We start from the raw sequence: 72,089 nt of genomic DNA, 5'->3' as shown, positions 1-72,089 counted from the left end.
AGAATATATCAGCTTTAGCATGTTTCTCAAAAGTTTGTTCTCGATAGTTATGGTTATACGCAAAGAAACATCTAATAATCTCTCCAACATTTGCATCCATATGCATTTTCCAAAAACAATCACACGGCTAAGGAAGACAAGATTAAAACAGAGTAAACCACAGCCAAACTAAGATAATTTTTCAGAAGGAACTAATATGACACACTTCAATTAAAAAGAGTACAAACAATACTTTGAGGAACTCATGACACATTAATTTTTTGTAAGCAAACAGTTAAACAATCAATAACACCACTTTTCAGGAAAAACATAGTATTTGTCTCATATTATTATTGTACAGTGATCTTGCTATCAACTGGTCCAAAATCTAATGTTACAGCTGCCATCAAAGTCACTCGAATATGTCATCTAAACTTCCAAAACATAAGGAACAAATTGCATAAAACCGTGTTTTCACAAAAAATGGAGGAAAATAAACTAAAATGTGTGCTAATCGCTCTTGCCTAGGTCAAATCCAATGGCATTAACTTTTTACTCATCTATAACTGCATTACTACAGATTTCATCCTTGAAGAGGGGCAGAGAGGTCACCTAGGTGGAGAGAAGAGGCTATACTCATTTCTATAGACTCTCATTATTCTAACTAACATCTCTCCTTAATTGTCCTAGAACTTTTAACATTAATTCAGGTCTTTGAGCAATTCTAATGAAGATCAAAAGGCTGATCAGATAAAATTAACAGATGTGGTAAAATCTCTTGTTAAAAGTATTTATAACACTGACCTGCTTTAATTTGTGCCCCAAATTTTCATCTATTATTTCATTTTTTTAATTTGAAACTACATTGAATTTGGAACGAAACAATGTGAAAGTTGTGACTAGCTTGATTCAGGCAACAAAAAAATGCAAAACTTTTTATTTGCTTTTTAAAGGTGTCATTTAAATTGCATTCCGGCAGGTGCATTAGCAGCACAGTCAATGTTAGCTTCTAAGAGAATATGGTTTTTATGCAGATCTTTCAGTTGCATGGGATTTTTAGGGGTTCCTCGATACAAAGAGTTTTTGCAGTCTCTATGTATTTTACCATAATACTACCTAGAATTGCATGAGAGAGACAGAGAGAAATTATTAAGATAAACAGTAATCATTATTAAATATCAACCATTCATCCAATTTCATCAACCAAAATATCATCTGCTGAACTCACCTCAGACTGATTCTGCATGGAAGCAAGCAAGTCTTTGACATGGGGGTCATTTGGATCAACACCTGGGAGCTGTTAAAGCAAATACAACATGAATAAACAGCAAGTGCCAATTTAATGTTACTTTCATTTTTTTGAGCATCTCTAGCACATAGTTAATGAACAACAGGAATATTTTAGTACAATTGACTTACTGAAGCAAGGATGGAGGACATGAAGGATTGATCTGCCAACAGCTTATTCACATCTGTCTGGTTTGATTGATCTGCTGCACTTTCTTGCACAGACAATTGAAGGGCTACAAGAATCATGAAACAAAAGGTAAGAAGTAAAATTTTGGCAATAGGCGGATCTGAATGCAGAGTGATATTAGTAAATTAAGGCAGAACCTCCAGCAAAATAGTTCATAGACCTTAAGACTTTTGCCATTTTCTAATGAAGAGTATAATCAAAATAACAAATTGAAAACGAAGGAAAGTAAATATAATACATCAAAATGCTAAAAACATTGCTCTCCATTTGTAACCCAATCTATTAATTAGAAGTGTCTAGGAAAAAAACAATTCAAAATGAGTATTATGCTGTGAAGTGTCTGTGATATAAACGAATCTGCCAAATCAAGTTCTTTAAATAAACTGTAGTCAAGGAATTCCATATTTCTAATGATTCTCCAAAAGACAACATCGAGGTCTACAACTGTGAAAGATGAACAAAATTTGACGAGCAGAGTTGAATATATTTGATAGGTTTAAATTTGAAATCCAGCAAAGTACCATACAGTTCATGCATATATCAGAATCTGATGTAACTTATTTGCTTTTTTAGTTTTTCTTTTTCTGGGCTGACGGGTCTCGTACACATGATTTGTAAGTTTTAAAACTATTCCCATCAGTTCTGCTGAAATACAACAAAATTATCCGATACAACAAACATGTGTATTTATATCCAAAGCAAATTAAGAAATTTATTGAGCTTCATAACAAGTAGAAAAACATAACTACGGAAAAACAAATCCTATCAATAATAATTCCTCAAAAAAACTGAAATAATTTTACGAGGTTTATGTAACTAATTAACTGCCAGAAGAAACAGTGTAACCGAGGATTTGCCACAATGCCTAAAATGAAAAAAACTAATTAGTTTCAACAGTAGTTTTATTATAATGGGTAGGAAATTGGAGATTAGCATCCAAAGCATTGTGTAAAGATTGTTATATATTAATTTTCTTACGTTCGACTTAGATTTATCATCCAAAAAGTGTAAACAAATAAAGCCTTATTATTCATATTGTCAATGTGTCAGTTTAGGATCAAAAGGTAAAGTTAAGCAAGCTTGATCCCACTCACATTCTTGTAATAAATATTCTCCTTCTTGGATAAAGTTGATTTTAAGATGCAAAATAATTAGAGTAAATCCAAGAAGTCTGTCTACTCAATCTTCTATACAATTGGTTGTTCTCTAGATAAGCAGTAGACCAAAGTAAACCAAAATTTCTATAGAAAATTCCAAAGTAAAATACCACAGCTCACTCAGTTTCAAATTTGTTGCTGCTATTTTCCTTTCTGGAAGATCCTAAAATAAGGCCCTATTTCCTGATGTTGGACGATTTTGGCAAACACCAACGTATTGCATTAAATATTAATGTGACACCATCATTTCTCAACTACTACATTGAAGTGGTGAAGAGTAGACACCCCAAAAGTCAGTGTTTTACGTCTAATTTATATTTTGAGGAGAAGGGAATAACAAATTCAGCAAATAATAAAGTAACATAATGGAAACAATAGACAGGTGTAAGGCATTTTCCGACAAATATGAGCTCTAACCAAGTTGCAAATCATGGTCAGCAGAGGCGTCTGACATGTCAATGTCCTGCACAGCAGCTTTGGTGGAAGGATCATCCATGGACATAGCCAGGGCCTGCTGTAACAATGCATTCTCATCATCCTGTAAAAACATATCAGTTTATAACTGTGGTTAATTATTCATCAATGCACAGGATATGAATAGAGAAGTTTCAGGTTCCTTTTCAAAACATTTAACCACCTGAGTGAGGAAAAGAACGTGAATATACAAAGGAAATAAAAAGCATGTAAACCAACTGGATCGATAAAAAGATTCCAATGGAGCAACTATCCACATAAATGAGTCATAACTATGTGAAACTTCCTTTCGACCAAGAAGAACCTACTTCTGTTATTACTTTCCACCACAATACTTGATCTCCTAGCAAGACTAATCACATGGACTATGTCTTCTGAAAACAGGTAAAAGTTACATAACAAGGCAACAATGGTTTCTCACAAGCTTCTATCACCATTTCCCTTCCTCAATCTGTCACTATTAAACACACTGCTTTGTCTCTCAACAAATCCAAGTATTCGTAATCTTGACTGAACGCCTCTTGAAAATTCTAAACAAAATCATGCTAGCAGTTCCACATAACAAACCAAATATGACATAACATAAAAGTACTTCGAAAATAAGAACAGATTATGAGTACAGAAGCATATTTGCAACATATACGATAGCATTCATGTATTGTACGTCAAACCTAAAGACTCTAGTCTCCTGCAGAAAAAAGGCTACATCTGATAGCAACACCCGATGAACTCAATTAGCCAACGAACAGAGAAACCCATGACATCATATTTATAAATAAAGAATAATGACAACCATACTCTGATGACTCAAGATCTTTCGTATTCACATGCTGATTTGAGTGATTAGTTTAAGTGGTTATATGTGAAGTAATGATTCTGCTTTATTTGGTATACCTTGTCCTTGCATGTTTATAAATCAACTATTCACAACACTAGTGCAAGGAAACCAAGGATGTCCAGGAGCCACCTGTCTTTTGTCATGCCCAAGATCTATGTGTTTTACATTTTGAAGAAAAGAGCCAAGTCCATTTTGTAACTATCCCACAAGTTATACAAACAGCAGAGATATAGACAAGAAATCAAAGAAAAGGAGAGTCCACGAGTAGCTGTCCTATGTCATGTAAAAACCTATGGGACTTGCACCGAAGAAAAGAGCCAAGTCCCAGTTTTGTTAGTATCACACAGTTTATACAAACAGCAGAGATAATAAACAAGAACTCAACGAACCGTCAGATCTTGTATCTTTTTTTCAGGTCTTGAAGTTTCAAGGTTCACACTGTCAGTCATGGTTGTATCCTGTGAAGTGGACTGCTGTTCTCCTTTTTCTTGATTTGCAACTTCTTCTGCAGCCTTCTTTGCAGCTGCTTCTTGCCTTGCTCTCTCCTCTTCCATTGATACACGAAGTGCAAGAGCAAGTTCAGGATCCATGTTTGGATCCACAAATTCATACCCAGAAGCAGCTGCAGCTGCTGCAAAACCACTCCCCCCTTCTCCATCGCCAGTAAAGATTGGGGTACTGCAGAAAAGAGATTGACATATAAAAATAAAAATAAAGTGATTCAAAACAATAGGTTCAATTTGAACAAAGATTGCAAGATAACCATAAAAACCTGATAAGCACATCCGAAAGAGCACTTGGACCACAAGGAACGTGAACAATATGACTGCTGTCATTGTTATTTACGGCAGCAAGCAATGCCTCAAGCTTCTCATTCTTTTCTTCATCTTCTTCACCAAAGCTTACAATGTCCAGAGCTACACTGTTCTTTTTCAATTTCCTTCCAATCAACTCTAACGCCTTCTTATCATATTTAACAGGACTAGAGACAAAAAAATAAAAAACATATATATAGTTAAATACAAAAACAGTAGCCAAAAGTTCGAGTTGAAGGAACATATCATAGCTAATTGTACCTTCCCACAAACACAATTATCCTTTGTTGCTGCTTCTTGTTCTGACGATGCTTCAGGGCCAACTGTGCAACCTGGATCCCAGCCGCCAAATTCATTTCACCACCTATCTCTAAACCTACATACAATTGAAGCACAAGGTTAGCCGGTGTGCAACTCCAACATTCACGTAATCAAAACATATAACCTACAACTTGCTAATAAACAATTTATAGACCATTTCTAGTGTCAGAGCATAATTTTCATACATTCATACCAATAAGAAAAGAATATCTCATTTATCTTTGCTTTTATTTATCCTAAAATAAAATACTATTAAGACTCAATACTAGTTCGTTAAACTTCTGGCTAATATAAAAAATATAAAATATAAACTCTACTTCTAATTATTACAAAATATTATTCATAAGAACAACAATGATCAAATTAAGATACTTAGTACAGTTGAACATAAGTACAAAAGCTAACCGTGCATGCAGGCCAGGATCTTGCCAAGATCACTAGTAGGAGTAACCAACACGCGAACACCTTTTCCAGCCATTGTTAAGACTCCCACTGTATTTTCCGGATTGGACTATGAAAAAGCAGTATATACCAGTAAGAGAAATGTGATTATACGGAAGGCGATTTTACAAGTAAAGAGGACAAATTAAGTCAGCGCACAAGAAAGGGATAAAAGCAGATATTTGTCCATCCTTGCTCATCAGTTTTACGATTGTTAGTTTAGCATTAGATTTAGCAAGTATGGTTGCAAATTGCAATACAGTTGGAAACCTTGAAATTTATTTTCCGTTCAGAATTCACTTTCAGGCTAGATTAGACGGAAACTTTTTCCAAATCAACAATAAGTAAAAGTACGAGCGGACGAAATAGAAACCTAATCAACAATTCAACGACTGAGACAAGAGATGACAAAATTAACAAAAAAAATAGGGAAAACAGAAAAAAAAATTACTTGAGTTTTAGCTCCACAAATTAGGTTAACGGCGTCGGCTTGAGCTTGAAATCGATTGGGTGAATAATCACCATTCCGCATCCACTCCGAGTTGTCAACGCAGATCATCGTCGCCTATTATCAGCACATTAAAATTACCAATAAGCGAGTAATCCAAATAAGAACTGAACCATCAATTTCGAAAGGAAAAAAAAAACAGGTTAAAAACACAAATGAAATCGGGTGCAAATGAAATGAAAGGCGAACCTCGAGCACCATTATTGCACGAAATTGGAGGTAGATTAACCAAGAAAAAAGTAAAATAGCGGTAAACAGGGGAGAATTTTTTGCAACACAGAGAAATGTTGGTTTGTTTATGTGCGAGAGACTCAGAGAAATTTGGAATCTGGGGTGACTTGGACGAGGGTATAAACTTTGTTTTTGAGAAAATAGGGGTTTTACTACTTGTTTGGTGTTTAGACTTTAGAGTAGGGCTAGAAAAAAAATACCGATTACCATATACCATGGTATACCAATTAAGGATTACCGAAAATTTACCGAAAGAACGGTTACCATTGTCTACGGTACGGTATTAGTACGGTACCATTACAATATGGTACGGTATTGGTATTGTATTTCTAATACCACGGTAATACCGTACCGTACCGCAATTTACATTTTAATTCGATTAATATTTTTTTTCGATATTATTTTTTGTAATTCAGTTTTGTTTACTTAGAATCTTATAAATGGCAACAATTATTTTTTCCTTAAGTTAGCGGTAGTGTATATGTTTTTTTTTTTTTTTTTTTTTTTTTTTTTTTTCTACTAAGTTGAATTTTGCAATTGAACATATATGTTCTACTAAATTGTTTTATGTTCCCTATAGCCAACTATTTTTATTATATATGATGTATGTAAATTTTATTTTTTCACCTACATGTATGTATAGTATTGGTAAAGTATTTATTGTATGTAATAATTATTAAGTACAATCAAGTTCCTAACAAATACCTAGTTGTTCCATTAAAAAACATTTACATTATTATGGCATATGTTCTTGTTTCAATGAAGCAAATTATGTTAATTATTCCGATTATACACCAGACCTTCTTAGAAAACAAAATACAACTCATACAAGAGTAACTAGAACTATTTTCAATTGGGATGTATATGTATATTTTAACTCATTTGTTGTTTAATCTTTTATGCATCACCAAGTACGGTAGAGTACCACGTACCGATTGTACCGTACCGGAAATAACGGTATACCGAACATTGGTATACCGAACTTTTTGGTACGGTAACGGTATGAAATTTTTCAATACCACAATCTACGGTAGGTATACGGTATTGAACCAAATGTTTGGCAATCGTACCGAATCCACCCCTACTTTAGAGCATCCACAGCGGTACTCCCTAGAATCCCTCCCTAAACTGTGGACCCCACATGCCACCTATGCATTTATACTCATCTCTAAACTATGGACCTCACTTAAGAACTCCCCAAATTTCAAAATGCACCAATAGGTGGTTTTGTGCATCCTTAGAATGCCTTCCTAAATATTAAATATTAATAAGAAAATCATTATAATATAATAATAATGAAAATATATTTTTTTTTATTTAATTAGTAAAATATATTTAATTAGTAAAATATAATTATGAAATTATATTTTTATATTTTTAATTATGAAATTAATATTTAATATTTTAATTCTATAAAGATATAAATAATATTTAAAAGATTCAAAAAATTTACCAATAACATAAATATTAATTAGCCAAAAAAATACAAATGAGTTGAAATAAGATTATTAATTTGATGAATAGTTTTTTAGAAATGATAAAATTATCTATTTATGAAAATAATAGAAACAATTTAAATTTACGAGTTAATTATTTTTTATTACAATAAGGCTAATTAAGTATACATAAATGTAAGTAATTAGTAATTTTTATTTAAACAATTATTAAATGGTACATTATTTCGTTAATGTACATACTATAAAATAAAACCAAAAAGAAAAGCAAAAACATAATAATTTGAAGAATAAAAAATAAATAAAACAAAAGCAGACCCCACAATGTTTGTTGTTAATGCACTCCTATCTGTGGGGAGTTAGTTAGCATTTCTTAGGATTTGGGGAGTCATGAAGAGGCCTAAAGTTTCCCACTACAGGAGTTTTTATTCTCCAAATTTAAAGATTGCCTAAAATCTGACACAAACAGTACGTTTAAAGAGCCCATAGTGGATGCTCTTATAGAACGTATCCCTTCAATTTAGAACAATTACAATTAGCCCATGGCTTTTCATTCACTTGTATTTTAAAACAAGGGTTATTTCAGTTAGGCCCACAAAACTATGTTTCGCTACATATCAACCCGTTCATTTGTTTTTCATTCCAAAATAACCCCTACAAAATCAAAATACCAAAATATCCTTCAAGTTTCATTTGAAAAAAGTCCGATCCACCTTAAACAAGGACAACACACCTCCTCCTCAGTTGTTGTCGCCGACGTACCGTCATCAGGCTAGTTGTCGCTTTGAAACATTAGTCAACTAGTTGGAGTCGACGTCGCCCTATAGCCGATGTTGACAGCTGGTGCAAAATCATAAACCCTAAGCCTAACCCTAGTTTTGGGTTAAAAATCGTAAAAATGATAAAATTACAGTAGAGTTTATGTCAAATCAAATCATTGACTTAATGGGATTTTTTTAAATAAAAAAAATGACTGGACAAGCCAAGTTCTATGTGGTTGGCTGCAGGTTCCTTCATTATTTATACGAGAGTGTAGGTTTACCCAGTACACATATGAGAGTGTAAGTTTACCCAGTGCACATACGTGATTGGCTGCAGGTTCCTTCATTGCAAAACAAATGAGAGCATATCTCCAATAATCCCTTAAAACAAATACAATTAAGTCATGGCTTTTCTTTCTTACATCATCTCCAACAACATTATTTATAATTTAGTTGATCCCAGTGTTTAGCTACTCACTCCATCATTACTCTTCAAACTTTGGCTAAATATTATATACATATATTTTGCCATATTAATTAGGAGTTATTAGTGAAGAGCCCCTCTAACATTATTTTAAGGGTTTATTAGGGATAACTCCCTTGTTCACATTTTCTAATGAGGTAGATCCAAATTTTTTTCCCCTTTTTGAGATAGACCCAATTTTGACAACTTGGCAAAATTTATTATGTAATTTTCCTTTAACACCCTTGTTTTATTTTTAATCCGCATTTATTTCCTTTACTACGTGATTTGAGATTTGCTAATACGTTGCCTAAAATCACGGAATAAAACAGCGTGAGATCATTGGCCGTTATATCAAATCGTGTCTATCAAATTGTGTAGAATTTTTTTTTTGAAGATTTATCCAGCGTTCCATCGTTTTAATCGCTTTTTAATGTCTACGGTGGTCAGAAGTTTTTAAGAGTTGTGTTGATACTTGATTATATATACATCGTTATTTTCGCCGGATGATGTTTGTTTGGAAGAGGATTGACAGAGTTAGAAGAGGATGGTTCACGCAGATCGGACCAGAGTTGTTTTATATGAGCTTCGTAGTTGGTTTATGCAATAATCGGAATAATTGTCCGCTGTGGTCGAGTGAGTTTTTCATCCCAATCGATAGTTGCTTTATTTGTTTATAGCAGCCGATTTAAGTGTGCTGGGTAGTACATTAAAAATCGTTCGTAGTCTTGTTTAATTCAGTTTCCATATTTATTATGGTTTTTCCAATAGTCAATCAACTAAACCCATAGTCGCATTAGATACATGGGATAGTATATTAAAGCATATGGGATAGTCTATTAATTTTAAAGGACCCATCCGCCGCCGTCACTTCTCAAATCTAGGGTTTTGTTCATTCTTAGGCCCATAGTCGATTAACGAGATCCATAGTAAAACTATACTAGTGTGCTAGTCTATTAAATGATATGTGATAGTCTATTAAGAAAAACCCTATTCCCACACCATAAAAACCCGAACCCCCTAAAACCCTCCTCTCTTCTCGCGACAACTCTGCCTCAATCGGCGTTCACTCCATCCCGATGACAATGTTAGCCCTTCGGAGAATGTTTGGAATCTCGTCTCCCTACATCCGTCATTACTCCGCCAAGATCTCCCCCGAAGCTCCGATCTCCTCCGGCAACCCTCCGCTCCATCCTTCCGAGCCCGCCCCCAAGGTTCTCTTTTTCTGTATTCATCCCCACCACATTTCATCAGCTCAGGTTTTGATTTGTTTATTCATTTTTATTTTGAATAAAAATTGATTAAAATTTTTATGTTTTTATTCTTGCTATTGGGTCTCAAGTGGGAAGCCCCACCGATGGGAAAACTCAAAATATCGATGGATTATTCAGCCAAGTTTGTGGAGATTAAGGATAAATCAAAGTCTACAAGTCAGGGCCGTATCGTAAAAAATTCAATTCTTACGGGTGAGGGCAGTGGTGCCGTAATCAGAAACCACCTCGGGGAGGTGCTTCATAAACAAGTTTGGAAAAACACATCGGGCAAAACCAATGTAGGAGAGCTACAGGCCTTTTTGAATAGTTTGCTGTGGTGCTTAAAACTTTTTCCGAAGAAAGAAGACAGAGAGAAATTAATTTTTGAGACAGATTCCAAAAACTTGGCTTATGTAATCAACAATGGGAGTGGCTACAGGGATGCGGATGCTCAAGAGATATTACGCTCTGTGCGAACTGATATGACAAAGTTCAATATTACTAGTATTCTCCACGTCGTAAGGGCGAAAAATCAAACAGCAGACGCTTTGGCCAATCTAGGCCGACTTGGTGCAGATATCACAGATAGCACGAACATGGAGGTCGATGAGACCTCTAAATTTAAATTTGATGAGATAGATCACTATAAAAAAAAATATACCAAACATGTTGAAGAAGACAAAAAGGGCTTGTCGCTTCTCTTTTGAAATTATGAGATTATTAATGTACTATTTTATTGGTTATGTTGGAATACTTTACGTTTGTGTTGTTCTCAATGTTCTTGTCATTTCAGTGCTATATTGTTTGTAACACAATTTCATGTCACTACTATAACCGTAATATACTATCATATCAGATTAATGTACTATATTGTAATTATTAATATACTAGGTGGATGAATAATACGGGATACATAGTCGATTAACGAGATCGATAGTCGAATTAGCTCAATAACACAGTCTATTACATGATATAAGGAAAATTACCCTAATTGGTTAGTATTTCAAACAAACATATTATTCAGTTTCCATATATATTATTATTTTTCATATATATTATTACTTAACCTAATCGTTTTCATATAATAAGGAAAATTACCCTAATTGATTAGTATTTCAATCAAACATATTATTCAGTTTCCATATATATTATTATTTTTCCAATAGTCAATTAACTAAAAACATAGTCGAATTAGATACATGGGATAGTCTATGATAAGCTATGAGATATTCTATTATATTTAAAACACAAATCCGACGCCGTCACCGCTCAAATCTAGGGTTTTGATGATTCTTCGGCCCATAGACGATTAACGATACCCATAGCAAAATTATATCTGTTGTATAGTGTATTAAGTGATATGGGATAGTATATTAATACAGATGTAATTCGACTATGCATCTCGTTAATCAACTATGGGCCGAAGAATCATCAAAACCCTAGATTTCAGTAATCCTACATTTCAGAAACCCTAGATTGGAGCAGTGACGGCGACGGCGACGGCGGCCAACGACGCTATCACTTCGGTATGCGATTATAACATATCTGCAATTACACAAACGTGATAGTCGATTTAGCCAAAACATATCACCAAATCGATGGACGATAGACGGCGACGGCGGCCAACGACGCTATCACTTCGGTATGCGATTATAACATATCTGCAATTACACAAACGTGATAGTCGATTTAGCCAAAACATATCAACAAATCGATGGACGATAGCGACCGGAGAATACGTACCTACGGCGGCTTGCTCGGAGTCCACGAAAATCATCGTTTCACGGCAGTGCAAATTTCGCCGGTCGGGAGGTTTTGCAGCTTTTCTCATAGTCGGTTTGTGGTGATAACGTTTTAACGGGAAAATAGGGAGATATTTGATATTATTTCAAAAGGTAAAGTAACGGGATTTGTGGGATTTGATTGAGGGTAATTATGTAATTTACAAACGTTTGGGTTTTTATCAAAATGGCAATGTTAAGTTTGGGTCTACCCCTATTATTTGAATGTTTAAGGGGGTTATGTCTAATAGACCCTTATTTTAATAAGGATAGATCTAGTCTATTTTTCATTATTAGTTATAAACTCAACTTTTATTTATTCTCAAATTTATCATTCCTTATTATTTGCTGCACATGCCTTTTTCATTTCATTTCTATTTTCCATTTTTATTTTCATTTTTTTTATTTACAGAAATAGTTTTTTAAATAATTTTGATAAATATTTTTTTAATAACTAAAAAATAATATTATTTTCAGCATTTTTTAGTTTCGTTTCTCCAAAATCAACTATAATATTTTCAAAATCAACTACAATTTTTCTGAAAATCAACTAAAAGATTCATTTTTTTTTCATATCATTTATTTTGAATCCAATACGAATTTTTTTTCCAACTAATTTATCAAATTGACAAATTACCACATATTATTGAAATAACTATAAAATATCAAAATCAACTAAAACTGTCGAAAACAACTAAAAATACATCAACTCATTTTTTTAATTCATATTTTTTTTCCAGCGGGTCATATAATTGGAAAAAAAATCAAAATCAACTACCAACGAATTGAAAATCAACCAAAAATGTCGAAAACAAATAAAAACTATCGAAAACAACTAAAAACTATCGAAAACAACTAAAGGAAATAGTAGGATAACATAAATAGCTATAAAAAATAGCAAAAGAACAAAAACAACTATATTGATGTAAAAGATACGTAATGTCAAAAGCATCACAAAAAAAATTAAAAAAAAATCAAAACGATGGCGACGACGGGGCAGAGGCGGCGGCGGCAAAGTTAGTATGTCCGACGGTGGAGTCAAGGGGTGGAGGTAGGGAGGGATTTTTGAGTTTTTGATGTCGTCTTCTACAACTAAATCGAGATCGCAGCGATGGCGGGACGAGATCTTCAGATCTGGCGGCTTGGACATCAATGTTGAGGGAGCGGAGATGCGCTACGAGCCTACGAGCGCGTCCTTGAGGCTGTTCCTAAAGTCGTCGGCTCATGCTATGCACCATGGATTTATTCGGTAGATATTTAAAATAGACAGAATGGGCTATGAAGAGAATGACATAAATGAGAGAAGAGAAGGTGGAGGCGGTGAATGGGGTTATAAAATTAGGATAGATGTGAAATAATATAGTATTAAAGACAAATTAGGTATTATGCATAGCAGTTTAAAAAAAAATTAATTTAATAACTAAGGGGGGTTTGACTAATATTGAAAAAAAAAGGTTGTATCCACCCTAATATATGTAAATGATGTCGGGGTTTCACTAATTATCCCTTTTTTTATTTGATCATTTGGTAAATAAATTAAAAGTTCAAACCCTTTTAAGTAAGCATTATATATCACTTCAACCCCTCAAACTAGGCATCAATGTAATTTCAACTCCTCAAATTAAACGTTAATATAACTTTTTACCCCTCTAACTAACAATTATATATTGCAGTTAAACCCTAAAATTATTTTTTTCAAGTTGAAGAACCTAAAGAAAATTCATCAAATCACACCATGCAAGAGACTTCGATTGCTATTTGAATCACTCTTGAAACCCGTTTTTCAATTTATTCCATTATTTATCATTATTTTGAATTTTAGCATAACTTCTAACATTTTTCGCTATATAAAATTTAGACTAATTTTATAATTAGAGTTGGTATTAGCTCATCCTTGTTAAAAGCACATAATGAATCATGTCACTCTCACACTTTGCAACTTATAGCATTATTTAATTTTGTGTAAATTACAACCACCCTCCTAAGATAATGTCAAATTACACACACAAAAAAAACACATATTTAGGGAATTACGACCATCCCCTTAACTATGTATTGTCTTACACTTCCACTTACAGTGTATGGTTGGCTCTCTCACACTACCTCTTGTCCCACTTATTCAACAAGCGCAGACTACAAGTAACGCTTGGACAACGCTTGCACACACCTATGCTCGTCCCTCTCGTGGTCATATCAAACAAATCAAAGAACAAATTAAAAACACCGTCAAAGGTTCTCAAACCATCACTTTGTACATGCAATTCATGAAAACACGGGCTGATGAATTGGTTGTTCTTGGCAAACCCATGGACCATGAAGATCTTGTTGAGAACATTCTCGATGGTCTCGATGACGACTATAAACCTATTATTGATGTCGTTGAAGGTCGTGAAACCCCAATCAATCTTTAATGAATACCATGAAAAATTGATCAATAAAGAACTCTCTTTGCGGACTCAACAACCCTCAACATCACTGTTTCCAGCTACTGCCGACTTTGCTCATCGCAACAACATTTCTGGTGTCTATTGGTCCAATTCCAAACGACCATCTGTGCAACACACTTTAAATGGCGCTTCCCATGTACGCGTACCTCCAGCACATCGGCTTCCCTCTCTCCCATATCTTGGAAATTGCCAAGGTTGTCGGGCACAAGGTCACACAGTCCAACACTGCCCCATGTTTCGATTGGTGCCTAGTTCTCCCTCGCATTCGGCATCGCTTATGCAAACACAATGGTCACATCGATCACCAACCCAACCGTGTCAACCTCGTGCACATGTTGCAACCAACCACTCATCTGATACTCCCGATTGGCTTCTTCATAGTGGCGTTTCCCATCATGTCACTTCTGAGTTTGGCAATCTTTCTCTTGATACTCCGTATGCTGGCTCTGCCGATATTATGATTGGTGATGGCACGGGTCTTCCTATACAATGGTTCTATATATCTCTCACTACACCTACTAATACTTTTTCCTTGCATAATGTTTTGGAAAATAGGCCTATTTCGACATGTAAGCGTCGAATTCTGGGGGCAAAATTTTACATGTAAATGTCGAATCGCATACGCATGGAGTTTTTTGCAAACAAGATAACCTAGCTGGTAAAACACATAAATGCATATCTTTGTGGGTTCTTCCACTATATATAGGAGTTTGGTATACTTGAAGATATGAAATAATAACTCTCTTCTCCCTACATTGCACTCTTCCGCTAGTACATTATTTCCTAGGTTTATAATAACTCCATCAGTTTTATCTTATTAAGAAAATTAAATCATGGTACCAATTACAAAGTAGGAGAAAATGAAACTGCTACAAATAACACAACATAATGCTACGAAATTAAAGATATATTTTATAATAGAAATAAACAGTTCATTCATGTCAAGCTGATTTGCCAAACTCACTACAACTAACAAAAACGGAAAAAAAAAAAAAAAGTATTGCTCAAAATTATAGTATGAAAAACATTAACGCATCGGGTAGATATGTTGTCACTGAGACGTAGAAGACTCGGCAACGGTGTTTACTTTGTTAAGGAGGCGCAAAATCTCTTGCAAAAGATAGGCTTTCATAGGAGGGTCAATAAGGTGGCCTTTTGTTTCGATAATCAATTTCATCATCTTCAATTCTCTCTTCACTTCTGCAAGACTAGGTATACGTATCTCCCTTGGAATCAGAAATGATAGGTAGCCGATAAAAAGGGTAGAAACGATATATATATTCATGAATTAAAATTTCAATAAAACATTAAGAGAGCACATAAAGATCTTCACGGCTCAAAATTCATGAGCGAAAAAACACTTGAGCCAAACAGAGTATTGACATTTTGAAGATGTTGTCCGGCCCATAAACAAATTTACAAGCCACATTGTGAGTTAATTGAAATGTTAAGTGTAAACCACGACCAAGAAACGATTACAAGAAATAAGACTTTAATTGATGAAATAAGCTATACGAAGAACATCGTTACTTTTAGACAATTAATTTGTAAATAATCTAACAAACAAGAGAATGTAAAACGAGCAAAGGTGTCATATCCATTCACATATTTCACATATCAAATTTTTTGATTGACGGGATAAATCATAGTAGAGAAGTGCCATAAATGTAATTACAAAATTTACCTTCAGATGGGGCCCCTTCGTCGGAATTTTCCTTCATTGGTAACTTCACTATCTAAAAAAAAAGATCATCAGAAAGAGGAGCAAGATAGCTAGGACATAAAAGTTAGTACTTTAAAACTAATCTTCAAATCGAAATGATAAATATATGATCTCTTCGACTCGTTCTAATCTGAAGTAGAAGCTGCCGTATTTTGAAAGAATATCCAGAGAAATGAATATTGCCAAAACGAACTGGATAAGTTAATCAACTCGGGAGGGGGGATGAAAGATCGGAAAGTACAAAATTCAAAAACAAAAATAAATTGTATATCTCATTAAACGACATGTCATCTGATTTTGAACCAGAATAAATAAAAAACACTAAATAATACACTTACAAATATCTGAGAAATGATGAGAAGAAAACTGAAAGAGGAATAGAGAGATGGGAGATATGGGTATGAATGGGAAGGGAAAACGAGTATTATATATAATGGTGAGAAAATCTACCGTGATAAGGCCGGCAGTCAATGCAGCGATTCGCAATAAATTTTGCCTTATTTAGCCACGCCACGCGAGCTCATCTAACGTATCAACGTTGACCAATCTTAGTTGGCAACAATATACATCTGGAAAGATATAAAATATACCGGACGGGTTAGATATTACCTTACTACGTTTTGTGAACTTATCATGATGAGCCATTTCTTGGATTTTTAAAGAGACCTAAGCCCAATATCCACTGCTAACAGGCATGTGCATTCAGCAAACGCAACATTAGCAAACAGAAATATCAGTTTGCATTTTCCCAAACTTAATACAAAAACCAATAAACAGAAACATTGGCCCGCATCATGCCAAAACCAACTCGAAATTCTCAAGGCCTTCGAAATTCATGAAATCAGACAAAAGTATGGCTCAAAATTATATACATAAAGTATAGTTCCACTGATGAAAATGTCAACTCAACAAATCGAAATTTCTTACCTATTAACCGAAGAAAGGAAAACAACCGAAGGAACAGATGCTTTCAAATACCGAAGTCTAACCAAGCAACTTTGATAGTGAAGGAAAGGGTGTGAGCTTCTAAGAGGGATGTGTTGTTTTCTCTCGTGAGAAGGCAAGATGTTTTGATGGTGTTTTTGGTGTACACTAAGGCAAGGGTTAAATAGGGGACCTTCATTTTTTATTTTAGAATTTCTTGGAAATTTGGAGTTGAGGTGGAAGAAGAAGAAGCCGACGGTGGAGGTGGTGGCTTCGGTGGAGAGAGGAAGAGGAGACAAGTAAATGGTTAAGTGTTGGAAGAAAAAAGATGAATGGTGTCTCTTCATCTTACTATGTAAGGTGGAGCGTTGGATTAGTGTTAATCGTGACTAAATGCCAAGTGAAAAGGTACGCAAATTTTCTTAATTTTATTTATTTAAAATGAAGCACAACTTGCATTCACACACACACATACATGGTCATATACACATATATTACACACACACACACACACACACACACATATATATATATATATATATATATATATATATATATATATATATATATATATATATATATATATATATATATATATATATATATATATATATATATATATATATATATAATAACACTTTAGTACTAAGTCCTAATGATTCACGTAAATAATTTCATGAAATCACTATATTTCGAAATTCGAATAATCTACCAATTAGATAAGACATGTAATCATTCACGCCAATCACATAATTAGATTCCCCTAATTCACATAATTAATTTCACGTAATAATATCACCTAAGGATTCTCGAGTTAGGAATATTAATTTCGGGTTTCAGGGTTTTGGAAAGATAGGGTGTTACATTAAATAATAAACTATTATATATATTGTTGTTATATAAAATAAATATTTATATTATTGAATAATTAAATTTAAATGATCAACAACTACATTTCAATGATCATCTTTGCAACGGTTATATTTGCACCCGACTTCTTACAATGATTATATTACAACGACTATATTCTAACAATGACTATATTATTTATATTATTCTAAAGACACATTATAAAATAGTAGTTATTTGATCTTCTATTACATCTTATTTTAAACATCATATTCTCTCAAAGAAATATTAAAAATAACATTAGTGGCTAATAATTAATAGCTTTAATTTTTTTTATTGTTTTTTCGAAGCTCCATACAACGTGCCTTTGTTAGAAGTTATAGCTTTCATTTAGTTATTCTTTTTTCGAAGCTCCATATAATGTGCCTTTGTTAGCAGTTGTGGTTGAAGAAGAAGAAGAAGAAGAAGAAGAAGAAGAAGAAGAAGAAGAAGAAGAAGAAGAAGAAGAAGAAGAAGAAGAAGAAGAAGAAGAAGAAGAAGAAGAAGAAGAAGAAGAAGAAGAAGAAGAAGAAGAAGAAGAAGAAGAAGAAGAAGAAGAAGAAGAAGAAGAAGAAGAAGAAGAAGAAGAAGAAGAAGAAGAAGAAGAAGAAGAAGAAGAAGAAGAAGAAGAAGAAGAAGAAGAAGAAGAAGAAGAAGAAGAAGAAGAAGAAGAAGAAGAAGAAGAAGAAGAAGAAGAAGAAGAAGAAGAAGAAGAAGAAGAAGAAGAAGAAGAAGAAGAAGAAGAAGAAGAAGAAGAAGAAGAAGAAGAAGAAGAAGAAGAAGAAGAAGAAGAAGAAGAAGAAGAAGAAGAAGAAGAAGAAGAAGAAGAAGAAGAAGAAGAAGAAGAAGAAGAAGAAGAAGAAGAAGAAGAAGAAGAAGAAGAAGAAGAAGAAGAAGAAGAAGAAGAAGAAGAAGAAGAAGAAGAAGAAGAAGAAGAAGAAGAAGAAGAAGAAGAAGAAGAAGAAGAAGAAGAAGAAGAAGAAGAAGAAGAAGAAGAAGAAGAAGAAGAAGAAGAAGAAGAAGAAGAAGAAGAAGAAGAAGAAGAAGAAGAAGAAGAAGAAGAAGAAGAAGAAGAAGAAGAAGAAGAAGAAGAAGAAGAAGAAGAAGAAGAAGAAGAAGAAGAAGAAGAAGAAGAAGAAGAAGAAGAAGAAGAAGAAGAAGAAGAAGAAGAAGAAGAAGAAGAAGAAGAAGAAGAAGAAGAAGAAGAAGAAGAAGAAGAAGAAGAAGAAGAAGAAGAAGAAGAAGAAGAAGATGATGCGTTAGGGAACAAAGAATGCAACGTGATAGACAAGAAGCTCACGAGGGGTTTCAAAAAACTATTTGCTTCAGAGCTTACGTATCCTGACCACATATTTTATAGAAGGTAGCCGTAAATATTTCTCCGAATTAAAGCAGGCGTCGAAGTTCATAGAACTACTTTTCACAACGAAGGAATGATGCGAGGGTTCTTGGTTTATCATCGACAGTAAAATAACAGTTTCTGTAGAGTGTGGCCCAAATATATTCTTTGTGAATGACCCATTTATCAATCCACATTGCCCAAAATTAAAATCAGGCCAATCTCACTTTGGTTTTCCCCCTCTCTCTCTCTTCATCGTTTCTAACTCTCGTTTTATTTCAGACCAACCTATATATTGGCAGATCCGGTTCCGGGTCAGCGGTCAATGAGGCGGGTCAGGGCGGTCAATGAGGCGGGTCAGGGCGGTCACCGGGTCGGCTTCGGGTAAAACCCGACCCGTGGCCGTGTCTAGCCCAGTTGATAAAATGTAAAATCTAATTAAAAATTTCGAACAAATGTAGTAAGAGAGAGAAGGCGATTTCTCCATTAATAAAGGAGATGGCTTTGTTATTCAACTTTCTTTCAGGGAATAGGTTTCTAGTGTTCTAGATTGGATTTAGATAAAACACACGACAAATGACTCGAACTCTCATCATTTTCAGCCATCACTCCGTAAGATAGACATCTCTTCCATCGTTCAATTCAAGAAAAGATAAAGGAAAAAAAAAATTATATTTCTTGAACAATTTTGGTATTATTAATTACTTTTTACATGGAACAAATAAATTCTAGAATATAGTCTAGCCTATAACAAAATTTATTCAACTATAAATACAATAGAAGATTGAGAAAAAAACCTTACCATAGTCTACCCTTTAGAAGAATCGGCATTTTCCTCAGCTTTTTCAATGAAACAACCGAAACCGTTTCCGTCAACCGTAGCACCATCTCTATAAGCGCCCATGTACAACGAATGAAAAGATGTGGCAAAAGGGGATCACCTTGCCGAAGCCCCCATGGAGGGATAATCTACCCACACTGCGAACCATTAAACAAGCAAGCGTTAGAAACTGTGGAAACACATAGCATAATAAGATCAGTTAAACCAAGAGGAAAACCAAATCTACCCAAAATCTTTCTCAAGAAAAGCCACTCAATCCAGTCATATGATTTACTAAGATCCAACTTCATAACCGTACCATAAAACAAGAACGATTTTTAGAGTTAGTTTTAATGTAGTGATTACTCTCATAAGCAACTATAACACATTATCCGTTATTAGTCTTTGCGGCACAAAAGCACTTTGGGTAGGAGAGATGATATCAATTCCTTTATTCACTCATAAAATGACACATTTTTCTAAGTCTAGTCGCTTAACTTATTTGAGTATGTTAGATACAAAATTCACTTGCGCAAGTCTAGACATAAACAAACCTTAAGTCAGTCAAGGGTTATTTATCAATTTCTTATTTCAGGATGTGATTCTATTCGATAAATAATTTCCACCAAATTCATTGGGCTTCTTGATTCATTTAAAATCTCACTCGTTCGATTATCAAAGAAGACGACACTAATTAAATATGTACGTTAAGTTTAGAGATTAAGAGAATAATTGTCTAATAATTAGAAATTATATACAGTAGAACCTCGATAAATTAATACTCAATAAATTAATAACCTCGATTAAATAATAGTTTCTCTTTGTCCCGACTCGGTGAAAATGTGTTAAATTATTAACTCGATAATTTAATAATTCGCTAAATTAATAGAATTTCACTGGTCCCGACTGTATTATTTTATAGAAGTTTAACTGTGGTTCTATTTAAACAAATGAAATAATTATTTCGTTTTAGTTGTAAGGGTAATTTTGGAACCATGGATTTGATCTTACACGTAAAAGTTTTTGGTCCTGCATTCAGCCTCCCCAAATTTAATTAATGGTTATCCGATATCTTAATACGATGAATTTAAAACAATTAATGAATGATGTTCAATTTTTTGATTAAATTTTTTAACAGAATATTTTGATATTGATAATATGAATGGACTGCAGTAATTATTTTTTAATTAAATAACTAAATTCTAGTAACTAACTAAATTGATTCTTTTGAGATTTAATTAGTTATTGAGAGTATGATCTTTATTAATTTTTTTGTCCATATTGTAGCCCAATTGATTAAATGTAAAATCAAATTAAAAAGTTTCAAAAAAATACAGTAAGAGAGAGAGAGAGAGAAATGACGATTTTCTCCTTAAGTAAAGGAGATGACTTTGGTATTCAAATTTGTTGAAGTAATAGCCAAATATGTTTCTAGCGTTCTAGTTTGAATTTAGATAAAACTTTCAATATGCCATAATGCCTCGTTTGGTTGAGGAGATTAGTCATTACTAACTAAATAATTGAACCTTTGTTTGATATTTGGCATTCCCAATAACTTGTTGAGTCGACTCGCAAATATTATGTTACCATGTTTTATCTTGCCTTTTAGAGGAAATTTTTTTGTCGGACGCCATGGGACCCGATAAAATAATTGAATTTTCATTAGATTATTTAATCTTATCTTGACAGCCAACGGTGACCTAAGTACATTGAACTGGTTGAACAATACACACGACAATTCACTCGAACTCTCATTATTTTCAGCCATCACTCATAAGATACACATCTCTTCCATCGTTCAATTCAAGCAAAGATTAAAAAAAAAAAAAAAAAAACATATAGACCATTTTATCATATACAACAATATGGCAATTTCCTCAGCTTTTCGAATGCAACAACCGAAACCGTTTCATTTCGAAAAAAATAGAAAACGGCCTATGGTTTAAATATAAATCCATTTTTATACAGCATTATCATGTTGGTGGACAAATAGACCATTTCATTTCATCATATACAACAAAATCTAGTAAGTGACCGATACAAAATCATCTTAGAGAGGAACGAGCGGTTATGATCATTTTGACGTAAGTATAAGATGAGGATTTGCATCATCACTAGCTTTGATCTCTTGATCATCAACATGATTTTCGTTTCGTGCGGTTGAGATATTTTCCAAGTGTTTTTCTCCCACATGGGAAACGGAGTCGTCCAAAGATGACGTGTAGCGCCCCGCCCCGAGTAGCAGGCACCTCGTGGCGGAACACCACTCAACATGCAGTACATTCAATGACCCCAAATATGCTCCTCAAAATTTCGATGATCAGAATATTAAACCCCCAATATCTATACCATCGTGTTTACAAAAGGAGGTTCTATTACAAGTCGACTTCGACACCACTTACTCTATTACAAAATTCTCGATCAAAGGATTCCTATACGGAACATAAATAGAGATACCTCTCGACGAGACTAATCGGAGGCATACACGAGCTTTAACTCTTAGTATGAAAATTTAGGTATAAATCTTTCTTTTACCTGCGCATTAATATCAGAAAGGAGAAACGAATAAGTCCGAATGACTTAGTGAAAAACATATGATCCATGAGTATGATGAGAATCAACAAAACAGAACATATAACGAGAGACTTTACAAGAATTTCATTAACATAAGTGTAACATGTACAAGAGTGTAACATGTACGGCTTGAGTTCAATATTTGGTGGGGTCTCCAACCTTGTAACTCCCAACAAATAAAATCATATCACATCCTTATCCCTCCAATCCGTCCCGAGTGGCCACTCGGTCGGAAACAGGCAAGAGGCACGACCGGAACGTGCCGATCCGGCTCAGGAACGTTTAACTCCAAACGAACGTGAGTCCGAACCATCAGGAGGTACCATTCGGGAGACCAGTCATCGTCAGCCCAATACTGCCCGATCGTCTTACCGAAATGGTCCTAGGGCCCAGCTCCCCCAAGAGCGTCCTCAAGGGTGGGGACAGTAGGTTCAAGAATCAATATCATTCCTTTTAGGAATATCAAGTCATTCATTTCAAGAATCAAGTCAATCATTCACAAGATAAGTCACGATCATGATAATTGAATATCAAGTCTCAGGATAATGAACATGTTCAGATTTCAATTCAAGCCAATGAAGAATTGTCGTGAATATGGAATTCAAGAATTCAAGAAGAACAATAAATTCCATGTCAGGTTCCAAGAACGAGTATATCAAGATCTCAATGAATTCAATAAACATGAGATTCAAGTTCGAGCCAACAAAATATTTATTCTCGGAAAGCATTCAATCGGAAAGCATTCAAGACAAGATTTTGAGAATAAATATTATTCAATATCGATTCAAGGAAAATGTTCAGGCCAGGGAATCAAGTATAGGAATTAGCCGTGAACATAGCAACCAAGAGAATTGACAAGTTCAAGATTTCAAGAACAAGATCAAGGTTCCAAGTTCGAGCCAAGGAAACGAATATGCTCGCAGAATATTAAGGATCATATTCCAAGAAAAATATAATCAATGCATCAAAGGATTCAAGGTGGAGAATATATTTGGTTCAAACAAAGGAGATATTAAGCGCAGGAAAGAAATCGGATAAGGGGTCATAGTTTCTCACCTGGAGTCCAACGCTAGTGCTATAGAAGTGCTATAGAAGCATCTTTAAGCTTAAACCTTGAGTCAGAGCTTTACTACGCTCGACACCTATAAACATATTCATCACTTAACAAGATTCCAAATGCTAATATAATCGTATTATTCTACTATATACATAGTCAATTTCTTGAAACATTTGTTACGAATGTCTTGCTGCCACAGCTTATTCGAACAATCGTTACGATCACCTTACTTATCCGAATAACCTAAACGATATATCGAATTAAAGCTAACATCAGTGTCTACAGGTTTACTGAAGACTCTGAGCCCAAATTATCGACCTAACACAATAATAACAGCCTCGGAAGATGAGTACATGAAACTGCCAGGTTTTTTTTTTGGAAAATTCGTTGTTGGCACAGTTTGTTTGAAAAATCATAACAATTAGCATGCTAATCCAAATTGATCACATGATACGTCAAATGAAAGCTAACAGAAAATTCTGCGAGTTCACAGAAGGCTTTAGTCCCAAATTCGGAACCGAAAATAGCAGAAACAACCTCAAACCAGCATTACAGAACTGCCGGGATTTTGGAAAGATTATTTCTGGTACAGCTTATTTGAAAAATCATAACAATTTGTAAAGTTATCCAAATTGCCCAAATAATACATCAAATGAAACCTTACAACTTAATCTACAAGTTTCATGAAGGCACAGAGCCCAAATTATGATCCCAACATATCGAAAACAGTCCCGCAAGAAGATACTAAAAACTGCCCTGTTTCCGGCAGATTACTGTCATCGGATTCCGACCTCTAAAACACGTATATTAAATACTCTAATTCGATACGATTGAACACTTACTTACAGTTTACGATGTCCTCTACGAGTTTCCTGAAGGAACCGATTCCAAATTCGCATTCGAAACCCTTCGATTTCGGCTCCGAAAACAGGTGCGGCAGCAGATTTTGCTTCCCCAAAATCGCAGCGAGCAAGCTGACTTCTCAGCAAACTCCGGGGACCGCCGCCCGTGCAAACCATCAAGAACCACGACCAATAGAGAGCCAAACTCATTAGCTTTCTAACGATGGATCCTGATCAACGAGGTTCAATCTCAAACGCCCCTAAACAATTATTTATTTGAAGGCCTAACCGCTGAATTTCGAATTGTAAGTGAACTTGTCTTCTTCGACCTATTCCGACCACCACCACCGATGTGAAGCTGATCTTATGGTTTATACCAGTGCCACCGGATTCTCGAAACTCTGTTCATAAAACGTTGCAGCACTTTTGAAGAATCAATTTGGGCTTTCTTCTTTCACCGCTCAATTCTTCAACCCAAACTTGATTACATCAAACCCTCACTTAGAAACTCAATATTTCCGATCAATTTATTTGATTCCAGCCAAGACTCCGATAGAGAGAATGGCGAAGATAGAGAATAAGTGAGCAAGAGAGAAAGAATGAAGAGAGGAAGATAGAGAGAAAGAGAGAGACGGTGAGAGAAGAGCTGGGGTGAAGAGAAGAAACGTGGCTGCCAAAGGAGGATTGTGAATTGACGATATACACGTCAATTCCTATCTCAACTATAAGTTATGAAAATTGGCTATAAGGCCAAATAGTTTTCTTAATTACCAAATAGATGCCATAACTTTAGATAATTACAATTTCTGCACTTCCCATCAAATTCGAAATATATTATAATTCCATATCGACACATATCAACTAAATAAATTCAATTATCCCCAAACTTGAACAACTTACACATTTACGGGGTGTTACACTCTTCCCTCCTTAAAAGAATCTGGTCCCCAGATTCTCAACTATTATTCGAACATGGAAATACAATTTCCTAAAATTATCTTCTTGCTCATCCATCGCTTCGTTAGCTTCGTGGTTTCTCCATAATACCTTCAAGTCTTGTGATTGAGGAATTCGTTATCAAGAGGAATACGGTTATGCGGGTAGTCTATAGGAGGTTGGTTCCGAAATAGGGATCAATCCCTATTTATATGATAAGTTATTCTCAAGCTACGGTTGCTTCAAGGAAGAATACCTGAGTTTGATCGAAATAGTGTTAACTTAGTCCTTCAAACCTCTACGAATTATTTCCATGACAATCTGTATCTCCCCAAACTTAGAATTGACTTGGATAACGAGTCAAACTATTATCGTAACGAATTCAGAAACACTACATCAAATACAATATGGGGTAGTAATAGGAAGTACTGCTTGTGGAACCTTAATGTCCGCGGCTCCATTAGTAATACCGTACAGTTCATCGGTCTCAAACTCGATGTAGCCTTACTGTTGAGCAAGATGCTAAATATTTATAATGTTCTAGAAGTTGAAGGCCAAGATACGGTTCGTCAACCAATTAATGGGACTTGTGAGGTACGTCAACTATGAGGAAATAATCTAGTTAGGGTTGTAGCTAGGAGTGCTATAAATGGTCTGATGAGAGGAATGAAAGGGATTAATAAGGGTCTGATATCGTTCGAATCTTTAAATCTCTCCCTACTTATCCGTGTCACATTCTTCAAGAGAATGTGTTTCTTCTCCTCCGTTTCGCTCGAGCCTTTGTGGTAACTAGAACTACATATCTACTTCCACATCTCCATAACTCTTTTGACGATCTCATGTAGACTTTAATCTTTATTTGATGAGTCGAACTTTACCGTAGCATCTTGTATCAATCTCCAAGCCCTTACGTTTGCCGTCGTTAGTTATTCGTCGCTCATCTAATCTTGAATTGCAAGCTCGATTGATAGTTTATTCCACGAACTACTGCGAAGCTGTCTGTATTCCAGCTTGATAGATTCCCAATTATCACGATGATCTGCGTTATACGTTCACAAGGTTCCTTCAATGTTTTCAATCATCCACTCACACGAGAGTTAGTTTTGAGAACATTTCTCGTACCGAGCTGAGATTTTGTCCCATATTGCGGATAGTTGCTTTCATAAGAACGAGATGACTTATAATCTATAACGAGACAATGTGAGTTAGCTACAAGAGATAGATTTCGAATCTAAATTATCTTCAGCAGACAAAGAGGCAACTACTTTCCCGGTCCACAAAAATTCTCTATTCATTGGTCTACATAAAGTGGAATTGAATGCACCACAATTGCAATCAAAGAGGACGACGAAGCCTGATTTACTTATTGTATCAACATTGGACACTAGAAGAACTTGATTATAGATGGCGTTCGCAAAGAAAAGGTTTTCAAATAGTAGGTCGACCAGGCAACGGTTGATGGAAGAGACTTTAACTTCTAAAGTCAAGAGTAATTGAAGGTGGCAACGGTTGATACAATCTTCCCGTGGTTTCGCAACCGCATGCCTAATAAATACTTATCGTAGAGAAGTCATGACTCAGAATATCCGACAATTGAGTAGCCTTAATTCATTCAATTCACCACTATTTCAACATAGGTCAACTAGTCTAATGTCATTCTTCGACACTAAGTACGCTCTAATCATGTCCGAAACATTATATACATTATGTCTATTAATGTCGATGGTGAATTACTTCAACCAAACTACAAGACGGGCAAAACTTATTTATAGCAAGTTGAACATGCAAGCCGAATTCTTGCAGTTGTCGTTCCCATCTTACAAAGAAAAGTACAATCCTCTACGGTGTTATTGACAAAGGTGTTGTACTTTAAACTTCTTCTCCACATAGCACTTAGCTCTTCATATTAATCGAATAGAATTGCAAAAACTGATAATCCAATGTCAAGATATAGCTGACTTATCGGATACTAGGGACTCTAGAGGTGGCTCATGCAAGATTAAGAGGTGGCTCCCGTTGTGTAGCACTTTGTCCCGCAGGTTCAAGAGGTGGCTCCCACATCGTAGCACTTTGCCCTGCATAGCACTTAGCTCCTTGTACCCTGACGATTAGATACAAGAATTCAAAATGCTCAAGATACTTTAAGAGTCAACAACTCTATAGAATTTCTAAGTCGTGATAACTACATAATCTTTTTCCGTCGAGTAAGATAATCGTCGAAATTATTCCAGGTCGAATCCATAAGATGATATAACAATAGATGCATACATCTGTAGTCATATTACATGACATTGCCCAAACAAGGTCCATACTTTTACCCTGAATTAACAATAATCATGGCCTATGAGTGAGAGGGAACAACAAGAAGCGATATGAAGAAGTCGAATCACAGGGTTTCAAAGGAATAAGAAACCTCACATAATAGGCTATCCAAATCAAGAAGTATTAAATGAGATGAGGAATCTCAAAAAGAACATAACAAGAATATGGAAGCATTCAAACAAGATCAAACGCCTCACTCATGATCAATAATGGGAAGGAAGTAAGATAGTCAAGCAATATTGTATACAACGAATCAGATACCTGAAAAAAAAGTAGGTAACCGAGATGCCGAAGTATTGAAATGAGATATGGAGTTTTGAAATGAGATATGGGATTTCCATTGTGATCAATAATAACAATGGAACAATGCATATACAAGAATCGAATTTTGAGGCCAAAATAACAAGAACCTCAAAAATAGGTAGAAAGATTGACCCGACATTTGAATAATAACAATGGTATAGCCAAATGAAACGAGAATAGGGACCTCAAAGGTACGTGATCAAAATCACTAGATATTCAAGGAAATTGGAACACTGGAAATGGAGTAGTATAGATTGAGTAAGTAAAGCAATATTCGAGGAAATAAAAAGTCTCGACAAATAGATTAGCCGAAACTATAGAGTGTTCAAAGAGATACAAAACCTCACAATAGATGATCAAGGCTGATGGTAATAGAATGAAGTAAGAAGCCTCACAAGAACATGACCAAAGTCATGACGTAGTCAAAATAATTGGATCACTAAGGATGGAGTGAACTGGATAAGAAGTCTCGGCAAATAGATAAGCCGAAACCATAGAATATTAAAAAAAAGGATAGAAGGTGGAGATGGTAGCACAACAAGGCAGAGGGTTTCAAAACAAGGGATAATCCAAACCATGCGGAATTTGAAGGGGTACGAAACCTCGTAACATTGGTAACCAAGATTATGAGGTATTAAAACGAGATAAGAAAAATCGATTACGATCAACAAATGAAATTAGACAATATAGGCCAACGAAGCAAAATTGAATTCATTGGAATGATAAGGAGTGAACAAAAGAACTCCCAAATATTTGGTTCACCGTAAATCAATACTCAAAACGAGATAATATGGTTTCGATAAGGAAGTCAAGTTATGAAGTAAAATGGAATGGGACGTCTACAAGAAAAGGTGTTACCAAATTCAAGTGAAACTAGGAAACTCACTCGAGATAAACAACATCGGAGAATTGGAAGCCAACTGAAGTAACCAAAAGAACCAAGAATCTCAAACTGCGTCTCAGGTCGTGTATGATAGATATTTCTACGGGTATTCCTCACTATCTACATCGGTAATAGTCGCTAAAGAATTATCTCAATGCCTTTAATACTCGATTACTACCAATCTTCTCAATTTCACAAGATTCAATTCATATCTCTACAATTCTCAAAGATCCCTTTCCATCACCGCCCGGGCATCCAACCCAAAGCCAACCCAAAGCTTTACCAACTCAAAGCTCTGATACCACCTGTAGCGCCCCGCCCCGAGTAGCAGGCACCTCGTGGCGGAACACCACTCAACATGCAGTACATTCAATGACCCCAAATATGCTCCTCAAAATTTCGATGATCAGAATATTAAACCCCCAATATCTATACCATCGTGTTTACAAAAGGAGGTTCTATTACAAGTCGACTTCGACACCACTTACTCTATTACAAAATTCTCGATCAAAGGATTCCTATACGGAACATAAATAGAGATACCTCTCGACGAGACTAATCGGAGGCATACACGAGCTTTAACTCTTAGTATGAAAATTTAGGTATAAATCTTTCTTTTACCTGCGCATTAATATCAGAAAGGAGAAACGAATAAGTCCGAATGACTTAGTGAAAAACATATGATCCATGAGTATGATGAGAATCAACAAAACAGAACATATAACGAGAGACTTTACAAGAATTTCATTAACATAAGTGTAACATGTACAAGAGTGTAACATGTACGGCTTGAGTTCAATATTTGGTGGGGTCTCCAACCTTGTAACTCCCAACAAATAAAATCATATCACATCCTTATCCCTCCAATCCGTCCCGAGTGGCCACTCGGTCGGAAACAGGCAAGAGGCACGACCGGAACGTGCCGATCCGGCTCAGGAACGTTTAACTCCAAACGAACGTGAGTCCGAACCATCAGGAGGTACCATTCGGGAGACCAGTCATCGTCAGCCCAATACTGCCCGATCGTCTTACCGAAATGGTCCTAGGGCCCAGCTCCCCCAAGAGCGTCCTCAAGGGTGGGGACAGTAGGTTCAAGAATCAATATCATTCCTTTTAGGAATATCAAGTCATTCATTTCAAGAATCAAGTCAATCATTCACAAGATAAGTCACGATCATGATAATTGAATATCAAGTCTCAGGATAATGAACATGTTCAGATTTCAATTCAAGCCAATGAAGAATTGTCGTGAATATGGAATTCAAGAATTCAAGAAGAACAATAAATTCCATGTCAGGTTCCAAGAACGAGTATATCAAGATCTCAATGAATTCAATAAACATGAGATTCAAGTTCGAGCCAACAAAATATTTATTCTCGGAAAGCATTCAATCGGAAAGCATTCAAGACAAGATTTTGAGAATAAATATTATTCAATATCGATTCAAGGAAAATGTTCAGGCCAGGGAATCAAGTATAGGAATTAGCCGTGAACATAGCAACCAAGAGAATTGACAAGTTCAAGATTTCAAGAACAAGATCAAGGTTCCAAGTTCGAGCCAAGGAAACGAATATGCTCGCAGAATATTAAGGATCATATTCCAAGAAAAATATAATCAATGCATCAAAGGATTCAAGGTGGAGAATATATTTGGTTCAAACAAAGGAGATATTAAGCGCAGGAAAGAAATCGGATAAGGGGTCATAGTTTCTCACCTGGAGTCCAACGCTAGTGCTATAGAAGTGCTATAGAAGCATCTTTAAGCTTAAACCTTGAGTCAGAGCTTTACTACGCTCGACACCTATAAACATATTCATCACTTAACAAGATTCCAAATGCTAATATAATCGTATTATTCTACTATATACATAGTCAATTTCTTGAAACATTTGTTACGAATGTCTTGCTGCCACAGCTTATTCGAACAATCGTTACGATCACCTTACTTATCCGAATAACCTAAACGATATATCGAATTAAAGCTAACATCAGTGTCTACAGGTTTACTGAAGACTCTGAGCCCAAATTATCGACCTAACACAATAATAACAGCCTCGGAAGATGAGTACATGAAACTGCCAGGTTTTTTTTTTGGAAAATTCGTTGTTGGCACAGTTTGTTTGAAAAATCATAACAATTAGCATGCTAATCCAAATTGATCACATGATACGTCAAATGAAAGCTAACAGAAAATTCTGCGAGTTCACAGAAGGCTTTAGTCCCAAATTCGGAACCGAAAATAGCAGAAACAACCTCAAACCAGCATTACAGAACTGCCGGGATTTTGGAAAGATTATTTCTGGTACAGCTTATTTGAAAAATCATAACAATTTGTAAAGTTATCCAAATTGCCCAAATAATACATCAAATGAAACCTTACAACTTAATCTACAAGTTTCATGAAGGCACAGAGCCCAAATTATGATCCCAACATATCGAAAACAGTCCCGCAAGAAGATACTAAAAACTGCCCTGTTTCCGGCAGATTACTGTCATCGGATTCCGACCTCTAAAACACGTATATTAAATACTCTAATTCGATACGATTGAACACTTACTTACAGTTTACGATGTCCTCTACGAGTTTCCTGAAGGAACCGATTCCAAATTCGCATTCGAAACCCTTCGATTTCGGCTCCGAAAACAGGTGCGGCAGCAGATTTTGCTTCCCCAAAATCGCAGCGAGCAAGCTGACTTCTCAGCAAACTCCGGGGACCGCCGCCCGTGCAAACCATCAAGAACCACGACCAATAGAGAGCCAAACTCATTAGCTTTCTAACGATGGATCCTGATCAACGAGGTTCAATCTCAAACGCCCCTAAACAATTATTTATTTGAAGGCCTAACCGCTGAATTTCGAATTGTAAGTGAACTTGTCTTCTTCGACCTATTCCGACCACCACCACCGATGTGAAGCTGATCTTATGGTTTATACCAGTGCCACCGGATTCTCGAAACTCTGTTCATAAAACGTTGCAGCACTTTTGAAGAATCAATTTGGGCTTTCTTCTTTCACCGCTCAATTCTTCAACCCAAACTTGATTACATCAAACCCTCACTTAGAAACTCAATATTTCCGATCAATTTATTTGATTCCAGCCAAGACTCCGATAGAGAGAATGGCGAAGATAGAGAATAAGTGAGCAAGAGAGAAAGAATGAAGAGAGGAAGATAGAGAGAAAGAGAGAGACGGTGAGAGAAGAGCTGGGGTGAAGAGAAGAAACGTGGCTGCCAAAGGAGGATTGTGAATTGACGATATACACGTCAATTCCTATCTCAACTATAAGTTATGAAAATTGGCTATAAGGCCAAATAGTTTTCTTAATTACCAAATAGATGCCATAACTTTAGATAATTACAATTTCTGCACTTCCCATCAAATTCGAAATATATTATAATTCCATATCGACACATATCAACTAAATAAATTCAATTATCCCCAAACTTGAACAACTTACACATTTACGGGGTGTTACATGACGTCACTGTTAGAAGAGTGAAAGCCGGTCCTTCTTGTCGAGTCCTAACCTTCCTTCGCCACCCTCTAAGCGATTTCCTCACGTTTTGAGATACGATCGTTTTCTTGAACTTTGAACCCATCTGCAAATTAAAAAATAAATAAAAATATCGTCATAAAATGCACAAAAATGAAACGTGACAAGTTGGAGATCGATCGTATTTTACCTGAGCTACAATAACATAGAGAGGGAAAGTGATAAAGCTACACCAGAACTGTGATATAACTCTGCAGAAAAATTCAATTAAATTATCGACAACCCGTTTTTTGAGTGGAATAATAGGAAGAAATTGTTTACCCAAATGTCAAGCGAATTAGTAGGAGGGTATCATCTCCGGAGTAACACGATGGTTCCCTTACTTCCCACTGCAAACAAAATAAAATAAAATAAAAATAAAAATAAATAAACAATCGAAATACATCAAAACAAAATGAAGACACGCGTAACATCATGTACGATATGCATGCAATAATCACGGTAAAACCGTTCCAATGACACTAGGCCTAACATAATATTTTTATTGTCGCGGTTCGAATTCAAAAAAAAAAAAAGAAAATTAGAACATTTCTCGAATGGATTTACGATCAATTTCAGAACCTAATAAATATAGATGGTATCAAAATTCTGAATTGATTTGTATAACAAAGTCTTACCAATGACCATATATATGACGCCATTTCAAATGCATTCTGCAATAACGAAACATTAATTTAAAATGGATTTAATTAGGTGGCCAACTTGCAATGCAAGAAAGGATAGCTAGTGGTGGTTCAGTAAAAACCTGGAAAGATACAAATTGTATCAAGCGAAGAAGAAGCCTTGGATTGCCAAACCAGAAAAGCTCGTCCCTCAGATTGAACTGTTCGAATACTCTCCACCGACTTGAATCCATTACTTCTACCGCAAGCTTTACGACTATTCGATGCAGTTTTGTACCAACTAGAAGGATTAACTACATATATAACAACCATTGAGATAAATGATAATTAAATTTAACCAAAATAAATCCGGAAGACTTGACTTTTTAATGCAAGTAAGATTAGAAAACAAGTGTTGGAGACTTACTCCGACGGGGAGGAAAGAAATCCAGAAGTATATATTTGTTCCTGAGGCCAGAAAACATTATATGTACCTTAGAAGATAATTTAACAAGTCAATAAATATTTTGGAAAAAAAAGAAAAAGTTCAAGATAATTCGACTAAAAATTTATACATAATACATGCTATACATATACATGCAAAGGAAATACATACGCATCTACATTAATTACATCTTCGCTTGTAATACTTACGTGACAATCTCAAACTATTGAAAAAGAACAAAGACATAAAAAAATAGCGGATAAAAAAGAAAATCAACGAGACATACTTGATAACTGAGTATATATTCAAGAAACTTTACCGTACTTGTTTTTTTTTTTTTCAAACCAATGTCTACATATCCTTAATAATTGTAAAAAACACATGATTTCTTTTGTGAATTCAATGTATAATGACAAGCTTAATTCCAACCGAACATGTCACGAAATGTCGAATAAAGAACTCCGTAATTACAGCTTCATAGAGGAAATACTTTTAGTCATCGGAATTTACCATGAAAGGCTAGAACAGTGCACATAATAGCAAAAATCCAGAGCGGGATACTGCAAAATAAGTGAGATAAGATAAAACGAAAATGCAGAAAACCATACAAACAGAAATTACTGTATAATCTATCAGGAGCGGTACATAACCGAACAAGTTTCTATCCTAAAAGATATTCAGGTAATAAAGTTCGAAGTACGAAATTTGTATGACGGGAATCAACTGTCTGAGATTGAGGCTACCAAATTTGGATAAAAAATAAATAAATAAAAAAAATTCACATCTAAGTAGTCATTATGTAAGCCTAAGGCATACACATGTAATACATTTATGTCATACAACAAACAAAAGTAAAACATCTCCAGCCGTTTTGTATAACGAATAAAAAGTAACACTTGACAAGGCATGCAAGATTATTACATCATAAACACAAACATGAATTTTGATATAACATATGTAAGAAATATTAAAAAAAATCCAAACACTAATGTGTTAATACCTAATGCCGACAATATCTCGAAATTCTTCTTCCATGCTTCGAAGCATGTAGTTATGGAAGTCATAAGTGAAAGGTAATTGATGAGTCTGCAAAAGGTGTCAAAACAAACAAAAATAACATATAATAGAAGATTTTAATTTATACATATAAAAATAAATTGCTTGAACAATTGTAGGTAGTTTAGAAAGAAACATACGGTAATAAATCCTAGTCGCAGAGCCATGTAGTCGGCTTGACTAATTGAGCTCCAGAATTGACGGCTGAAACAAAGCTGGCAACAAAATAATTTTAAGCATATGACATAGCATTTGGAATAATCAAGAAAACCATATGATGGAGGAAATATTAAACGAGCAGTGAGTTTACCAGCCAAACAAGAAGTTTGTGCTGACTCCACGGGTGAGAGGTGTGATGAGTTACAAAACTCGATAGGCGCCTCATACGCGCATGATCCGATCCAGCATCTTCTGAAATTAATTGCATCAAATAATTTGTAAGTAAAAAATAAAAAAAACAGTTTAAAGCAGTTTTATTGCCGGAAATATATGATTTAAAAAACAAAAAAAAAGAAAAACGACCAGCACAAGTATCTGCGGTGAGCAAGCCACGAAGAGCCATAGTCTTGGCATGATTCTCCCATGTCCTCCAGCTGTAGATCTGTAATTATTAACGACACCGAGTTACGAACATGTTTGCTGAGTCATCGCATCGATCACTGTGACTGTGTGTTTCACAAGTGGTAAAAATGAAGAAGACGAAGAAGAAATACTGACCTTAATCATGGCGAGTGCAATGGCTAAGAAACTATAAGAGACATGAGTAACTCCAAGAACAAACAAGAACCGATGTAGCTGTTCAAGGCTCTCGTATGAAGCAAATGGTTGATGACCCTGCTCAAAAAATACCCTACACATCTTCAACATTTTCCTTCTAAAACGAAGCAAAAACACAAACATATGAAACTTGGATTTCGGCTTCGTCCAAATAAGATCAACTTTCTAAAATGATGAAAAGTCGACTTCCTATGGATTGTTCAGACACTATTCGATACTACCATGGAATTGGAATTCGAATCTTGATCTTTTTCTCGAATTTTTAGAATCGTCTAAATAGCAATATAGTTAACTTTTTACTGATATGTTTAGTGGTTGTTCTCTGCTTAAGTCAATTTGTACTAAAGCTACTTGGCTAGCTACGAAAGTTGGTTTCTGCTAGCAATTCTATGCATCCATATTCACCGAAAAAGTTACAAGTAATAAACAAATTATTTGGGTTTTGCTAGCAATTCTACGCATCAATATTCGTGGCAAAATACAAGTAATCAATTCCAGCTACTTGGTAAGATTCAAACAGGGCAGAACTAAGGAATTATTTTTTTAGTCGGCAAAAGAATTGGACTATTTTTCTCTAAACAATTGTCTCGTCCTAATGTTTTATTCGGCACTTGTCTCCCATGCTACAAAGATAATTTCTTGAACTAGTAGCTGATTAGGTGGTCTGAATTTTTCGCAATCGTATCATTTTTTAATAAATATAAGGTGGTCTGAATTTTCGCCTGCATATGGGATGAATGCGTTTTGATTTCAAACTACCTTGCTGTTCAATTATTTATACACGTCTACTCGTTGAATAGATTACATAAACCTAAATTTTACCATAATCATACAAACGGCTCTAATCTTGTTTAGTAGTTTCTAGCCTACCGTCGGCCATAACAGATAACAAAAATTTAAGGTATAAAGATAAGAAGAAAACAATATTGTACATTTTGCTCAACTCATATATCCACATCCGAAACACGAGAGCAGGATATAATCGCGCAATAAATAGTATACCTTAGGACAATAATCATGATGATCGTCTTCCAACAACACTCGTCCAGTTGAGAAATTCAAATGTTCGGACCTTAAAACAACTCTTTGTTCATCAAAGGAATTATGTTTCACATACTCAATCGGAGGTCTACACGGATAGAATCGGCTGCTCATTGACGACGACTTCACACATATTTTCGCCACAAATACTATCCAATGTCCCATCAACAACGACAGAAGCCCAAACACCATTAGCTCTGATTTTATTTAAACCAAACAAAAATACCCCCAAAAAAATAAATTAAAAAAAATATAATCCAAATTTAACCAAAACATCAAGAAAAAATACCAAAAAATAACATAGCACACCTCTTCATACCTTCCTTGATCTTGTCCAGTGCAGCAAGTAGATGCTTCCTTTTAGTCCTATCCAACCACTACCATACAATAAAATGATGAAAAAAAAAAAAGAGTTTATCAAACATTTATATGTAAAAAAAAAAAAAAAAAAAAAAAAAAAAAGTGAATAAATGATGAAGATTAATTAACCTTCCCAAATTTCTTCAAACCCCCATGAATCAAGATCCCAATGGTAACCAAAAGGGTTATAACAGTGGCCACAGCCCAGGTTGGTGTTTCAGCCAATGATCGCCCTTCCCTAATTTTCTTCATTTCAATTTTGAGTTTGTTAATAATCACACCTTCAATTTCAATATCAGGCCAATTTCTTCATTTGAATTTTCATCAATATTCAAATGAAATAATAAAAAATAAAAGAATTGGATGATTAGAGCAAGATATTTATGGGTCATAATTGTTTTGTATGTATAATGTGTGTATGTCGATTTGGTACATATAGCAGCAGCATTGAATATTAGCCTGCATGGGGTGCTATAGAACAGGGAAGCACGATGGCCCCATTGTAATTATTGTTGGTCAATTGGTTCCATTATTGTAGCTAGTTGTGTTGAATAGGCTATTGACTTTATAGTTTATACCACCAAAAATCATATTTTTTTTTTGAAATTGTTCATAGATTAAAGGTTTAAATACAAAAACACCATTGTATTATGAACTTTGTATTATATACCCCATGTACTATATATAAATACAAAAATCTCCATCACATTATATTTTTTTTCTAAAATATGAAGAAAATACCCCTACTCAAGCATATAGTTTAAGTCATTTTCCACTATATATTTTACCATTTTCAGTCAATTTTATGTGGGAAATTTTGGTATTTATATTTTTTTCTCCAAAATATTTAATTGCTTAGATTCTTTTTTTTTTTAATTTTATGAATAAAACCTTTTATTTTAATCATTTTGAGTTTCTTAATTTTGTTTCTTCTTAAATGTCTTCCGGTAGTTCAAACATCCTAAGATCACAAAAATCTTTACAATTCTATGATTGTTGAGATTTTGAACTACCGGAAGACATTTAATAAAAAAAATGAATAAATTCAAAATGACAAAAATAAAAGGTTTTATTCAGAAAATAAATAAATAAATCTAAATAAAAATGTCAAAATTTTCCAAGTAAAATTGACCAAAAATGTTAAAAAATATACTGGAAAATGGCTCAAACAAACCCTTATATTTATAGGCTTAGCAGGTAGGCACGGCCACGGGCCGGTTTTGGGCCCGGAACCGGCCCGTTGACCGTGTGAACCGGCCCGTCATCCCCGGGACGGGCCCGGTTCTATGAATTGGTGAACCGTGAACCGCCGGGCCGGCCCGGCGGTTCACCCAAATTTAAAAAAAAAAAAATCAAAAAAATCAAAAAAATTCAAAAAAAAACAAAAAACGGCCGGTGAACCGGCCGTTATTTGCTATTTTTTGAATTCCCCCCCCCCCCCCCCCCCCCCCCCCCCCCCCCCCCCCCCCCCCCCATTTTTCTTATAAATACCCTTACACCCAATGTTTTGAAAACCGGACCGGCCATCGAACCGGGCCAGCAACTGGGTCACGGTTGGACCGGTTCAACCGAGGTTCAACCGGGTTTTTGCATTTTTCAATATTTTTAATTTATTTATATGATTTTAAAGTGGTAAATTATATGAATATATGCACTCAAATAATATATATTCCTCATAAAATATCATTTTTAAGCATTTACTGATTTACAATTTAAAATTCAAAATAAAATATAAAATATAAAGGAAATAAAGTTAGCATTTACAACAAGAAAAATATAATTTACATAAATATAAATATTAAAATAATGTATCAAATATAAAATAAAACGTACGCATAAAAGTGTACACCAAAAATTACATAATTGAATTTTATATAATACTGGAATATCTTAAGTTTGAAAAGTCACTGTAAATTTGTAATTTTAAAATAATTTATACTAAAATTTCAATACAATTATTTATTAAAGCCCATTTAGCCAAAACCTAAACTCTAATTTTCGTAGTCTTCTTAGCCTTGCGCCTCCACTCTTTCTCCCCCGCTGTTTTGCTTTCCTCTTGTTTTTTTTTTTTTTTCTTCTTCAACTCTCTTTCTCAACCACTGCCATTGCCGATCTTTCAGCAAACCAGACGAAAAGGTGAAGTTTTGTGTCTCCACCTCTCTCTCATTTTATTTTTCATATGGAACCGGTTTTTTTGCCGGTTTTTCGGCGGTTCAACCGGAATTTGTCCGGTTCCCAATAACCGACCCGGGTTTTTGGCCTTTCCGGGTTTATGTATAGGACCGGACCGGTGTGGTGTCCGGTTTGCGGTTAAACCGGTCGGACCGGCCGGTCCGGTCCGGTTTTGAAAACATTGCTTACACCTCATTTTTTTCCTATAAAATTAAGTTAAAGTCATTTTATTTATTTTTCATATGGAACCGGATTGAACCGACGGGCCGACCCGGCCCGCCGAACCGTGCATATTACGGGCCGGTTCCGGTTCCGGAAAAATTGAACCGTGAACCGGTATGAACCGGCCCAGAACCGGCCCGAACCGGCCCGTGGCCGTGTCTATTAGCAGGGGTATTTTCATCATATTTTGGAAAACATATAACAGTATGGGGGGTTTTTGTATTTATGTGCAGTACAAGATATGATACAAAGTTCATAGTACATGGGTGTTTTTGTATTTAACCCTAGATTAAATTTAGGGCGGATGGCAAATAGGTCCTTGACAAGGGACTTAAATGCACATAAATGCAGCGAATAAATCTATACCCATGTCTTTTGTCTAAAATACCCTCCATATTATAATTTTTATCAATTTTATCCATTATGCTCTAACTTTATCAATATTACACATTAACCTCGGATTTGAACAAGCCCATTAACCCCCATTTTTATAATTTTTTGAAAAAAATAATTTTTTGAAAAAAATAACTTTTTTTCTGAATTTTTTTCTTCCGGTTAGATTCCGACGTTGACCGGGCAGTTCTCTGGCGTTGACTTGTTTTTTCTCTCTCTAAATTAATGTGTTAACAACAAAATTATTATCTGAAATAGTAATATTGAATTCCAAAACAGTAATATTATTGTCCCGAACAGGAATATTACGAATATTAAACAGTAATATTATTGCATGAGACAGTAATATTACGGTCGAAGACAACAAAATTGCTGGCCAAGACGATAAAATTAATTAATACAGTAAAATTATTGTCTCCGATAGTTACATTACTGTTGGAGACAGTAATTTAGCACCCAAGACAGTAATATTAATTAAAATAATTTTTTTAAGGAAAGATAAGTTTTCGAAAAAAAGTCAACGACCGGAGACCGGCGGTTGACCTGTCGGAAAAATAAAATAAAATAAAAGAGTTTTTTTAAAAAAATGTTAATGCCAGAGACCGGTGGTTGACCTGCCAGAAAAAAAAATTAAAAAAAAAAATTTGAAATAAAAAAAAAAAGTCAACGCCGAAGACCGAGACCGACGGCTAACCGGCGGTGGCTGGTCGAATTTGGGGTCAAAATTGGAATAATGGTCAAAATTGGTTGATTGGTGAAATTGGGGTGTAAATCATGAAATTGGAGTTGAATTAGGGTTTCAATGAATTTGGGGTAATTTTGTTACATATAAAACTTATTTGCAAATAAGTTTGAATGAGAAGGATTTATTTGAAAGACAAATAAGGTGGATGTCACTTTATATTAATTCCCTTGTCATGGTCCTATTTGCTATTTACACTAAATTTATGAATGGCAACCACGGATGCATTACAAATAAGTCCATCAATTGATACTTATTCATAAAGAGAACCATAAAGAGAACAAGACAAAAAAATATTTAAAAAAAAAATCATACATTGTCCAGAGGTGTGTAAAAGACTAAAATAACCCCTCACATTTTAATATGCTCCAATGTCATCCTTTAATTTAATTTAACCTTAATTTGACCCCAAATTTCACAAATTATTCAATTTTGACCAAAAGCTCAATTTTGAGTACAATTTTGCCTGTCGTCGCCGGTCTCTGGCGTTGAAATTTTTGTTGTGCCAAATTATCATGAAACATTGTCCATTCATTTGTAGTCTTGACATTTCTTATTTGTTCTTCTTCTTCTTCTATGTCCAAATCATCATCATTTGGTCTAGTGTTCTCTAATTCTCGATCAAATTCATCCAAGAAAGGGTCTATGGGCATCTCACGGCGCACAAAGTTGTGTAAAATACAACAAGCATTGATGATTCTAATATGTGTCTTTACGCTATAAAAGCTTGCAGTACGCAAAAATCGCCCATCTTTTCCTTAACAAGCCGAAAGTTCTTTCAAATACATTTCTTGCAGAAGAGTGTCCAAAATTGTACAACTCTTTATAATTTGTTGAAGTATTTCGTCTCCACAAATTAAGATGGTAATGAGTTTTTTTGTATGGTGCAAGAAAATCCGGATCATTTGTTTTACCCGCATCCACAAGATAATACTTGTCTTACAGTTTATGAAATTACATGATTTAGATACTAAAAAAAATGAAATTTTAATTACCAAATAAATTAGACCTACTCTTGTAAACTTTTAAGCCATTAGTTCTTTGTAAAGCATCACGCAAAACTCGTGCATCTGAAGTAGACCCCTCCCATCCAGGTCGAACATAAAGGATTTTCAAGTTAGCATCACAAACTCCTAAAATATTTGTACCTATCATGCCTTTTCTGTTTCTGTATCTACTTCGTTCTACAACTGAAACTGTGAGCCCAACAAATGTACCATCTAAGGCTCCCAGTGCATTCTATACATAACACGGCTCGCAACACGATATGAAATTATCTACTTACAGTTTCACCCGAGCGTACAAATGTGGTTGCAATAGTACTACTTTTTTATCATGACCAAGAATATGCATGAAAAGTGCCACAATATCTTTTATCGTCACATTCTTTATTGCTACCAATCCACCATCCTTTTGCAACACATCACACAATCCATTAAGCAATCTATTATTTACCCGTAATTGCTTCAAGCATGTTGGATCATGACATAAATATCTCATACAAAGTTTTCTTTTATAAACTCTATTGTCATTTTCTCTCAATAATATATCTTTCGATAAGTAGTGAACAAAGAGCTGAACAAAGACTTAATAATTTCCATCTCTTCTACATCTTTGTCTATTTCTCCCCTATGAACAATATCCATTTAATCTACATCCAAATTTGCTGTAATTATTTAGTTACAATAGAACATACAAGTAATTTAAACTACGACCTTCTTACACATATAATGAAATTTACTATCAAACAAAAAATTTTTTCAAGAATTACAGAATTCCTCCTAACAACCAAGAAATATAAAAGAAAAATGAATGGGACCTTTACCATAGAAAATTGAGAAATAGGGCAGGGGATATAGTTGATATTAGGCTTCAAAGACAGTTGTGCCGAAGTTGAAGGCCGCTGTCGAGCACTGCCGTCGAGCAGTGCCGTCGAGCTCCGCCGTTGAAGAGAAATATTCCTTAGCTAGAAGATCGATGATTGAAAAAATCCCTAATTTTTGAAGGATGCAGAAAGAAGTCCCAATAATTCGACGCGGTGGATTTCAAATGACTAGGTTTGTGGAAGGATTTTAAATCCATTGAAAATGGGCTGAAATCCATCGATTTTTAGGGGTACTTGAAATCCACTGATTTGAGTTGCGGCGGCCCAAAAGACATATGATGCAATAAGACAGTACTTGAGAAACAGAAAACATAAAATTTTCCATTACAGACATAAGCCATCAGTAGGAACTAGGAAGTATTATTTTGTCATATGTTTGAAAATCTTCAAACAAACCAGCATCTCATTTTCGCAAATAAGGACAACATATGAGAAAAGAAACATCAACAGCTGCACATATTAATTTCCATTTCATAGTCAAACTTTAGATACCAATTGGCTACAAACAATATATATGGCCGCTAATGATAGGTTAGGGGTTTTCGTAAGTGCTTCAGCTTTTGGTCAAGGTGAAAATGGAGCAATATTATTTTTTTCCTCGAATGAAAGTTCACACACGAGCTTATCTTATCATCAGTATGCATATTTAAATGCTTAATCCGTGAAGAAGCACAAAGTTGGTGTGCACATGTTTAGAGATCAAGTAATGTTTGGACTTTTGCAATTTGTACTAGTATAAACACAAGATTACAGTGAGCATGAAGGGCGGCCCAAGTAAAATAAACATCAATATAAAACGTCAAAATGCGATGGCTGATTATGCGATGCGGCGGTGATTAATCGGAGATATATCGGAAATAAATCGATTTTTAGATTTAGTGTAATATATTTCTAAATATTATTTGTTAATACTTAAAACGAATAAAAAAAATTGAACTTGATTTTCTCCTCATCGTTATATAATCTAATCACATAACAAAAGTTTAACATTTAGAACTTGATTCTCTCCTCATCGTTCTAAATGTTTTTATTTTTAGACCAGGTTCTTCTTACGTGGTCGGTGAGTTTGAGTTTGATTGAAAGAGATAATGGGTTGGAATTGAAAAATAAAAATAAAAATAAAGATAAACAACCTATTTTTCTTGTAATAAAAATAAATAAATAAATTAGAAAAAAGTATTTTCCGATATATCGCTCGAAGTTTGACCCGCCACAGACCGCCTCACCGTCAAAAAACCGATTTTCAGAACCGCCACACAAATATCGTGAAGGTTTAAGCCCGCCACCCGATATGGCGGCCGATATATCGGTCGCCACAACCGATATTTAGAACAGTGCTATATACTAACATCAGCATATACAGCAGAGGGATGAAAAAGTATCAGGTTATGAGTAAAAATCATTGGAAAATCATAGTAACCTTAATGAAATACACGCCCATTCGGTGAAGTCAAGTTTAATATATATGTCCATTAATACTACGTTTGGCATGTAAGCAATAATGTCTGAAAATCAATCCACGACATCTACATATTACAAGAAACAAAGAAAAAAGTGAAACACCACGTAGCAAAGAAAATTGATGTTTCAAACATCAACAGTAAAAACATTTCCAAACTACTATATAGACGAACAAAATATGCAAGGAAAGCAGTTTTAAGTGAAGATAGATATAGGTGCAACCTATTTGGAGAAAATCTTATGGTCTTACACATAGTCACTATTGAAATCAAAGTTGAATCGAACCAAGCCTCTTAAAATGGGACCTCTGCAAAAAATCAAATGCAAATAATTTAGTAAAAATTATAAAAAAAGAAGAAAAAGATTAAGCGTCTGAAGAACATATCATCACAGTAACATACAACGAAAATTGGCACCTTTTATATTTTAATTTAAAATAAATAATATTATGGATGTTGTCCTTCTGTTTTTTAATTTAAGATAAATAATATTGGCTTCTGTAAGGCAAATAATTAAAGCAAACTTCAACATACATTAGCAATTTGGCAATTTTCAATCTGTGTAATGATTTATATCATTAATATTACAAGTTTGCATGCCTAATACTAGAAGTTGCACTACACGCAGGTTGTCGTAAGATACAACCTAGCAAGGAAAAGAACATAGTGCTCTAATTTTTACCAGCTCTAAGTAAACCAACTCTCAAAGACTCTTCTTAACCGCAACGCAAAGTTTCTACAACAAAGAAACAAAAACGAGGATATTCACAAAACAGGAAACGAAATTAAAAAAGAGGAAAAACACAGGTCAACTAAGATGAAATCAGATGCACAACAGAAAAGCACCAAATACATATGCCTACTTGAAAAAGCAGTAAACTTGTGATATATTTTAAAGTAGTCTAATATCATCAAAAAGTGGAATTCAAATTGTACAAAAATTAAGATTCTTCTAATCATGTTTTTACCTTAAACAAACATGAAATTCATATCCCACAAGAAAAGCTGCAGAATAACACCAAAAACAATTTCACTTAGAAAGTCATTAGTTCTTGAGGATGTTGTATCTCATTTTTGCACTTCAAGTTCGAGTTTTTCACAGATCGTATATGGACCAAAGACTTTATCTTAGTGGCTGATACTTCTTGTATGAGGGGTTGTGAAAAAAATTGATCTTTTGCATTGGTGGCCTCAACTTTAAGCGAATTGATGAAATTATATTTTCAAGAGAAGAAACAAAATTGCTGCAGTTATTTGAAAGAAGTGAGTTAAATAAAAACTATGGATACATAATTGTAAATAAAAATTAAAACAAGTTCATGTAATGAGGATCATAGGCTGGAGAATGGCAGGAGGGGCAAAGGTGGTTGTGTTCGAGCCATGGAACAACACAGTGAGAATGGAAAGTGTGTCCGCAGCAAGGGAGGCTTGTTTTTTGAACTCCGAACCATGGATTCTTCGAACAGATTGAGCACACAAAATTACCATTGTCGCCATCATCATCATCAACAACAACGTTTCTGATTCTGGGTAGTAGCCTAAGAAAACTCATAAGCCTCGGAGGTTTTGGTCTTGCAGTATGCTCATCCATTTTAAAATACGGATGTTGCCAGAGATATGCTGGGACCAGATGTTTTGCCCTAATTGCCCTATTCCTTGCTTCGACAACCGACTCACCCTCTTGCTGAACGGTGCAAACATTGACCCCAACGACTACGGGGATCACAAGATTGGTGAGTTGAGGATGAGCTGCCTCCATTTGTCTTCTTGCGAAATCAATGGCATTGTTTACAAGAGCATCCATTTCATCCCTAGTCATCCAGTAGTCGGCTAGCCTGAAACAAATAAAAAATAGGAGAGGTGGTGTATGATCGTCGGTGTTATATGGAAAGCAAAAACTCAATGTCTCCGAGTCGAGAATCTCATCATTGTCTTCATCTTCATCTTCGTCTTCGTCTTCATCTTCATAATCATGTCTAATCTTCTTCTTCCTTAGGATGAAATTCGTTCTGATTTCAAAGATGACGTTTTTAACTCCTGGAGTCAATTTGTATCCGTGCTCCTCTGAAATCAACCCATAGTCCAACCAGAACTGATAATTATATTCCATTCCCACTCTACCAGTAGGGTCAGCCATCAGATTATGTACCTAATGTAAGACAAGAGAAAGATTAGAGTATTCGGCTTACCGAGTTGCATTTCATTCATGTGGTTTTATACAGGAGAGTTACCGAGAGTTACAATTTGAATAGAGTTTGACAGACGTGAAACTGTCACATGTACACATAGAGAAATAGGAGGAAAGTTATAACTGAATAAGCTAAATTCCTAAAGACAGTTGACCGGCAATTTGGAACGCAAATAATTAAAACGCAAGCTAGTCTGTCCTTTGGTGAAAACGTCAGCCACTTGTCCGAACGTACGAACAAAAACATCATAAATCAGAACAAATAAATATCACATATCCCAATGCAGAAGAAACACGAACAAAAGACATGATAAATCAACACAGTAGGACATATCATAATTCAGAACAAATACATATGACATATCCGAAATAAGATCGAAAGAAACAAGGGGAAAACCAAAAAGACATACCTGATTAAGAATCGAGATAATGATGATGTAATCGGCAAATCGAGATTTTATTAACCCAATGCTGGGACAATAAAGTGACAAAACCTAATTGTAGGCCTACGAGAGCACCAACCTTTGTTATTTGGGGGTATTTCCTTTTGGGTGGCTGGCTATATATAGACATGGCCGCGGGCCAGGGTCCATCAGGTTCCACCCGGGTCCGTGTCCAAATCGATTTTTCAATGTTTTTTTTAAGAATTACCATAAAGGAAATAAAAAAAAAGTAAATTAAAACTTGAAAAACTTAAACTTAACTTTAAATTCAAAATAAATAAATGAAATTAAAAAAATAAAGTTGAATTTTAACACTAAATAATTTTTAACTTCAAATTATTATTGATGAAATCATTCACGTTTAAATCGAAGTATTTTTTTTTTTACACGCACTGCGTGTGTACCGTCCAATGATTGAAAGTTGAAACATACTTAGTTCAATATCGGTATATTTAAACGTGTCTTCTAATTATACATGCCCTACCATTTTGCTCATCTCACTCCACCAAATGGCAACACCAAAATTACCCTTAATTAAAAGACCAAAATTTTCCTTACTACTATTTTGTTAAAAAAAAAAAAAAAAAAAAAAAACAAAAACAAACATATTTCAAATATTCCTAAACCCACTACACCAACCACACAACACTACAAATGTTTGTTGACGGGGAATTTTTTTTTCTTTCTTGAACACTTCTCCTCATCTACAAACCCTACAAATAGGACATTATGGAATCAAGAGAAAATGATTTTGAAGATTCGTATCAAGATAATGGAAGAGGTCAGTATTTTGTGAGTTAATGTTGTTTTATGTTCGACTTTTTGAGTATGAAGTTCGAGTTTCGCAATTACACCATTGTTTTCGCGATGTGTAATTTTCTGCACTTACAACCATATAAATGTTAATATTTTTGGTACCGAAAACATAACAAAATTTTAGTGCTAATTTTTTTCTAAATTTTATGTACCGAAATGCTTCGCAAGATTTCGATACCGACGAACGATGTAATTACTGTCAGTTGAAAATACAATTACTGTCGGCTACAGTACAATTACTGTCAGTTGAAAATACAATTATTGGTATTGATAATTATAATGGTAATTGCAATGATAATTGTAGTGCTAATGGTAATAGTAATTGTAATAGTAATGGTAATGGTCATGATATTCGTATCGGTAATTGTAATGGTATGTGATCCGGACGCAATCGCCCTATAAAGCCCAATAACGAAAAGCCCAACTTGTATTAGGCCCAAACCCCCATGAGGTATCGAATCAGTATGGGTATTGAATTTGATATAGAATTGATATTTATTTGTATTGGTATTGATACTGTATTGGTAGTTATACCTGAAATTGGTATTGGTATATTAATATTAATATTAATAATGACATTAGTATATAATATTAGCATTAACATATTATTATTACTAATAGTAATAACATTAGTACTATTAGTATGAAAATTATAATAGGATTATCACTGTTATTATTATTATTATTCTTATTCTTATTATTCTTATTCTTATTCTTATTCTTCTTATTATTATTATTATTATTATTATTATTATTATTATTATTATTATTATTATTATTATTATTATTATTATTATTATTATTATTATTATTATTATTATTATTATTATTATTATTATTATTATTATTATTATTATTATTATTATTATTATTATTATTATTATTATTATTATTATTATTATTATTATTATTATTATTATTATTATTATTATTATTATTATTATTATTATTATTATTATTATTATTATTATTATTATTATTATTATTATTATTATTATTATTATTATTATTATTATTATTATTATTATTATTATTATTATTATTATTATTATTATTATTATTATTATTATTATTATTATTATTATTATTATTATTATTATTATTATTATTATTATTATTATTATTATTATTATTATTATTATTATTATTATTATTATTATTATTATTATTATTATTATTATTATTATTATTATTATTATTATTATTATTATTATTATTATTATTATTATTATTATTATTATTATTATTATTATTATTATTATTATTATTATTATTATTATTATTATTATTATTATTATTATTATTATTATTATTATTATTATTATTATTATTATTATTATTATTATTATTATTATTATTATTATTATTATTATTATTATTATTATTATTATTATTATTATTATTATTATTATTATTATTATTATTATTATTATTATTATTATTATTATTATTATTATTATTATTATTATTATTATTATTATTATTATTATTATTATTATTATTATTATTATTATTATTATTATTATTATTATTATTATTATTATTATTATTATTATTATTATTATTATTATTATTATTATTATTATTATTATTATTATTATTATTATTATTATTATTATTATTATTATTATTATTATTATTATTATTATTATTATTATTATTATTATTATTATTATTATTATTATTATTATTATTATTATTATTATTATTATTATTATTATTATTATTATTATTATTATTATTATTATTATTATTATTATTATTATTATTATTATTAAACATTTCTTCGTTTTTTAACTTTTTTTTCTCTGTGAGGAATGTTAATCGACTATGAAGCATATTAAATCGACTATGATGAACTATAGTCGATTGAGGAACCGACTACTAAAAATAACAAATCACAACTACAAAAATGCAAACTCAACTATATTTTACAAAAACAAACAATATACAAACATTATAATTGATTTATACAATCGGAATCAATAAACAAAGAATTCAAAAAAAAATAAAAAAATGGAGTCAATGAAGCATATTAATCGACTATGATGTGAAGCATAGTCGATTAAGAATCTGCCACTAAACATAACAAATTACAACTACGGAAAAATGCAAAATCAACTATATTACAAAAACAAAAAATATACAAACATCATAAATGATTTATACGATTGGAATCAATAAACAAAAAATTCAAAAAAAATAAAAAAAAATTGGAGTCGATCAACCTTAATCGACTGCCAGAGCATAGTTGATCGATTAGCTTAATCGACTATGAACATGTACGTAGTCGATTAAAGTTTCAGCATGTGCGAAATTCTCTACACGCGCCGTCTTCCGCACGATCCACCAAAAGACCGTAAATCTGCCTCCCATCGTCACCACATCGTCACCACACCGCCGCCACAACACACCATCACCACCTTACTTTAATATTATGACGGTTTTTTATTAGAAATAAATAAATAAAATCACAACTCGCACCACCAACCAAAGCAAAACCACCCATCAGAATCCGATTCCGGCAACAAATCGACAATTTTACCCCGTTACGTCGCCGATGTAGAATCCTAGCATTCGAATTCAGAATCACTATCAAAATCATTTATAATGTTTGATGGGTGCTTCCTCTTTTTTCTTTCTCCATCTACCAGCGACGGCAGCGGCAGCGGCGACGGAGAAGATTGCCGGAGAAAACAGAGGAAAAAAAGAGAGAAGAAAACAGAGAAGAAGAGAAAAGAAGAGAAAACCATAGAAGAAGAGAGAATCTGTAACGTGAAAGCGGCGGATGAAAAATTAAAAATAAGATTAGGGTTTTAAAAGAGTATAGTAGACAATTAAGGGTAGTTTTGGAATTATGAAAATATAACATGGGTGGATTATTAGCCAAGGGAGTTTTCTCTAATTATTTTTGAGATGGGGGTATTTCCTTAACTCATTTTCCTAGATAATGAGGTTTTCTCTAATTTTCCCTTTAATAATAGGAAAAAAACTAAATTAAGATAAACAATTTTATTTTGTCAGTCAAGATTTTCTCTCTCTAATGTTAATTCCGTTACAATATTTATCACTTGGTTTCCAATATTTCATTATTTTTTCATGAAATTGGAATTTTTTTTGACTTTCATAATCGAATCTCTGCAAAATAAGAATATAGACAGTAAATCTATGGACCACATTGCAAAAATATTTAATAAATTAGGAATGCATCAATATGTTATTGTTATGGATACAAATGGATTTCATTCGCAATTCAACCATTTCAAGTTCTACGTTGATATACTTCTATCTCCAAGTTCAAATATTGTTGAACAAATCTGCAGCAATAAGGAAAGAATTGGAACTAAACTGATTGTCTTAATTTAGTTGTTTTTTTTCTATTACTAAAGTTACCCAATTTAAAAAATAAATTATGAAAATGCCAAATGTTAAATGCCAAAATCTTAGAAACCAGGTTGATCGGAACTGGTTTTTCGGAATGATGACGTGAGCCTGATGTCAGCTTCCAGCTACCGAAGTCTTGATTAGTCGATGTTCCTGCAACACCGGGAGGGATTTTGCAGCATAGAAGCTCCACGATCAAGTCAATTTTTATTTAGAGATAATCAATTATGATATGTAAGAAAGCATAAAAGAGAGGTGTGAGTAACTCCTTATTTATAAGTGTGGATACTTGGTGGGCAAGAAAAAACCAAACTTGCCATAACTCTTCTTCTTGAGCCTACTAAGACTCTGGGCCGAGTATATAGGTCCTAGCCCGGTTCAGTCTCCGAGTCGAGTGATGATGTGCTCGGCTCCAATAAGGACAAGTTGGATTGATCATGGGCTCGATAAAGGTGACAACTCGATCCATAATCCAATAAAGAGTTAGAAAGCGCATGAGAGCGATTTAGTCCATATCGGCGAAAGATTAGGAGGATTTCCTTAGTAATGAAAATAAGGATGGATCTATCTCTACTGAAAAAAAGTGACAAATGAGTTATCTCAAGGAGCAACTTTATTAAATAAGGATAATGCTTTTATTTAATACACAAAAGATGAAAGCTTGTTCCAATATTGTTACAATAGATAGAGAGATAAAATTATATGAAATAACGACATGAGATATCGTCCACGCAATCAGAGCTCCACATTACGATGTTCTTTTGTAACTGCAAATCCTGTCCCAACCCACGCAATGTATCCCCCTCCCATGTTGTACACATGCTTGAACTCCTGCAATATAATTCCAAAACCATTAATTAATTAATTAATTAATTAATGAATATATAAATATCAATAAAATAGTGGAAAATTTAGATAGCAAAAAAGTTAAAAAAAAAATATATTAAAAAAAAAAAAAAACTCACAGAGTGAATAAGATCAATAGTTGCATACACAGACCTAACCCCACTTTGGCAACCCTGAAATTTGAACATTTATTTTCATATGAAAAATGATGGATATATATATATATATATATATATATATATATATATATATATATATATATATATATATATACTCAATTATTTTATGTACAGTTACTTACCACAAGAATATTATCTTCCTTTGCACATAACGCAAGAACCTGATCAATAAATATGGGATTCTTCACTCTGCCTGAATTAATCACCCGAATTGTGACTCATATTTAAAATTTAATTAATAAAACAAATAATTATTGGATATATATGGAAGAAAATTAATTGGCAATATGTAAAAATAAACCCACGAACCTTTTGGAGTATTAAACATGTATGCGATGTTCAAGGCATTTTCCACGTGACCATTCTTGAATTCTTCTTCAGTCCTATTTTATTGAGGTTTCAAATATAATATGCCAAAAAATTGATATATACAGTAGAACCTCAATTCTCAGTATATTAATACTCGATAAATTAATATTCTCATTTAAGTAATAATTTATTTTGGTCTCGTCGACTCGATAAAAATCTACTAAATTATTAGTTCGATAATTTAAATTACTAAATTACTAGAATTTTGCTAATCCTGACTGTATTAATTTATAGAGTTATACAGTGAAATAAGTTTTTACCTTACATCAAGATAGCGATGGCCTAGATTTAGTAGATCTTTAGCTGTTTGAACATCGACGGTGATCACTTCTTCTGCCCCAGAACTACCAAAAGGAGAAGAACAAATCCCCATAGGCAAATTCTTAACAATATATATACATAAACATATACACACATATAGAGTGTGTGTGCGTGTGTGTGTGTAATATATGTATACATATATATGTATCTAGTTTAATATATGAATTTACCTTTTCTTGACCGACTCCATGTTCTTTGGGAGAGTGGGAAATTCTTAAAGCAATGGACAATTTGAGTGTGTGTGTGTGTGTGGATAGATGTTCTCTTGGGGGTGTTATATATAATATATATAAGGCCCTATATATAATGTGTTGGTGACCAATGAATTTGGAACTGCAGGAGTAATTAATTAATTAATTATATATATATATATATATATATATATATATATATATATATATATATATATATAATAATAATAATAATAAGAGGATGGATGACTGTGCATCCCTTGGAAATTAGTGAGAGACAGTTAGGATGACATATTAGGATAATTAATCCCAAATTTATAGTATTATATTTAAGTTAATTGCAACTCTATCGTGAATGTTGGATGTGACACAATGATTATTCAAAACATTAACCACTAATAGTTACAAAGCTAAATGCTCCACCTACTAATGCCAATGCTCCATTAACTATTCTAATGCTTCAAAAAAATTTCTTTATTATGGTTCATGACCGAAGCATATATTTTTTTAAATATTCATCCGTCTTATATTATGGGAAAACGAGGGATAACCCCTCATTTGGTAAAATAATATAGTTTATGCCCAATTTATTATTAACTCTTTGTAAACAAATACATTTAATATTTTCTGAATTGTGTGATCTCCTGAGCTTATGTTAATGTCTATTGTGCTCTTTTTTGTCCATATTTTTCTCCTGCTTTCTCTCTCTTTTCATTACTTTTCTTTTATTCGTCATTTTATATTCTCCATTCATTTCTTTTTTTTTTCCTTTTTTTCCTCACTTTTGACGTGTTGTTCTTTTATTCTTTTTATTCTCTCTCCTCTCTGCTCTCTCTTCCCCAATTTCCTCTCTTCGCGTATCTTTTTCTTTTATTCATTTTCTGCCTCTCTCCTCTCTCCTCTCTCATCTCTCTCTCTCTCTCTCTCTCTCTCTCTCTCTCTCTCTCTCTCTCTCTCTCTCTCTCTCTCTCTTTTCCCTCATCTCCTCTGTTCTTGTTTGTTTCTATTTCATTTTTTCTCTTTTATTTTTCTCTATTTTTTCTCACTACTTTATCCTTTCTTCTACATCTCATTTTTTTGTTGTTGAAATCAATCTATTTTATACTCTATAAAAGTCATGTTTTTCACCGGAGATGAGATTTTTATCATGAGTATTCAATTTGATAACACCATAGTATCTTAAATTGAAATATAATATAGTGAATTAATGGAAAAAATATAGTTGACTACCATTTTTTTATAGTTGACATCGGAACAATTATTGTTGACTATCCAATTTTGGTAGTTGACTCTGGCAACAATATAGTTAACTACCATTTTTTTATAGTTGACATCGTAAAAATTATAGTTAACTATCTAATTTTTATAGTTGACTTTGGAAAAAAATATAGTGAACTATCCGATTTTATAGTTGACTCTGAGTGTACACTACCAAAAATATGGGCTTTTGTGACGGAGATTTTTGTCACTGAATTAAGGAAAATCCGTCACAAACAGGCTTTGGTGACGGAGGTGTGACGGAATTCGTCCGTGAGAAAACGCCTCGTCACTAATTAAAATAGTGACGGTTTTTTTCAATCCGTCACACTTTGGTGACGGAACATTCTGTCACAAATACCTTATCGAACTCCCCTAAATTTAGTGACGGATCCCGTCATAAATAATTTTTGTATGTCATTAATCTGTCACAAGGTTCCGTCATTCATCTGTCATAAATATCATCACAAATACTCCGTCACATGCTTCGTGTTCCGTCAAAATTCAGTCACAAGCAATCCGTCACATTGGTTGTCACAAATATCAGTCACTTTACTCGTCACAATAGCACCATAATTGTTTTGTTCTCTTTATTTTACTACATTTTTTTTTGATAAACAATCAACAAAAAATCACAAAGCATAAATATATTAAAACAAAATCACAAAGCATAAATATATTAAAACAAAATCATATCGTTTCCAATCTTTCAGAGCATCATTTGGCTAGTAGTATCTAGTGCTAAGAATCTGTTATGAATTACAAAACATAAATATCTTATTTATAGAAAACACAATCTCTTCTTAGCTCTAAACTCGTTTGTATTCCTCCTCTCTTTTCTGAATCACTGCCATCTCTTGTGCCCTCAATTTTCAGGTCACATTCCTAACACCACTCTTCTCTATCTGCCTTCAATATCTGCCTTCAATATCGACAAGCCATGGCCTTAGTATCTATCTTCCTCTCCATCACGTTCTCCTCTACCCTGATCAACAATTTCATCTTGTTTCCCATCCCCATCCACATAACTCTGTTAATTAAAAGGAGAAGTCCACAACTACAAGTAAATAACTGCATTGTATTGACATAATTAAAACGAACGTTGAAAAGTTACTAATGAATCATTTGAGATACCTGATAAGTTCGTATACTCACAAGGTTTACTCACGTAAACAAAATGTTGAATTAACATGGGGATGCAACGACCCAATAATTGTAGCACATATAGACATAACCATAATAACACATGCACACATAATACATGAAATTCAAATCCACATACTCCATTCCAAAGAACTATAAAGAAATCGTATCAGCTTCGCAATCTAATCACATCAAGGTTTCAAAACAATTTACAATTATACCTTAATAATGAACTTCAAATTACTTAAATGAACCTATACTCTTATCGGTCCTAAATCCATTGAGAGGTATCCTTAGATAGAACTATGTCCTCTAAATAACGTCCTAACAACTCTTTTCATTCATAGTACTCTATGTTAGAAAATCTGGCAGCTTTGGTATTTCAACTTTGAAAATTCATATCTCTTAAGCCGTACATACAAACCTTATGAAATTTTCACACAATGTTCACATATATGTTAATTATAGCCTATTAAAACAGTTTAGTAAAATACCTATCCACGTGAGAGAAATAATTAATTCAGTACAGTAACACCAGCAGAATTTCAGAACAGAGCATTCAAATTTAAAAATACCAAATAAATCATTCCTTCAACCAAACACCATGAAATTTCACTGAGAATCAGATTTATAAGTCTTTAATCATATCCAGTTAGAATCGCATGAATCGGGCTAAGATAGGATTTAATTTAACACATAATTCATAGATGACTCAGAAATCGTGCAGTTTCAGAAAACGGTTCATAACTTGATCAATACAATTCCAATTTACGCATACCATATATCAAAACGAAGCTAACAGAAACATCTAAGTGCACAATTAATTTCATAATTTTCGGAAAATAAATCATCGATGAAACATGCACCGAAAGCGGAGGCTACGAATCTGAAATTCGAACTAGGGTTTATGGAAATCTATATTTCTTGACCTAGATCCCTAAATCTGATTCCTAAACATATAAATCAATTAAACACATAAACATAATCTTATTATTTATCATTAATTCAGTAAAGATCAAAAGTCCTTACCTCTTTGAAGAAAATCGAAGACAAAGAGGAAGAGTAAACCGAAGGATTCTCAGAGCTTGGCTTGAAGGCTTTTGGGGCTGAACTTGGAGGCTGTAGAGTTATCCAGGGTCCGATCCTCTTGATGGTTTGGTTGATTTTGTAGGGAAATTAATCCCATTAATTAGATGTGAAACTTCCAGAGAAGAAGGGGAATTTTTGAGGATTTTTCATCGAAGAAGAGTGATTTTTCATCGAAGAATAGTGAAGATCGTTTCTTCTGTAGGAAGAAGAAGGAAACTGCCGTAAGAAAATTGGGAAGGAAAATAGGAGGAATCTTCCTTGCTTATAGGCTAGGAAGTTAGGAGGAAATTTACCTAAGGGCTATTATGCAATATTTAAAACAATATAGGATCCTAATAATAATTAAAGAATACTTGGAAGATAACTAGAAGAAAGCTGCGTAATTATGTCCTGGCCTGTAAATAGGTAAAGTGATTCTTCTATATATTATATTTTATTTAAGTTAAGGTTTGTCTTCAAAATAATTAATTATATGTTTAAGAACTAACTGTAAAAAGAGAATCAAAATAATATTTGAGAACATAAAAAATTTATTAAATATATAAGTGAATTAAGCAATTAAGAACAAAACAATTTTTTTACTAAAAAAATAATTAATGTCGAAAAAATCAATCTCCTATTTCGTAGAACTAAAAAAAGTAATAAAAACACAAGTAACTGAATTTATATTTCCAAGTTACTCATTTTGGAGTATTAAAGTGAATTTATAAAAATTAAAATAACAAGTAACACAACAATTAGTTTAGTGACAGATTAACGACGAAACATAAAATGTCACGGACTTGTGTCTGAAATGTATGTGACTATTTCTGACCAGATAAACATAGTGATGGATTAATGACGAAACATAAAATGTGACAGACTTGTGACCAAAATGTATGTGACGGATGTGTGACAGGCATGATATTGTGACAGATCTGTGACCGACATTGATCAAATTGTTTTATTCATAGAAAATTTGTGGCTAATTTGTGACTGAATCAGTTTCCGTCAAAAGATTTGTGACCGAAATGTGACTGAGTTTCGATTGTCACAAAATTTGTCCCAAATTCGTCACATATTGGTCATAAAAAAATTCCGTATTTTAGTAGTACATTCAGTCACATACCTGTCACTCATTCGGTCACTAACGGTGACAGATTTAGGTTGTCACAAAATATCCGTCACAAAAGCCCTATTTTTTGGTAGTGGTAGATGATTGCAATATTTTAGTTTTTCGACAACAATGATCTCTTCTTTGTTGTGGACTCTGATAAAACAAATTTCATAGGAAACAAATATTTATGAGTCAACAAATAGTGCGACCATAGATCTGTAGATCTAAAAAACAAGCTTGTTTACAAACTCCATTTTTGAGTAATCAACCATGGAAGAATTTCGAACCGTCGCATATGGTCGTCGCGTGCTGTTACATATCAATGATGTAGGAGACTTCAATTTGTCCTTTCGGAGTCGCTGAGAAGGGTGTTAAAAACAAAAATTATGTGGTAAATATACATAGATTAGGTTAATAGACGTCGAGGGGAGCGATGGGTGTATAGGAAACTACCTGTCTTCTTCTTGCTACTTTTTCACCATTGTTGTCGACCTGTCTTTCTCAACGATTCCCACACAAACGTTATTTGGTTTTTTTGCGACTTTCTTGGCACGAATATAACAGACTAGTTGAAATTGGGGAGAGATTATACTGACGAAATTGTTGAATATATGCAGTTTTAGGGAAAATAATTTGGGGGGGGGGGGGGGGGGGGGGGGGGGGGGGGGGGGGGGGGGGGGGGGGGGGTTATTGCTATTAGAAATTATGGGAGTAGTTCAGTAATTGATAATTGTGAGGGGGTTTGACCAATTAAAAATAATACGAGGTGATTGGTCCTAATATTTTTCCTAATAAGAGGTTATATTTTATTAACCCTATATAAACCTATATTATATGATGTTTTTTTGTTGTTGCATATATATTACTAGGGACAATATATATAAATAAATTATAGTGAGAAATATAGGAAATTATTAATTTATACTTGTCATTAATTATTTATCAACTAATTAATTAAGAGTGATAAATAGCAAAATTGAAAAAAAAAATACAATTTATAAATCCTTCATTGGAAAAATAAGTGTTAAATAAATTAGAACAAATAAACTCTCTTAATAGACATATATCATGGGACATATGGAGTAGTATATATATATATATATATATATATATATATATATATATATATATATATATATATATATATATATATATATATATATATATATATATATATATATATATGGGCGAATGGCAAAAAGGCCCATTACATGGGACTTAAATGCACATTGGTCCACAAAAAAGAAAATAGTCTCTCAATTAAACCCATCCCCATGTCTTTAGTCTAAAATACCCTCCATAATATAATTCTTATCAAGTCCATCCATTATGAATTATGATCTAACTTCCTTAATATTACACATTGACCCCGGATTTAAACCAATATATCCCATTAAACCCAAAAAAAAATTTAGAAAATAATTTTTTTTCTAAATTTTTTTTTCCGACCATATTCCGGCGTTGACTTTTTTTTCTTTTTTTTTTTGAAAACTTTTTTTTTCTTAACATTTTTTTCGGCCGGTCAACCAACGTTGACCGCCGATATCCGGCGTTGACTTTTTTTTTCGATTTTATTTTCTTAGAAAAAAATATTTTAATTAATATTACTGACTTAGACAGTAATATTACTGTTTGGGCCAGTAATATTATAAATATTATTTTCCCGAACAACAATATTATTAATATTACTATCTAAGACAGTTAAATTACTGTTGGAGACAGTAATTTAGCAGCCAAGGAAGTAATATTAATTAAAATAATTTTTATTTAGAAATTAAAAAAAAAAAAAAAAAAAAAAGTCAGTTAACAGTTAAATTATTGTCTCCGACAGTTAAATAACTGCTGGAGACGGTAATTTAGCAGCCAAGACAGTAATATTAATTAAAAATATTTTTTTAAGAATAAAAAAGTCAATTAACAGTTAAATTACTGTCTCCGACAGTTAAATAACTGCTGGAGACAGTAATTTAGCAACAAATACAGTAATATTAATTAAAATATTTTAAGAAAAAAGTCAATTAACAGTTAAATTACTGTCTCCGACAGTTAAATAACTGCTGGAGACAGTAACTTAGGAGCCAAGACATATTACTTAAAATAATTTTGAAGAAAACAAAATCAATTCACAGTTAAATTATTGTCTCCGACAGTTAAATAACTGCTGGAGACAGTAATTTAGCAACCAAGACAGTAATATTAATTAAAATATTGTTTTTATGAAAAAACAAAACTATAAAAATAAAAAAGAAAAAAAAAGTCAACGCCGGAGACCCGGCGCTCAACGAAAGTTGATCTTCCGGAAAAAATTTCAAAAAAAAAAAGTTTTCAAAAAAGAAAACGGATTGGGCGGACTCCGGTGGTGGCGGGTCAAAATTGAAATTATGGTTAAAATAATTGATGAAATTGGGCTAAATTGGGGTGTAAATCATGAAATTGGAGTTGAATTGGGTTTCAATGAATTGGGGGTAATTTTGGTATATATAAAAGGATTTTCCTTATTTGCAAATAAGTTTGAATGAGCTGGATTTATTTGAAAGACAAAAAATTTGAATGTCCCTCTTTTAATTAAGTGCCCTTGTCATGGGCCTATTTGTCATTGCCCTAAATACTTCTTTTAATAGAGAAAGACCCAAACTATTTTACACCATTTGAGGAGAACCCACTCAAAATCTTAGCCACCCATTTTCCTATTTATGTCCCTCCACCTTATACATCCCCATGACCCGTTAACCCACTATCCCATGATCCATCAGCACATTATCCCCATCGCCGCAATCGGCCCCACGCGCCGGTCGTCTTCGGTAGCTCTTTTCTTTTTGTCTTTTTCTTCCGTCTATTCTAACTTTTGCGTGTCTAGTGCCACGTATTTAGTAGAAATCAATATACTAGGTGAAATTCGAGAGGATGAAGACAAAGGAGTCAAATCGCTTAAAAGCCGCCGCACACGCCTTCACGCGCCGCCCGAAGACAGCGCGTGAATCTCACGCGCCGCCGCTAACCCGCGCGTCCGCCGCCGCTGCTCCTCCCGACTGCACCGATTGGTTTTCGTGGCAGGTTGCTTCAATCGATAGTTCACCTCACGCTTCATAAGATAATCTTTCGAATCCGTTAGGTTTAAGGTTTAAATTTAATTAGATTAAATTGTACGTTGCATGTTTTCATGATATTGATTGTGTATGTTTTTACTTGATCGTTTTTCGTGAAAATATTTGTATGAATATTACGATTCGTTGCGAGCATACTAAATGTTTTAATTATCGAATTAATATGCATGTTGTTTTTAAATTTCGCTGGAAGCGTTAAGATACGTAATTAATTGTTTAATTTTGGGTATGTGTTTATATGAATAAAATCGTTTTTCATATAAAAATTTTGTTTTTCGTTGCGTACACGTGCCTGATTCCCAACATATTTCTCATTAAGTCAGCCCGCTGCCACATTGCAAGAATTAAATGGTAGCAAGTACGTTGAGAAAAATATCCGTTCTTCGTATAGTGCCATATCATCTTGTCTTCTGCATATGTACAGCCAATTGGGACCACAAGGATCCGATCTCTATCTATTGGTCAAAATGTCGCATTGATCAGCGAAATATTCCAAGAGTGAGTTGGTTGATCAATTATGTCTGACACTTTATCAGGAAAAGCATTATTAATCGCTCTCCGTGTGATCACCTTGAAAGAAGTTTCATCTGTAAGCCATCGTCTCCCCAAATTGAGGTACTAGTCCCGTCTCTAATTCTACTTCGAATACCAGCCTTTAAATACAGCATAGCCGTAAGAATACTTTGCCAAGTGGCAGAGGGTCGAGTTCCAATATCCGCCGAAAACATATCCCACTGTGGAAAATACTTTGCTTTGAAAACTCGGGTGAATAGAAGATTCGGTTGCATCACCAATCTCCATGCTTGTTTTGCATCAACCATTTTGATATGCTTCTAACCGACGATCACCTAATAAAACCCAACTCCTATCTTTTGGCATGCTTTATTTCACAAGATTACCTAGAAATTGGGAAGGATCACAATTATTAAAAGCAATTTTTCAATATTTCATAATTTAGCTTTACCTTAGGATGTGATTGTAATTTACCCTAATTTAAAGCAATTTTTCAATATTTTTCCCAAAAGGTTTATTTATTTATTTATATATTTTATAGTCATAATTAGGAGTGGAAATCGGACGGATCGGATCGGATTTGGGTGTTTCGGAAAATTTCCGATTTTTTTCGGAAGTCCAAAACGCCTTCAAATTTCGATTCCGGTTTTTTCAGAATTCAAAAATTGATTCCGATTCCAATTTTATCGGAATTTTCGGAAAATTGAAAATTTTCGGAAATCTTCATTTTCGGAATTTTTTCGGACATTTTCAGTTATTTTCCGAAAATTTACGGAATTTTCCCAAAAAAAAAAAAAATAAAATAAAATAAAATAAAAAAACCACCGACACAGTAGCAAAGTAGCCAAATTGAAGATAGAAACATACACACAACAGACTCACAAAAACACACACACACACACAACAGACTCACAAACATATAATTCCGAGCAACGGCTTTTCCGAGCAAACACATAATTCCGAGCAACATAAAACCCAAGAACAGTTCGCATAATTCCGATCAACAATAATTCCGAATAATTCCGAGCAACACAGGCTCATCAAATCAACATAAAGCAAACAAACACATAATTCCGAGAAAAAACCTAAAAATAGATCGATAATCGAACACATACAAAATTTTGAACATAAACAAACAAACATTTAAAAAAACAGAAAATTACCTTGAGAAATGAGGAATAGCGGCAGACGGTAACGGCTGGCGGTGGAGGGCTGTCGGCAACGGCGGAGGGATGGCGGCGGACGGCTGTCGGCGGACGGCTGTCGGCGACGGCAACGGCTGGCGACGGCAACGGATCGGGCAGCGGAGATTGGGGGCGAATTAGGCGGCGGGATGACGGCGGCGGGATGCCGGCGAACTGTCAGCAGCAGGCGGCGGCGGCGGGCGGCTGTTGGCGACGGCAGATCGGAGGAAATGGAGAGGGGGAGAAAGTTTGAGAGAGAGGGGAGGAAATAGATCGAATTAGGGTCTGATTGAAATCATAAGTCAATCTTTGCGACGATTCCGCATTTCGTCGCCAACATATCCGAGACCTAGCGACGAATCGTACGATTACGTCGCTACTATATTCGAAAAAAAAATTGAGCACATTTATTGCGACGCTTTTGTTAATCCGTCGCAGGGATATAAAAAAAAAATTACTAAAACAGTAGCGACGTTTTCTTCTTTCCGTCGCCACATATAAATTAATTAAAATAATTGGGCACTACTCGCGACGTTTATTCACAAACGTTGCAAAGTATATTATTTTTTCTTTTTTTTTAAACAATACATGCGACGATTCCACCTGTTTTGTCGCCAAATTTGAAATATAAAATCATAAAATATGTAACTTAGCGACGAATATTTGTTTCCGTCGCCAAGAAAAGTATTTTTAATTTTCTTTTTCGTATTAGCGACGTTTATTTCAGTTTCGTCACGACCTAGTGACGCTTATCCAGAATCGTCGCTAGTGTTTTGAATTAAACCTGTATTTTCCACTTTAAGCGACGATTTAAGCACCGAAACGTCGCAAACCTGCGACGAACACATAACCGTCGCGAAAAAAAACGTCGCTAGTGTTGCATTTTGGCCTAGTGAGAGCTAGGTTGAAACTGTGCAAGTCACGAAAGCCCATACCCCCAATACTCTTTCCCTTACATATTTTGTCCCACGACATTCACGCCATTCCCCGAGCTTTCATCCCCCACCAAAACCTTTTTATTGCTGATTCTATATCTCGAATGAGTCCTTGAGAAATTAGAAAAAAACTCATTATGTACAAAGGAATAGACTGGAGGACGTCTTTAATAAGCACTTCTTTTTCCGCCCTAGACAACTGCTTCTCACCCCAACCTTTGATTCTCACCCACAATCGATCCCTGAGAAAGATAAAAATCTCCTTTCGCGTTCGCCCCATCGAAGCTGGCATACCAAGGTATTTTTCGTGGCAATGAACGACTTGGAATCCTAAAATATGATGAATCTAGTTCAAGGGGAAGTTATTTCCATTTGGTGGATTTTCACTGTAAATTTGATTAAATAATTGGGCAAATAGCAAATAGGACCATGACAAGGCACTTAATTAAAAAAGGGAGATCCAACTTTTTTATCTTCCAAATAAATCCAGCTCATTCAAACTTATTTGCAAATAAGGAATACCCTTCTATATATATACCAAAATTATGCCCAATGCATTATAAACCCTTATTCAACTCCAATTTCATGATTTACGCCACAATTTATCCCAATTTCACCAATTAACCAATTTTCACCCTTATTCCAATTTTGACCGCCACCGCCAGAGACCGTCGTTGACTTTTTTTTTTTATCTTTTATTTAGTTATTTTTTTTGAAAACTTTTTTTTTATGAATTTTATTTTCCGGCAGGTCAACCGCCAGTCTCCGGCGTTGACTTTTTTTTTCCTTTCTTTCTTGAAAACTTGTTTTTTTCTTAAAAAAAATATTTTAATTTACATAACTGTCTTGGCCTCCTATTTTACTGTCTCTGACAGTAATTTTACTGTATTAATTAATTTTATCGTCTTGACCTGCAATTTTGCTGTCTTCGACCGTGATATTACTGTCTCATGCAATAATATTACTGTTTGGGACAATAATATTAATAATATTGTTGTTCGGGAAAGTAATATTCATAATATTATTGTTCGGGACAGTAATATTACCGTTTGGCTATTCAATATTACTAACTCAGACAATAATTTTGTTGTTAACATTGTAATTTAGAGAGGAAAAAAAATTAAAAAATGTCAACGACGGAATCCGTCTAGAAAAAAAAATTCAAAAAAAAAATTATTTTCTGAAAAAAAATATATATTTTGTTAAAAAATTATGAAAATGGGGTTAATGTGATATATTTGTTCAAATTTGGAGTCAATGTGCAATATTAATGAAGTTAGTGTATAATGGATGAAATTGATGAAAGTTATATTGTGGAGGATATTTTAGACAAAATATATGAAAATGGGTTTATTTGCAAGACTATTTTTTGTCTGAACATATATATATTTAAGTTCTTTGTCATGTGCCTAGTCATTTACCCTGAATATTATCCACTAAACACACATACACATGGGTGTATGTGTGTTATATGTAAACACTAGACTTATGGTTCAAATTCACCAAGTGTAACTAATTAGGTGTAGCATCTAATTTTCATTGATAGGTTTACAGTTAGTTGTGCAAATATACCTTTAATTCACTCGGTCCTAAAATATTTATTAGTTTTATTCTTTTCAAAAATCTGATTTTTTTTTCACTTTTCAAATTATCTCAGCCAAACAAAATTAGATTGTTATATTAATTTTAAAGATATTTTAAATTTTAGAATATTCATTGAATTTTCAATTGATATTTGAATAAATTAACTAAATTGCTTTTCCAATTAATCAATTCAATACATTATGAGAAATTTTAATTGTAGTTTTAAACTTTGAGATGCAAAGAAAATGGTGCTGGAGGGGATGAGTGTTGATTGATAGTTTAAGTGGATAAATGTTTTAAAGAAAAACAATTTAGAGAGATAAGTGTTACATATGAATAATGCTGGATTTTTTTGTTGATTGTAAAACTAATTAAATTAATTAAATTAGAAATTATTGAATTTGAGGTCCTCGTCTTGAATTCATTCTGTCACAGTCTACTACCACTTTTTCCATCCAAAAGAATTCTGACTGCTGCACACTCTCTCTTACTCTTTCCTATGATAAAGATCAACTTTGAGATAGCCATATTTCTTTGATTTTGACTCATTATCATCATCATACTTTCTCTCTCTCTCTCTCTCTCTCTCTCTCTCTCTCTCTCTCTCTCTCTCTCTCTCTCTCTCTCTCTCTCTCTCTGCTTTTCGGCAGTTTAATACCCGGAAAGAGACAAGCAAACCATAGCGACGAAATTATATTATAGCTACTATACCACAATTACGTGACTGCATTTGCACATATATCAACAGTAATAAGTACGTAGCAAATGATAGGCTAAATACTTTTAACCCTTTAAATTTGAGTTGTGTAATACAACATGGTTATCAAATCTTAAATCGAATCCAAAATCCTTTTGTCAAAATTGCGAATCATAAATTGTAATGGATCGTAAATCATAAGATTTTTTTAATTTCATTAAAATATTAATATATTAAATGATGTACATGTATTTATGAATCATTGTATAATACTAACAAATATATATATATATATATATATATATATATATATATATATATATATATATATATATATATATATATATATATATATATATATATATATTCAAGATCTCATGCAAATTCGTAATATGCAATTAGTTGATGGCAATCGATATGTCTGAATAAATCAAATAAAACATTGAAAAAAAATAAGAATAAAACTATCTAGAATATATAAAAATATTATCGATTTTTCTAAATACAATTGGAGATGAACAATATTAAAAGAAGAAAAAAATAGTCATGATAGTACGTAAAAATGTTGGTATTACGAGAAATTATCATATATTAACTTGTGTTTGTACTTAAGACCTAACATTTTAGCACAATTTTTAATTTTATTTTTAAAATATATATATTTTCCGAAAATTGTACAAATCGTAAAATCGTACAAATCGAATCGTAAATCGTACGATTTTTTAAAATTTACGATTTATTCAATGATTTGAATCGAAAAGGATTCAAATTGAATCGAATCGTACGATTTGAATCGTAAATCGTACGATTTTAATAAATATTGCGCATTATCTCCATTTTTAACAAATATATCACATTAACCCTTATTTTCATAATATTTGGATTTTTCTTTTATTCTGGACTTTTTTTCCGGCCATTGAACGGTGTTGACTTTAATTTTTTATTTTGGTTCCTTAATAAAAAATCTGTCAAAAACTTATCTAGTTTTCGGCGTTGATTTTTTTTTTCCCTTTTTTCTTCTTTTTTTGAAAAAAGAAAACCTTTTTTTTTCACGCCACCACCTTTAACAGCCGGTCTTCGGCGTTGTTTTCTTTATAATTTTTTTGAATTATTTAAGTTATCGGTCAACACAATAATATTATATTATTCACAAAAACATTAAATATTCTTTTACATTTTATTTTAGTTTTTTTTTTAAACAATTAACGAAATAATATTGTTGTGCGAACAGTAGTATTATTGTTTGAAATAGGAATATCAATATTAACACAATACTATTACTCTGTTAACAACAATAATATTAACACAATAATATCAGTATATGTTGCAACAATATTATTATATGAGATAGTAATATTGTAGGCCAAAACAATATTAATATTGTGTTAACAACAATATTATTGTCTGAGACAAGAGTATTGCAAACCAAAACAACAATATAATTTCATATTAATGTTAGTAATATTATTTTATAACGGTCTAAAAGCCAGAAAAAAAAATCAACCCCAGAGACCGATCAATGGCGATGGGATATTTTTTTCAGGAATTAAAAAAAAATAAAAAAATTAGTCACCTGGTTTCTGGCGGCACGGATAAAATTTGGGTTATGGTTCAAAATTAGTTAATTGGTGAATTTTAAGCTAAATTAGGGTTTACATTATGTACTTTGGGGCTAGTAGTATTTGGGCAAAAAAACCTATTCAAACGACAAATAACATGGGATTAAGGGAATAGTCGATCTTTTAAATTACAATATGTAATTATGAAGTGAGGGCATAAATAAATGATATATATAATATAAAAATCCATGAAGTTAGAGTAATAATATATGTACAACATAAGTTAATTAATTCTGTGCAGGAGTAGGAAGGCATAAATGCAAGGTTACTGATAATAGTTTCAAATCTGCAAAAAAAGACCAAATGTACTTTACTACATATAAATCATTAGTACACAACAAGGGAATTAAGCTACACCTCTATACTACCTATACAACACACACACACACACACATATATATATATATATGTATATATATATATAGCTCTAGTACGTAGGTATTGATGTTTCGAGTACCAGTTGTCATCAATGTCTCAATCAACATACTAATTTCTCTCTCAGAAACTTTTTTTAATTTTAGTATATCTCCATTTTTTTATTTATACAGTTTACATTAAAACACATACATATATATGTTATATATATATGGATGATGAATTCATTTGTGTAAGTACAAGAATATCTCTGAGAACAAAGATTGGGGGACTGATAACAAAAAAGACTGTATATATATATATCTTACATTAAAAGATGAACCCTCATGAAAATATAAATATATATATCACAAAGACATCACTTCTTTGAAACATTCATTCATTCAGTTAATTCATTCAGACAGTCACATGCATACACACACACACACACACACACATATATTCATATTATTAATTTGGTTCAAGGATATGTGTGTGTGTGTGTGTATATATATTAGTGAAAGTATAAAAAAGAAAAAGAAAAAAAAAGAAGAAGAAAAAGATGGGATGGTGATGGGTAGAGGTGAATAATGAGAAATCTTGATGACATGGATGGCTTAGAACCCAAGCAAATGTGTGTCTGAAATGCTACTTTATAGTCCCTCTTTTGTCCCTTCCCTTTTTCTTCCCCTTGCTCTGTCAACTTCAGTCCTTCTCTCCCAGATATCTCTCTCTCTCTCTCTCTCCCTCAGATCATATCCCCTCTCTCTCTCTCTAGACCTCTTTCTCTCTCTCTCTCTCCATATCAATTACCGCTTTCTCTCTCTAGCTCTCTCCATGTGCGTGGGGCTGCTGGTGTGACTTCATGATATATCTTCTCTCTCTCTCACTCCTCTTTAAATATAATCAAACTCATGATCCTGAGAAATATATATAATCCCCATCTCCACACCTACCCACCAAATTAATTAATATCCTCCCATTCATTCTCTCACTAATATAATATAATATATTCCTCAGCTTCATTCATTCTTGTTGTTGTTGAAAAAACAAAAGATGGCGGAAGCTCATGAAGAAAATGGAGTGCAGGGAAATGGAAATGAAGAAGGAGGAGGGAAAAGCAACAATAGCAGTTACATGTGCAGGCAGAGCAGTACGAGGTGGACGCCGACAACAGAACAAATAAGAATACTGAAGGAGCTTTACTACAACAATGGAGTCAGATCTCCAACTGCCGAGCAAATTCAGAGGATATCTGCCAAGTTAAGACAGTACGGTAAGATTGAAGGTAAGAATGTTTTTTACTGGTTCCAAAACCACAAAGCCCGCGAGAGGCAGAAGAAGCGCTTCACTTCTGATCATATTCATCAACAACATCAAATCATCCCTCCAACAACAACAACAACAATGCACCACCACGTCAGCAGGCCTGGTAATAATACTTGGAAAACCACTCATCAAGATCACCTCTACACCAAGTTTTCTTCCAACCCACCTCCTCCTCCTGCTGGTAATAATAACATTTATTTTTATTTTATTTTCTTATAAATTAATTAATCAAGGGTTTCTCTTTCTTTGGAATTTATTTACAGGTGGTAATTTTCCATCTTCGTCTACTTCTTCTACACCAGGTTTCCTAGGTAGTGCTCATGTCGGAAATTATGGTTCTGTGGCCATGGAGAAGAGTTTTCGGGTTAGTTTATTTATTTATTTATTTAATTCATTCATTAATTTAATTGGGGGTACGTACAAATTACAGCATGAGAATAATTAATATAAAGTTTCTTTTTGAATTTTGTAAAGTAATAATCATGAGATCTAGACACACACCAGCTTTTTCTACAAAGTATATATATTTTTTGTAATAATAATAAAAATAAAACTAATATATATAATATATATGTAAATTATGTAGGAGTGCTCGATAAATAATCAAAGTGGAGGAGGAAGCGTTAATGGTGGAACGATGGGGCAGAGCTTTGCATGGATAGGTGTTGATAATCCATACCCGTACCCGCACCCATACCCGTACCCGCACCCGTTTCTTGAGAAGAGAAAATTATACGGTCAAGCCCTAGATTCAATGGAAATGGAAATGGAGGAGCAGCAGATTGAAACCCTTCCTCTCTTCCCAATGCACGGCGACGACTTGGTCAAGCACGACTTTAATGGGTGGCGCCGCCGTCCTCAAGCTGATGATGATGATTCCTCCGCCGTCGCCGGACCTATGGCTTCTCTTGAGCTCACCCTCAACTCCTATGCTGCTGCCGCCTCCTGCACCAGATTCTCCACTTCTTGAATATTATTATATTATTATTATATTTACGGCTATATATATGCATTAATTTTAAATTAAAGTACACTTTCTTTACCACTCTTTATTAGAAGACTATTAGTACTAGCCTATATATATATATATATATTATAATATGGAATGATGCTGTGTAATTATTAACTTATTTATCCAAACTCTTAGTATTTTATGAAGACTAATTAGCATATTAACTACTCATCACTTTGGTTAACTAGGTACTATATATGTTGCAACAATTTAATTGTTTACCTTTCATTTGTAGTTAGTTGTTTTTTTTCCCCCAAATTTCAAGATTTTTTACTTAGTTTCCTCTTAATGTTCTTGATATAGAGATCAACCTCTAATATTTTGAAATTTTGGGGTTGGTTCCGGACCAGGTCATGTACCACTGGTTCACATTTTGGTATCGACGACTTAGTTATGCTTGGAAATGCACGTTTAGTTTAAGCACATTTCGAACAAACACATTTTTCAATGGTAACATTAATTGTATACATATATGACAGCGCTAAAGTTCCTAATTAGCTGTTGTTTTTCAGTTTTGCACATTAAGAATGTCAAAAATGTATCTTGATTTTAGGAAAGATATATGGAAAAGACTAAAATAATCTTGTTAATATAACGATGTAATAAGAGATAATATTTAAAGTTTAATTGATAATGTTAAAACATAAAATATATACTTAATGCAGTATTGAAAATCTAAAATGATAGATAATATGAAATAAAATATTTTAAAAAAGAGGCAGTTATTATGGAATAAGAGAGTAAGTAACGATTTTGATTTTGATTTTATAATTTACATATTTTTTATTTGCTTTGCTCACGAATATAAGTTATAACTTATAATGTGAGAGATTGAATGAACTATATATATAAAGAGGGCACAATTGTAAATCTCTACTTAATCAACACCTTATAAATACACAATTGAAATTGTTTTTCCGACTACTAAATTGAGACATGTACCCTCAAATATAAGGCCAGTATGTGCTGCTTTAGTATTGTAAGGTATAATTAATTTTATTTGAGATATCTTATTATTTATTATTAATAAGTATTTATGTGGAGAATGAAACTGAGGGTCCACTAATTACACCGGGTGAAATACACCGGTTAGATTTTTACCATTCATGTGCACACAAACACACACGTACAGCCATACTAATGTGTGTAAATCCACAGTAAAAAATCACCCAGTGTAGTCTTCATCGTCATCGTGTGTAGCATATAAATAACCGGTATACGGTTATACTCGCTTGGTCCATTATGGTTTTGTTTATCTATTTTTCTTGGCTAATAAATCATTTTTAAACAGCACGTGTCTATATGACATTTGATTTTTTTTATTTAATTTTTAAGTAATTGTCGTAGTTTTAAAAATCGGATTGGACATTGACTCGGACAAACTGTTGGGTCGCGGTTGGACCGGTTCAACCAATTTTTTCATTTTTATTTTATAGTAAATAAAACATATTTTCTTTCATACAAATTAACTAATTACTCATTTCCAACTGAAATGTAAATTAAACCTACTTTGATTTTACACACACAAGATATCAACACAATACACACATATCACACTGAATCATTTGAAATACTAAAGAAATTATAATCTAAAATAATATCTTCCAATTTCAAAGTGTTTTATTTTGAATTAACTTTTTTTCAAATGGACATTAGGAATACGTCGTTTTAGCCATTTTTTTGTTTATTTTAAAAAAAATGCACAATTTTGTGTAAAAAAACCCAATTTTCACTTGGGTTCCGATATTATAGTTCAACAGGTCGAATCGAACCGGTCAAGATAGCAATTCGCAGTTTAACGAGTTCAACCGGCCGGTGCAGTCATAATTTCAACACCGATAAATATAGATCACGGTCCACGGAAATGCAAATCTTTATTAAGCAGAAAGAGGTGAAATTTTTATTTAATGACTAAAATCATATAATACAAAGTGAAGTGAAGCTAAAAGCCTAAAACCATAAAAAAAAAAAAAAAAAAAAAAAAAAAAAAAAAAAAAAAAAAAAGTTAAATAAGTTGAAGAGATAGTACAGAGATGCACTAATGATGAATGGTGTTGAAAATTAGACTGCAAAAAGAAGAAGTGAAAAGCTTTTTATTGGGAGAGGTACCAAAACCAATATCCGGCCGTTATTCTTGAGGTATATATATATTTATTTATCTTTTTGCATCGTAAATGCCACAACACTATTTGCAGTTATTGCCCTTTTCCCAATGCCCTATATCATTCTATTTTGCGGATTAACCCCTATTATTATTAGGGGGTGCGGGAAATAAAAAAAAGAAGGGCCTATTATTGTTATCATTAATTTCACCTGGACCCCTTTTATATAATAAAATTACTGGAACCTCCCTGTTTTAGATGGCTTCAATCATAGTAGGAGTGTAAACACGTCGAACTCGGTTGTTTTGACGAATTTGAGCTCGAACTCGAACTAATCCATTTTCATGAGCTTGTCGAGCTCGAGCTCGAGCCTGAGTCATTGTGATTTTCTTTTTATAATTTTTATTAGTATTATTTATAAATTTGTTATTATAAATTATAACTAAAAAACTTAAATAAATAAATGACTGTAATTTATTTATTTTTAATTAATTATATGAATTTATTATTTATTTTATATTAAATGATTAAATTAAAAATAAAAAATAAATCAAATTAAAACAAAAAAAACTCATGAGTTCATGAACAACTAAAAATGAACTCGGACTCGAGT

At 33.4% G+C, this 72,089-nt stretch overlaps 5 protein-coding genes and 3 long non-coding RNA genes across 13 annotated transcripts in view; 1 reads left to right on the top strand and 7 right to left on the bottom strand.

The window, feature by feature from the left end:
• LOC105965081 (26S proteasome non-ATPase regulatory subunit 4 homolog) overlaps nucleotides 1–6,627 on the bottom strand; it is a 7,200-nt gene extending 573 nt beyond the window's left edge. For all 4 annotated transcript variants that reach the window (XR_001173427.2, XR_001173428.2, XM_012989592.2 and 1 more), the window contains exons 1-9: nucleotides 6,200–6,627; nucleotides 5,954–6,067; nucleotides 5,467–5,572; nucleotides 5,002–5,116; nucleotides 4,698–4,907; nucleotides 4,315–4,603; nucleotides 3,031–3,151; nucleotides 1,399–1,502; nucleotides 1,208–1,276 (exon numbers count right to left, since the gene is read on the bottom strand). Coding sequence is in view for 2 of the 4 variants with exons in the window: in XM_012989592.2 (XP_012845046.2) it covers nucleotides 1,208–1,276; nucleotides 1,399–1,502; nucleotides 3,031–3,151; nucleotides 4,315–4,603; nucleotides 4,698–4,907; nucleotides 5,002–5,116; nucleotides 5,467–5,572; nucleotides 5,954–6,067; nucleotides 6,200–6,211 (1,140 nt within the window). In the remaining 2 variants the exon portion in view is untranslated. The remainder of the gene's footprint in view (nucleotides 1–1,207; nucleotides 1,277–1,398; nucleotides 1,503–3,030; nucleotides 3,152–4,314; nucleotides 4,604–4,697; nucleotides 4,908–5,001; nucleotides 5,117–5,466; nucleotides 5,573–5,953; nucleotides 6,068–6,199) is intronic.
• Nucleotides 6,628–21,950: 15,323 nt separating this feature from the next.
• LOC105965107 (MLO-like protein 4) lies at nucleotides 21,951–37,252 on the bottom strand. Of its 3 annotated transcripts, none has more exons than XM_088822383.1 (16): nucleotides 36,977–37,252; nucleotides 36,807–36,864; nucleotides 36,449–36,684; nucleotides 35,387–35,503; nucleotides 35,192–35,270; nucleotides 34,980–35,080; nucleotides 34,810–34,884; nucleotides 34,614–34,699; nucleotides 34,124–34,173; nucleotides 33,596–33,636; nucleotides 33,312–33,482; nucleotides 33,184–33,219; nucleotides 32,828–32,895; nucleotides 32,697–32,757; nucleotides 32,496–32,612; nucleotides 21,951–22,315 (listed from the first exon to the last, which is right to left on the bottom strand). In XM_088822383.1, exons 1-16 carry the CDS (start codon nucleotides 37,097–37,099, stop codon nucleotides 22,169–22,171), a joined length of 1,566 nt encoding a protein of 521 aa, XP_088678509.1. In that variant the 5' UTR covers nucleotides 37,100–37,252; the 3' UTR covers nucleotides 21,951–22,168. The 3 variants fall into 3 exon arrangements, with proteins under 3 accessions (XP_088678509.1, XP_088678510.1, XP_088678511.1); XM_088822384.1 differs by having other exon boundaries at nucleotides 34,980–35,077; XM_088822385.1 differs by having other exon boundaries at nucleotides 36,797–36,864; nucleotides 36,977–37,049.
• On the bottom strand, nucleotides 22,394–26,021 carry LOC148768824 (uncharacterized). The gene is made up of 3 exons (XR_016033270.1): nucleotides 24,568–26,021; nucleotides 23,725–23,810; nucleotides 22,394–22,629 (listed from the first exon to the last, which is right to left on the bottom strand). It is a non-coding gene; the product is annotated as an uncharacterized LOC148768824 (long non-coding RNA).
• Nucleotides 29,318–32,245, bottom strand: LOC148768823 (uncharacterized). The gene is made up of 3 exons (XR_016033269.1): nucleotides 31,571–32,245; nucleotides 30,728–30,813; nucleotides 29,318–29,632 (listed from the first exon to the last, which is right to left on the bottom strand). It is a non-coding gene; the product is annotated as an uncharacterized LOC148768823 (long non-coding RNA).
• A 6,400-nt stretch (nucleotides 37,253–43,652) lies between the features above and the next one.
• On the bottom strand, nucleotides 43,653–46,442 carry LOC105965017 (uncharacterized). The gene is made up of 3 exons (XM_012989527.2): nucleotides 46,320–46,442; nucleotides 44,527–45,870; nucleotides 43,653–44,219 (listed from the first exon to the last, which is right to left on the bottom strand). Exon 2 carries the CDS (start codon nucleotides 45,856–45,858, stop codon nucleotides 45,028–45,030), a length of 831 nt encoding a protein of 276 aa, XP_012844981.2. The 5' UTR covers nucleotides 45,859–45,870; nucleotides 46,320–46,442; the 3' UTR covers nucleotides 43,653–44,219; nucleotides 44,527–45,027.
• Nucleotides 46,443–51,147: 4,705 nt separating this feature from the next.
• LOC105965044 (thiosulfate sulfurtransferase 18) lies at nucleotides 51,148–52,604 on the bottom strand. Its single transcript, XM_012989555.2, has 6 exons — nucleotides 52,438–52,604; nucleotides 52,207–52,290; nucleotides 51,887–51,960; nucleotides 51,700–51,770; nucleotides 51,518–51,571; nucleotides 51,148–51,383 (listed from the first exon to the last, which is right to left on the bottom strand). The coding sequence occupies exons 1-6, from the start codon at nucleotides 52,455–52,457 to the stop codon at nucleotides 51,288–51,290; spliced, it is 399 nt and encodes a 132-aa protein (XP_012845009.2). The 5' UTR covers nucleotides 52,458–52,604; the 3' UTR covers nucleotides 51,148–51,287.
• Nucleotides 52,605–54,429: 1,825 nt separating this feature from the next.
• Nucleotides 54,430–56,317, bottom strand: LOC148768822 (uncharacterized). Its single transcript, XR_016033268.1, has 2 exons — nucleotides 55,888–56,317; nucleotides 54,430–54,745 (listed from the first exon to the last, which is right to left on the bottom strand). It is a non-coding gene; the product is annotated as an uncharacterized LOC148768822 (long non-coding RNA).
• An 11,646-nt stretch (nucleotides 56,318–67,963) lies between these two features.
• WUS (Homeodomain-like superfamily protein) lies at nucleotides 67,964–69,520 on the top strand. The gene is made up of 3 exons (XM_012989541.2): nucleotides 67,964–68,543; nucleotides 68,626–68,726; nucleotides 68,949–69,520. The coding sequence occupies exons 1-3, from the start codon at nucleotides 68,090–68,092 to the stop codon at nucleotides 69,330–69,332; spliced, it is 939 nt and encodes a 312-aa protein (XP_012844995.2). The 5' UTR covers nucleotides 67,964–68,089; the 3' UTR covers nucleotides 69,333–69,520.
• The last annotated feature ends 2,569 nt before the right edge of the window (nucleotides 69,521–72,089 follow it).

The sequence above is a fragment of the Erythranthe guttata genome, chromosome 8 (genome assembly GCF_056151865.1).
Source record: "Erythranthe guttata isolate IM_541 chromosome 8, IM_541, whole genome shotgun sequence".
Classification (NCBI taxonomy): domain Eukaryota; kingdom Viridiplantae; phylum Streptophyta; class Magnoliopsida; order Lamiales; family Phrymaceae; genus Erythranthe; species Erythranthe guttata.
This window is presented reverse-complemented; position numbering and strand designations above follow the sequence as displayed.

Coding starts and splice junctions, on each gene's coding strand:
- WUS (XM_012989541.2), top strand. CDS start 68,090: ATGGCGGAAGCTCATGAAGAAAATGGAGTGCAGGGAAATGGAAATGAA. Junction 68,544..68,625: donor CCCACCTCCTCCTCCTGCTG/GTAATAATAACA, acceptor ATTTATTTACAG/GTGGTAATTTTCCATCTTCG. Junction 68,727..68,948: donor CCATGGAGAAGAGTTTTCGG/GTTAGTTTATTT, acceptor TAAATTATGTAG/GAGTGCTCGATAAATAATCA.
- LOC105965017 (XM_012989527.2), bottom strand. CDS start 45,858: ATGGCTGACCCTACTGGTAGAGTGGGAATGGAATATAATTATCAGTTC.
- LOC105965044 (XM_012989555.2), bottom strand. CDS start 52,457: ATGGAGTCGGTCAAGAAAAG. Junction 52,291..52,437: donor ATGGAGTCGGTCAAGAAAAG/GTAAATTCATAT, acceptor TCCTTTTGGTAG/TTCTGGGGCAGAAGAAGTGA. Junction 51,384..51,517: donor CTATTGATCTTATTCACTCT/GTGAGTTTTTTT, acceptor ATTATATTGCAG/GAGTTCAAGCATGTGTACAA.
- LOC105965107 (XM_088822383.1), bottom strand. CDS start 37,099: ATGAAGAAAATTAGGGAAGGGCGATCATTGGCTGAAACACCAACCTGG. Junction 34,174..34,613: donor CGAGATATTGTCGGCATTAG/GTATTAACACAT, acceptor CTTATTTTGCAG/TATCCCGCTCTGGATTTTTG. Junction 32,758..32,827: donor CTAATTCGCTTGACATTTGG/GTAAACAATTTC, acceptor ATTTTTCTGCAG/AGTTATATCACAGTTCTGGT.